Source organism: Lytechinus variegatus, chromosome 1 (genome assembly GCF_018143015.1).
Source record: "Lytechinus variegatus isolate NC3 chromosome 1, Lvar_3.0, whole genome shotgun sequence".
Taxonomy (NCBI): Eukaryota; Metazoa; Echinodermata; class Echinoidea; order Temnopleuroida; family Toxopneustidae; genus Lytechinus; species Lytechinus variegatus.
In genome coordinates, this window is record NC_054740.1 from 39,579,024 (window position 1) to 39,639,826 (window position 60,803).

At 37.0% G+C, this 60,803-nt stretch overlaps 4 protein-coding genes across 5 annotated transcripts in view; 1 reads left to right on the forward strand and 3 right to left on the reverse strand.

Moving 5' to 3' along the window:
* LOC121413757 (leucine-rich repeat-containing protein 51-like) overlaps window positions 1–574 on the reverse strand; it is a 3,934-nt gene extending 3,360 nt beyond the window's left edge. Inside the window, exon 1 of the mRNA XM_041606698.1 lies at window positions 311–574. The gene's annotated coding sequence lies outside the window, so the exon portion shown is untranslated. The remainder of the gene's footprint in view (window positions 1–310) is intronic.
* A 3,555-nt stretch (window positions 575–4,129) lies between these two features.
* LOC121413767 (sterol regulatory element-binding protein 1-like) lies at window positions 4,130–34,580 on the reverse strand. Of its 2 annotated transcripts, none has more exons than XM_041606716.1 (17): window positions 34,389–34,580; window positions 30,233–30,642; window positions 18,425–18,697; window positions 17,714–17,890; window positions 16,830–17,123; window positions 15,614–15,743; window positions 14,759–15,085; window positions 13,584–13,786; window positions 12,591–12,861; window positions 11,556–11,722; window positions 10,792–10,957; window positions 9,519–9,630; window positions 8,891–9,003; window positions 7,693–7,825; window positions 6,889–7,048; window positions 5,459–5,747; window positions 4,130–5,235 (listed from the first exon to the last, which is right to left on the reverse strand). In XM_041606716.1, the coding sequence occupies exons 1-17, from the start codon at window positions 34,510–34,512 to the stop codon at window positions 4,985–4,987; spliced, it is 3,600 nt and encodes a 1,199-aa protein (XP_041462650.1). In that variant the 5' UTR covers window positions 34,513–34,580; the 3' UTR covers window positions 4,130–4,984. The 2 variants fall into 2 exon arrangements, with proteins under 2 accessions (XP_041462650.1, XP_041462644.1); XM_041606710.1 differs by having other exon boundaries at window positions 13,584–13,789; window positions 34,389–34,579.
* Window positions 34,581–37,289: 2,709 nt separating this feature from the next.
* On the forward strand, window positions 37,290–43,785 carry LOC121413780 (sequestosome-1-like). Its single transcript, XM_041606730.1, has 8 exons — window positions 37,290–37,658; window positions 38,254–38,437; window positions 38,792–38,887; window positions 39,787–40,028; window positions 40,784–41,099; window positions 41,874–42,160; window positions 42,912–43,035; window positions 43,541–43,785. Exons 2-8 carry the CDS (start codon window positions 38,266–38,268, stop codon window positions 43,705–43,707), a joined length of 1,404 nt encoding a protein of 467 aa, XP_041462664.1. The 5' UTR covers window positions 37,290–37,658; window positions 38,254–38,265; the 3' UTR covers window positions 43,708–43,785.
* A 6,624-nt stretch (window positions 43,786–50,409) lies between these two features.
* Window positions 50,410–59,607, reverse strand: LOC121413785 (tetratricopeptide repeat protein 29-like). The gene is made up of 10 exons (XM_041606741.1): window positions 59,532–59,607; window positions 57,805–58,086; window positions 57,071–57,294; window positions 56,602–56,787; window positions 55,582–55,800; window positions 54,730–54,815; window positions 54,194–54,285; window positions 53,215–53,338; window positions 52,279–52,513; window positions 50,410–51,522 (listed from the first exon to the last, which is right to left on the reverse strand). Exons 2-10 carry the CDS (start codon window positions 58,029–58,031, stop codon window positions 51,509–51,511), a joined length of 1,407 nt encoding a protein of 468 aa, XP_041462675.1. The 5' UTR covers window positions 58,032–58,086; window positions 59,532–59,607; the 3' UTR covers window positions 50,410–51,508.
* Window positions 59,608–60,803: the final 1,196 nt, after the last annotated feature.

Here is a 60,803-nt window from a genome sequence, read left to right on the forward strand (position 1 = left end):
GAAATGAATTGGTTATTTACCCACTTGGCCTTGGGGGATTTATCAACAATAAAATGACTCCCAATTAAGCCAGGCACTCAACTCATGTCTTCAGTCTAAGGCTTAACAACACGCTCTTTGACATGATGGATTTTCATGTTCATCAAACTTAATTCAAACTCAAACTTCAATTTCAAAGTCAGTTATCATAATTATCAATTGACTCAATCATTCTTTTCAATTCAAAACAAACTTACAAAGCGATCTAGATCTAATTCCATCCTGTTACGATCTGGATCTACTGCATACCGTATATGGTACCGGTACATACCTTTGGAATTCAATGCTTGTAGTTTATTTTAACCTTGGAAAGCCATCAATCATCAGAAGCTTCGCTACTCGAGAGTTGACTGGATCTGGATATCCGGCGTGATGTTTGTCGGGCGTCAGCGGCACTACCAGGCTGAAGTCGGGGCGCGGCAGGGCTAGCAAAGTTGGGACTTCCGCAATATGCAGCAGCGATCTTCGTGTGTACATCGGTCGTTCAGGACAACGTCTACCGTATATCAACACTAGCTGGCGCTATACCCCTTTCTTTTTTTCACGAAGTTTTTGATAAATTAACACCAATTATTTTATGTGTTTTTTATAGATTTTGTAAATACATGTTGATGCTTCCTGAAAATATACAACACAAGTACAAAACAGAGACATGTGTAAGGAGGAAAAAAAAGAGAATAGAAAGTACAGCATTTTTTTTTTGGGGGGGGTATTGTAAGAAACTATATAAAAATAGGGGGTGGCTGCCCCCTACCCCCAACTCCCTCCCCAAATGATTGCCTCGGTTCGCCCCCTTTTGGGGAGCACTGTTTATATATAGGTGATTAACCTAATGAGTCATATATCCATAAGGGCAGAATTTGAGGTGCATGCATGTTACTCAAAGTTTAAAGAGTAGGGGTTTTTTTTCGATGACTATCTATCTATAGTATTTATCATTTTTTTTCTATTATTCCAATAAATATTTTTTAATCTGTCGTCAATTATACATATATGCGTTTATGATACTGTAGTCCACTGCTGCTGTGTTCCACGATGATAGTTTTTAGAAAAATATATAGAAAAAAAAATGAAGACAGGTAGATTTCTTTTATACCCAATTATCATATGATAGGGTTCTTCATCATGACAATTTAGTTTCTCATAAGAATATTGCAAAAAGTGAGAATAAAAAACTTGTTTTTTTCTCGGAATGGTCCAAAGTGGACTTAACCCCTTTTGCAAATAAACTCTTCATATATATATTTGCGTTTATGATACTGTATTCCACTGCTGCTGTTATACTTTGCTGGTTCATAATCTTACGGTGCGGTGCAAGAAACATGCAATCAATTGTAAGTCAATTTTGTTTTTAAACAAACATCAATTATAAGTCTGGTAATTAATTGCGAATCGCACTGATTACTGGTCTGCCTCTTCCAACAAGGCTTGTTGAACAAGCAATTAAAATAAATGCTAAATTAGCAACTGGAATATGCAATTGAATGAAACATATTTTCATGGATCACCCTGTGCGGTGATTTTAAGATGGTGAATCCTTATCCTGCCTACATTATTCCTACAAATTGGAAACAAGTTGACCTCCTGTATATTTACCTCTTCTCTATCTCTCTCTCTCTCCACTACTTCTGTTCTCATTCCCTTTCCTCTCATTGGACGGTGGGACCTCAATTTGACAATTGATTCCATTGGGGAAATGCCCTATCTGCATTTTCATGTACCCCACCCCTATCGTGATTAAATGATATCTCCTTTTTACAATATAGATATTCCTACAAATTGGAAACTTGGCTCTTGATTTTTACCTCCTGTCTCTCTTCTTGTTATCTTTGTTACTTTCCCCCTCCTCTCGTTAACTCTCCATCCCTTTGAACTTGTTGAAGGAAGGTGAGGCCCCATGGGTTTCACTTTCCTTTAATGCTCTTACCATCTTTTTTCTTCAATTTTCTCCACTTCTCCTATTTTTCGGCCTAGGTTTACTTATGCTCTTTAGTTTTGCATACTATGTTTATACAACTTCATTATCGATGTATTCAATTTAAATAGATACATACATTTTCTTTTCACTAAATGCTTCCTTTTTACATGTTTTCCAAGAAAATTTGTAAATCCACATTTAAGGTCGCTTTGGTCAAACTTTGGTTGTCATCTCATACCCACTGGGTGTTTTCAAGTCCGGTGCTGGCGTTGGTGTTGAAATTTGGATTGCTTCTCCTAGCTCCAAAACCTATTCTGAGTTTGTGAAACGGATCCAGATCACATTATTGACAACTCAACAACCAGTTAGTGGCTTTTCAGGACCATCTTCATTTTATGTTTGGTGTTATCCTCATGTTAAAATTGACCCAACACCAACACCAAAAGGTCAACACTGAACTTGAAATCACCCATTGAATGATTTGGGTATACATGTATTCCCTTATTTCATAAAGATATTTTTTAATTTTGGCAATTCCACTTGCTCTTACGAGAAATAGCCTTAAAGCAAGGTTAATTATACTCTTACATTTTCTCAATTCAGCAGTTCAGTTGAAAGCAATAATTACGAAATGATTAAAAGCATTTGATTATTTTACAGATGACTTTATTCAAAGAAAACAACAATTATGAGAATATTCACCCACTTTACAAGACTTGATTAAATTATGCTGATTACTTATTTACAATGCATTGCTAAAATATAACTATAATGGAACACTATCAAAATGCTATGACTAAAACTTTTTTTTTTAAACACAAACAGAAGTATTTCAGGATAAATGGTAAAATAAACTATATTAAAGTGACTTTCCCAGGGTTTTTTTCTCCATGAAGGAACCAAAATGTGTTTTTTATCCTTATGCATTTCCTGCAATTTAACCAGTGGCGGACCGTGACTTGGAGGAGACAAAGCATTTGAGCGGCACAGCATTGTTCACACACAATACAGTGCCCCTCCAATCATTGTCTCCGCCGGGTCACGGTCCGCCACTAAATTTAACTGCTTGATATACAAGGAAATTTGGTTCTTCCATTAAAAATCATAACTTTTGAAAAATTATATATATGATGAATGCGAAATCATTTTTATACATATTATATACATATTTACATAAGGTTTTATGAATGAACTTACATTTAATTTCACCGTAAGGGCAAGGGTATTACAAATAACATTAACTGCATAACACTTAACAGTAGACATTTCATGACCTATTTACTTGAATCTCATTCTCTCACATATTTTGAGACCAATTATTCCATCATGATTTGGTGTACAATTCATGGCTCTACAAAAAGAATATTCTCTTGCTTGCCCAAATATACAGTCGAAATAAATATTGAATTTATGACAGTTTGACTAAAATTTTTCAATATTGGTAGTACAGGAGAAGGTTACCATGACCAAGGTCATTAAAGTGTAGAAAACAAAAGAAACATACAAATTTTGGTAGAATGCTTCAAATACCAGGGCTATACTTGAAAGGATCAAGTTTTGATGCTGAGAGTCAGATGTGAGGAGCACTATCCTACATCACGTGATAAAAACCATAAAATGCAATTTTCTCAGAAAATTTCATCAGTTTTGCCTGTGCATTCAAAACATCATCAGGCACGCTACTTGTAGGAAGCTTGGTACATGTTGATAAATATATCAAACTGCACTATAAGATGCATAAAAACATAAAAAACAAGTTCTACAAAGACCAAATTTCAACTTCCGATGATGGTAATTTAGGTGATTTAGGGGGTGTTGTAAGAATATATTGCGATCAATTGCAAATATTTCATTGCAATTTTACAACTGATAGATCAACATTAGCTGTAGCAAATCAGATTAAACTTCATTTCAAAGGAGCAAATTAGCAATCAATTACTAATTTGCAATTACTTACAAGACATATTTCATTTCATTCATTCGTTTATTTCCATTTTCAACAATTACAGTTTCTTCTGTACATGTTGACATATATACATAACAAAACATATTTCAATTATTCCTGTACAGAAAATTATATTCAAGATTATTACAAATCAGGTTGAAAATGGAGGAGGCTGCTAAAAAGCGGAGCTTGTAGAGTGCAGCCTCCTAATTGCAGCCTCCTTATTGATTTAGGGACCAAAAATTGACATGCAATTGATCACAAGTTACTTGCAACACCCCCATTAGAGTCCAGGAACAAGATACATGTAAATTTGTACGTGAAGTTGTCTGGAACATTATTTTAGCTCTAGCACGACTTATGAAACAGCTTCATGAACACCTCCCTGATGTTTTACAGAAAAGTGAATGAAAGATCAAAATATATTACAAAATATATAACTATTCACAAAAATCCTTTATCAAATGATTTGCTTTTTATCCAATCAAAGCATGAATTAAAATGCTTGTCATTCCAGATATATATATATATATATATTCATATTCAATAAATGAAAACATTGAATAAACAAAGGAAATGAATGCTACTGTGCTTTAGACATCGATCACTTTAAAGACAAGATCACTATAGTCTTCCAGCTACTTTTAAATCTTTCCTCCAAATAAAGAACGCCTACTTTAAGGAAAATAGGAATTGGCTGAGCTTTACAGATAAAGCGGATGTTCATATATTGAGCTATTCACGTTAAAGGTTTAAACATACCATCATACCATTAAAATGATCTTCTGATTAATACTCGCTGTAGGTGGCTGGCAGACTGCTGGCCCATGCACAACAGTTTGACAAAGTTTGAAAAATGAGCAATAGCCACATCATTTTCAATAAATACAATTAACAGCAAACAGATTGAAGTTAGAAACGTTTTCATATTTAGCATCTTTGCTACAGTCACACCAATGAAACTGACTCCCAACTGACAAATGATATACCTTTCAAAATAATGTAATATCTTTGATCGGTCTGGCATCTGCTTCACTGGCATGACAGAAGCACCACGCGTACAAAGGAGTAAGTTTAAGGTTTCAACAACAAGCCGTCGTGACTGAAGCATTCGTGGGTTGCGCGGGGCCGGACTTCTGCAACGACTGTAGCATTTGCTGACAGCACTGCATGCCACGGTGATCGCCGATCTTCTCGAGCGAGCGCACCGCGTCGTTAAGGAGGTTCTTACGCTCTGCGGTATCAGACGGCATGGTGGAGTAGAGGTAACAGCTCTTCATGAGGAGTGACTGGGCGCGGTCGTGCTCCGTCGTCCTGCTCTCTACCTCCAAATCTGGGTGGGAAGAAGGAAAAAAAAGAAGAGAATTTAAGGAGACTTAATTCTAATGTGAGGTGCACAATACAATTTCTATTTGTGTCCTGTTAATTCATACATTGTTGAGCATTGTTACCATGGTAATTAGCATTTGATGGCACAGGTATCATGAAAAACTTGCCAGTGGATCCCATCTTTTATTAGTATCCACTCATAGGTGGATACATGGATGAATTCTCACCTTTTTGTTTGGGATCTGTGTTCCTCTTCCTCAGGTTCTGGTCAAGAAGGACCTGCGTCCGGACGGGGTTGGCACCGGCCATCAACCGGCCAATGGCTTCATACAGGGTAACCTTTGACCCGACGTCTGGCAGCTCACTGGCCAGCTTCCTGAGCGTGGTGAGGTCTTGGTGGAAGGATGACAATTCATTCTTCGTTGCTGGAACGGTGGACGGGGAACCCTGCTGGCGTCTCTGCCACATCGCCGAGCGGGTCGACAGCAGCCAGTCAACGACCAGGAGCTGGACAAGCTAGATAACACACAGAATTGAAAGCAGATGTTGTAGCTTTGTGATCGAACAAGTAGAATGAAAATGCAAAGAAATTATGCATTTATGTAGTGCCATCAATCTAGATTATAATCTACTTCAAGGCGTACTAATATTATATGACAACTTTAGCTATGCTGCCATTTCCAGTGCTCAGTGCACTCAAGGAATTAATCCCGAAGTGTACTTTTCACCTCAAGTGGGTCAAGCACAGTCCAATGTGGGTAGATTTCTTGCAGAAGGAAAACCTGCCATTATGGTCTAAATATCTAAAATGTGATTGAAATCTAATGTACAAATTCTGTTTCTAGCCCAAATTCATGAATGTTACTTTAACTGATTCACATCAGTCAATTTTATATTGATTATGATAGCAATAGCAAAAAGAGTATATAGAGCGCCATTGACTAGGCAACCAGATAATCGGCATTATTATCACTATAATGAAATCTAAAAGTGATTTATCCTAGTATTATAATGAGAATATGTCATTTACAATTCAAAGAGCAAAGAGTTTCAGGCCACTGCTGTTGATAGGTGCTGTGAATCTTGCCTCCATGTTGCACTGTATTTGCACTACATTTGCTACAGAAAAACATGCAATGCAACTACAATGCACCATGGCTTCAAGAAAGGAATCCTTGTGAGTCGTGTGGTCATCGTGATGATCGTCCATGTCCTCTGGAGAACTACCAAACCCTGATCTAACTCTGATATACACTAACCAATCACTGAGCTAACCTTGATCCAACACTGATCTAACTCTGATATACACTACCCAATCACTGAGCTAACCTTGATCCAACACTACGCTAACACTGCTCCAATACTTAGCTAACACTGACGAAGTCCTACCAGGGACCAATCACTGACCTTACGCTTGCCTAACACCGATTATCTAACATCGACCTATCGTTGACAGCAATTAAAGCAAATCAAGTACAGAAAATACAAGTACGAAACCAAATCGGTTGGTATTTTCAAATCTGCATTTCATGTTTTCCTCCTATCTGTCTCCCTCCTCACCAAGGTTGGAGACCTCGTTACAACAATATCAACTACAATGATAAAAATAATTATAATAATGATTATCATTCATGAATGACATGAGATTGATACTAACCATAATGGAGCTATCTGCTGAGTAGCAAGCATCCAAGCTGCGTACAAGGTTGCTGCTTGCTAGGTCACAAATCCTCATACAATCATCAGGTATGTCGTTGTGAGCAGCTGAAAGGAAGGTAAGCCGTGCCTTGCAGGCTTGCAGGGCTGCCAGAGGGAAGCTGTAAATGATCAAATAAAAACTAGGTATTGAATCAGTCCATGAAGGCCCAAAGATGTGGCTGAATTGGAAGGAAAGAGGGAGGGGGAGGGGGTGGGGAGTTATGGCCTAGATGTGTTTCATACCTTATATCCCAAAATAAAGGGAAAAGCCACCAATTCTTCGTTTCAAAATACTATACAGTACACCAATGGTGGAGTGCAACAAGTGTCATGTCCACCAGATGGTGACAAGACATATGCTCCTGCGGCAAATGCACCTGACTTTATTTCGTCTAAGATGTAGGGTTAGGGTTGCAATAGGGTTTTATGTTATGTTTAGGGTAAGGTATAGTGTAAAATCTAGGGTTGAAGTTGGTTATTCCATTAGCGTGTGTTGAATTTACGGCGGAGCAATTGTCGGAGGAGCCAACGCCACGGAACCCAATCAGATATGAGCCCATAAATTTAAATGCAGGTTTCAAAACTCTTGCTGTCGTGCTCCCCAGAAATCTTTCCCAGTATCACGCACTATATAAAAGCAGAATATTGCTATTATCACCATTATAACTATCATCACAAGTATTCATAACAGTCCAAGACAAACTTTCAAGTACTCGATGCATAGAAGTTAGTGTGGTCGAGATAACATAGATGCATTGTTTACCATTCTTTTTGGAGCTGGGGAGGCAGAGAGTCGATGCAGTTTATGTACGTCTCAGCCTTGTCTTCCTCACCAACATGCCAGTAGGCCGCCACAAACAGCAGGTTAACCCACCAACGAGCGACTGGATCGTACTCTGCAAATAAATTAAAACAAAAATACATTGTATGTTTCTTTGTTTTATTTTTTTTTTCTTAGCTTAGTTTTTATTAGGATTTCATGATTTTGTGTAACAAATCACATACAAGTAATTTGAAAATAAAAATAAAAAAGCAGCATACACATTATAAGTTTAAATAAGAAAAAGTACAGCTTATAAACAGATAATAAGTGATAAATATGTTATAGCAAAGGTAAGCATGTAAATAACAGAGGGATAAAAATCAGGTGATTTACCTGTATTAGAGATTTCCATCTTCCGAAGGCATATTAAGATCTTCTTCAGTTACAAAAATCAATAATGATAGAATATCTTACAACTTAAATCTCCATTTCCAAAAAAAAGGCTTGTAAGTTTATTATTTTTCTTGGCAATACGATATTCAATATCCTTGTTAGAAACAAGAAAATCCATTGTTACCATGTATCTTTGAAAAAATACAGAACATGAGGATTGGAGTAGAGTCATGGCGAGTTCAAAGTTTGGATACTTTTCAGTTTATAAATGAATCCTAGCATAAAGTTAGTTCCTTATGGTCTGAAAGTAAAGTGCTGCACTTGATCCTAATGAGGTGAATGGGTACCCGCCAAGATTAATTCTTTGAATGTACCAAGTGCTGCTAAAGAAGTAGTAGCTTGAGCTTGAGGAAAAATGCCAGTTGTGGTAAATATGTCAAAATGAGTATGAACCGAATCCAATAAAATGACAGCAAAGTGTTTGTATGTATGAATCAAATGATTATGGTAAAGTGTGTGTAACTGCTCAGATATTAGCAAAATGGGAATGGAATTCAGCCAAATGTCTGGTCTTTTCCCAAGCAATTATAATACACTGTCCCACAGGAGCATTTCTGTGTTGGTAACCTTCATTGTGATTCTTATTCAAGCTTAGATTTCATGATAGTGACAACTGACCTTGGTTTCAGACATTTCCTGATGACTTTCTAGTGTTTACTGCAACTACATTATTTTATGTTTAATACCTTTGTTACCGACCAACAAAAAACATGTACAAATCTCTGACTATAGAGGGCGGACTCACCATTCCTGGCCTGAAGGTTGGAGGTCATATCTACATTCTGCTGATAGAAGCTGGAAGCCTCGTCAAGAGAAATGCTCAGCCTGTTCAGCTGCATCAGGAAATCTTCATCGACACTGTGAGTACAACAAAAACAATGTGAAAAGAACATAATGGTCAATATAACAAAACAGTGAATAGACCAAAAATGATATGAAAACAATATAACACTGAATAGAAAAGTGAAAAGAACAATGCCTATAGTACATACTGTGAATAGAATTTTAAAAAAGTAAATAGAACATTAACACTGAATATGAAAACCTGTGAATAGATCAAAAATAATGTAAATAAAACAAACTAAATAAAAGCAATGTGAATAAAACAAAAAATAATGCGAATAGGACAAAACCATGGTGAATAGATCAATAATTTGTATATTTTTGTCTCATGAAATCACCATGTCAATCTTTCATTTTCCAAGCTCGGGCTTCTATCACTTCTTAGCATTAAAAAAAAATGTTCAAACCTTCCATAACCAGCAATTTGGTGAGTAGAATATGTAAATCAGTAGGGACGACTGTCAAAATTATGATGAACTTCAAACGATCAATTTGCAGTTTTCTGAGCAATTATGATTTGTATGATATACCTTGTCTTGGTCTTGTGTGAGTCATGCACTGGCTGTAGGGCTAAGATACCTCGGAGTGCATTGTGTATCATATGCTCCCTCAGGTGCTGGGATACTACTACCAATGGGTTACCTACAGGCAGAAACATTGAAAGAAGACATAAAAAGGGCATAAATATACAACCAAGAGATGACAAATAAAAAGAATGATGCGAGAAATACTGTTTCTTATAGTTTAAGCTTTATCAAGAACTAAATATTAAGACATACTGTCTGATGCTGGAATCAGTTCTACAAACTTTACACCCCCACCCTTTTAGGGTTAAGGTTAAACCCAAGGGGTGTTTCACAAGGATTTAAGGATGACTTAGAGTCACAACTTAAATGCCGATGCGTGTATGATATGCAACGGGCAATCTTATTGATAAATACGCAGTAGTGCGCATCCTCTTGGCATGATCTGACCAATGCGGTCATACGTTTTAAACTGCGCACAACTAGACATTTTAGTGCGACTCTAAGTCATTCTTAAATCTTTGTAAAACAACCCCTGGTGTACTTAGTATTGTTTGGGCCAAACCATAACTAGACCATTTTTACAGTCAATTGCAAGTTTATATTGGTCCCTAAATCAATCATAGGTCTTGCAAATAAATTGTAAATTTGCAAATGATTGCTGGTCTGCTTTCTGCAGCAAGGAGTGTTATCTGATTGGCTACAGCTAAAATTGGTCAATCAGTTGTAAAAAAATGGCAACATGATATTTGCATTTGATTGCAAATATTTTCTTGCAACATCCATACGTGGGTTTCAACACGATTGTGTTGGATGACCCATGAATGATACCATCTGCTAGTAGACCAAGTGGAAACGATCCCAATGCATACATGCCAACCCCGACAGCCAAGAAATAGGTACAAATTACCAATAAATTACCCCCAAAAAGGAACACACTTCAATGTCCTATTCGATACTACTTAAAATGTTTAACATGTATTGTTACATACACATTAAAATTGCAATTTTCTTTGAATCCTGAAAATAAGAACATTTCAATTTCATAGGAACACTTGGCAGACCGAATTTATATCTATACAGAAAGTTTGTATGGTTGGTATAAGGATTCGATGCAGTCTCGGCCAGTAGTTCCGAGTCACGAGGCCGCTGCAGAAAGTCTACTCCAATAGAGTTAGCACACATGACTCGGGTTGATGCCGAGGTCAAGGCCAGCAAAATGTGGCCTCAAGCCTGGCATCTACTATGAATGGGCATGCTTACAAAGAACGTTTCTTACGTTTCTCTGTGATGGAGGTGAAATAGCTTGGTCCCTGCCAGGAGGTTGGGACGGTATCATGGTGTCTGAAGTGATGGGAGAAAGCAACCAAGGCCCAGTTCAGAATAGGTGGAGTGGGGCTCTTGGATCGATTCAGGATGTACCGCACTCGGTAGAAAACTGGGCTCTGTCAAGAAAAAAAAAAAATAATAATCTAGTTGAAAAGAGGTTTGACTCATTGAACACTTTTTGATCTCATGCAGAAGGCTCACTGGGTTAAGCCTAAGGTTGTTTGAGCAAAACACATCATTGTAAGCTACAAATCACAAATCAAATCATGGGTACAGTATCTTAGGTCCTTTTTACTTTCGATTGACCAAACTTCTTTTTCTTTAATACTTTGGTTTCATCTACATAACTAGAGAAAACCATTCAACAATACTTCTATCTATTGTCCCATACTGAACTACAAATCATGAATTACACTAAAGGTACAAATACTCCTGTCATTTTACTGTTTATTGACAAAATTTCTTCTTTTCATCATTGTAAAAAAATCCATTTGACTCTTCTTTATCTAGTGCCCCATTCTGAACTACAAATCATGAATTTCATTACATGCCAATATCTTTTTTCGTTTTCACTTTCATATTATTTTTTTAAATCTTATAATGTAAATGCAATTTGTAATTTGTAGATACCCATCATTTTAACAGAGTTAGACCATGGCCTGAATTAAACAAGACTTCAGAATATGGGCCAATGAACAGAAAGGGGAGACTTACCGCCAGCCATTGGAGTGATTTCGAGAACCTGGTTCTGATCAGCACCCCTACAGTGGCATAGATCTCGGCCCGTTCAATCGCACTCATAGCATCCCTGGCCCTCTCAGCATGGTTGATGCTACACATACCCATGTAGAAGGCCCGCGGTACTCCAAGAGAAAAATTAGCTGCACATGGAGGGGAAATAAAAGAGCAATTTGTTACAAAGAGGAACATGTTCCATAGTTGTTAATAAAAACTAGATGGTCTCACATTCAAAAAGGCTCACAGTACTCCAAGAGGAACAGGGGAGCATGGTGAACAGCTGTTCAAAAGTGTGCCAAAGTATGCAGGGCCAACAGAATTGCAGTGGCTGTAGAATACAGGCAGGCTAGGAAGGTAAGGACTACTACCCTGTAACACCTGCCAGCATTCCCTGTCCACAATGACAAATAATATTAGGCACAGCATGGCCTGATCAGCCATCTGTAGACCCACCAAGCCTAATTATCCCAAAACTCAGGATGATTAGATGGTCGCATCGACGGACGAACACATCACTGGAAGGAATGGAAAGAAATGTAGCACAATTCTTGCTCTATCATATAATGGGATTTTGTACAACAGTTGCTAGTGAGTACAGGTAAAATTTCAATTTAAATCAATTCAATTCAATGAGAATTAAATGGTCACTCCTCTGCAGTCTGCACAATCAATACTTCTACCACTGCCATTAAAAAATGTTCAAACACTGCTTGCTAGTTCGCCCCCCCCCCTTTCCATTTTCTCCTTGGTGATATTCCTATTCTTATTCACATTCTTCTTCTTCTCCTTTTCCTTCTCATATTTCTTCCTCTATAATTCTTATCCTCCTCCTTCCCATTGCTATCGTCTATCCACAACCCCTTTTTATCCTCAAATCTCTCCAAACAATCTGAATTATTTTCTAGCATTACGTTTCCCCCAAAAGCATTTAAGCTATTACAGAAATATGACCACTTTTTCATATGGCATTTGCATAAATGATTGTGTTATATTTGGCTTCAATGTACACACCTGTCAAGAAGAGCTGGACAATGTGGTGGTATGTCTTGGCAATGTCTCTTGCAGTGGTCTGCCCAACGGGGTATTCCCCATCCTTCTGCTTGTCCGCCTTCGGCCTGGAGAGCCAGGCACCGATCCCACGGCCCTTGAAGATGAGGTTGAGAGGGAAGCTGAGGAGGTTCCAGACGAAGGAGGTGTAGTACTCCAGCATCCCCAGAGGATGGTTGCGACCGAGAGCAGCAAAGCAGTGGAAGAGCTGATTCAGAGCCTGGGCAATGTTACCCTGATGGTGAAAAAAAAGAAGGAAGATATTGAAGATAAGATTGGGATGGAAGCAAAGAATATTCCAGACGAAGGTGGCATAGTACTCCACCATACCCAGAGGATGGCTGAAAACTTATTAACAAGAGCTTCAGAGCACCCATTACCCTGATGTTAGGGGGGGGGAGGGGAAGGGTAATTTCTTGCTATTATTTCTTACACTTGTGCTTCAGTGTGAGTGTGAAGAACCTGTATACCCTCACTGAATCTCTGTTGGCATGGTGCATTTCTGTCAAAAAGCACTTCGATTCAAAGAACTACTGACAGGAGGCCTGCCTAAAACGCCTAAAACGGGACTACCAATTTATAATAAACGACATGTGATATTATCAGCCATCTCTTGTCCACACACACACATGTCATGTATTTCATTGGCATATGAAAAAATAATCGAACTTGAAAATGCCATACCACACATTTCTTTATCACTCAAATGTGATTTAGATGACAATTTCAGAGTTAAGTATGTTGGGTATTCCCTATTTACTCTTTTCCAATCACGTTGACGTCAGAATGGCTATCAACAATTCATTGAAGATATATCCGAGAGTATGAATCTAAGAAGCAGAGAGCAGTGTATGGTCCGAGACCCGAGGGTCTGAGATTACAAACAAGGCCAAGATCATTCCGTTCAAGACCAGGATCCTACTTGACACACCCATCATGGGCAGAGACTGAACCTACCTTAATAATCTCCTGCTCTGCTTGAGTCCTGTATCGCCAGTAGGCTGTGATATTGACTGATGAACTCTTGGACGTCTTGTCGCCATACAGCATTGTTATGAGGACCGTCGCTATGATAGTTCCGTTCATCAACCAAACCAAGAGAGAAGGTACAACCTGCCAGATCAAGGAGAGGACCCTCGTCTCAACGCCGCTTCCTCCTTCTTCTGTAAGGGACCAAGAGATATCATCAATAGTTGATGAAGTGGATCAAAATTATCAAAATACCAAGGGTATTGATATTTCTGTCTGTATCATCCCTTCTCAATTATTAGAAAACTTGAGAATTATGAACTAGCAACATTCCCCACACATTAATGTTAATCATGAAAATAATGAGGAAAAGGACAAAAAAATATAATTACAAAAGTTTAAAATTATGAACTAGCAACAGTCATCACATATGTATATCTAATACTGAAACCCAACCAAAAGGGAAAAGGAAAGAAAATGCAACTATTCATGGATAGAATCTGTGCCTATAAAAACACAGCCCATTACAAGTTGATGTGAATTTATCATTTGCTTGTGTATCTCTTTCACTTTGGGAATGACTATCAAGTGTACCTTAATCAACCTGCACATAGATATGTTTTAAATTATCTGAAGGCGATTGAAGAAATGAGTTAGCTGTGTACTAGCTTATTCATCTAAAGCGGTTCAAAATAGTTGAAATAACCAGGGTACAGACATTTCAATTTTATACTGGGCTTTCTCAGTCAGAAGAAAAGTTGAGAATTGTGAACTGACAACCCAAGAGTAGTCTGAATATTCAGCCTATATTCCCTACCAATGACTTGTGTACAAGTTGTATTTGTGCTAGTTTTGTGTGTAGATCCACTTGTTAAATCAAACTCTCAATCAGGGTCTGTGCCTGCAGACTATCCATCCCCCTCCCAGGTTCCATGATGATTGCTCAGGCGACAATTGCTCATTCTCAATTCCACATAATACTTGAATGACCAACTTCAACCCTGGGTTTAACACTATTGCCTACCCTTAACCTAACCTAAACCTAACATGAAACCCTATTGCAACCCTAACCCTACAACTAAGATGAAATAAAGCCAAGAGCAATTGTTGCAGGAGCAATTGTCATGTCACCCCCCCCCCTCCCCCCTGGCATGAGATCTTACCTCCCATCAGCTTCCTGCCTCCTGCGACCATGGAGTCCCCTCCGAACCCAGTCCCGCTGCCAACCACAAAGCTCTCAAAGCCCTTGTTGATGAGGAATCCAAATGGATTAAAGGCAAGGATGGAGAACATGAACACACAGAGGACTAGTCTCGTCCTATCAAGCAGACCCCCCGACGGAGCGGAGTGGACCGGACTTGGCGGCGACATGTCGATGGGCGAGTCTGGAGCAGAGTATGGTGAATCGGGCTCGCTGCCTGAGACGTAGCAGTGGTCGGGTGAGTTTGTGAAGGACGATGGTGGGGTCAGAGGCTCCTTCACGTCGGTTACTGTTTATTGAAGAGAGCAAGATATTTACTATTCTCAATTCATAGAGGTAGGCAGCATGTTTCCATTCCTCAAATTGGCAACTATTATAAATCATTTACATGTGCTCAAATAGCTGTAAAAAAATTATGTTGCCAATTTACAGAGTGTACAATGATTTTCTTTAAAAACAGCTTTTCACAAAGTGAATCTGACATGGACATGTGAACAAGAAAGTAATGATACATACATTTATCCTTTCACACACAAAAAAGAAAAATCAGAAATAAATCCCAAACTTGGGTGTGAAATAGTTATATTCAAACTTGATCTAAAAAAATAACAAATGCTTGAAAGCATACTGTAAATATTTCATTGACAAATATTGTCACTGTTGTAAAGTGAAGTCAATATATATATATCTGCTGGTAGGTATATATTTTGTACCCTGAGCAAACAGAAATAAAGAATAAGTCTTTTCTTCATAGGATGGTTTCAAGGCTAAATTGTATGAACAATCCTCCAAAACAGAACAGCAATTGTCAATTTACCTGTGGTTATTCCTTTGTATTTGTCAAGCTCTGCTTTAAGAGTGATGTTTTCCTGCTTGAGGGTTTGACACATCTTCCTCAGACCAACTAGATGATCTATGGCCTTCTGAAGTGTGTGTGACTTTGATACCTGGTAGGATAGTCATAATTATTACCTGAATGAGGCATTTTGGAGACATGATATAAACGCGTATTTTGTCTGTCTAACTGATTAACTCAACATAAACTACGTCACAATGGCTCGGTCAGCGATCAGCTGAATGACGAGTGACCATAATATTCGTACACCCCTCCTCCCAGAAAAGAGTAATTTTCCTACTGCACCTACGTACATTAATAAGCGGTCCATAATATCCGTATTCCGAGCTCATCAATCCCCAGCGCATTTGTGGGTGCGTATAAAGAGATAAGGATCCGCGCACCAACAATATACGTCATAATAAAGACAACGCTGGATCCGAGCGCTTGTAAATACGTCATAATGGTAAAGTGCAGAATTGACACTAGAGGCTTGACCAAGGTAAGTCCAACAATTTAGTTATAAATCTATCAATATGTTAATTTAATGTACCAGAAAGAGGTAACAGGTAATAATAATAATATTGACTGGCGTTACTTTCGGGAGATACCAAAAATATTTCCCTCACTAGACCCATATTGCCCTCGTCTTCGACTCGGGGCAATATGAGACTAGTTTGGGAAATATATTTGGTATCTCCCTCAAGGCCAGTCAATGTTATAAAAATATACACTGATTATCAAATAAGAGTCTCAACTGCTTGAGTGATACACATCTTCCTCAGACCAACTAGATGATCTATGGCCTTCTGAAGTGTGTGTGACTTTGATACCTGGTAGGATAGTCATAAATATACACTGATTATCAAATAAGAGTCTCAACTGCTTGAGTGATACACATCTTCTTCAGACCAACTAGATGATTTATGGCCTTCTGAAGTGTGTGTGACTTTGATACCTGATAGGATAGTCATAAATATACACTGATTATTAAAGATGAGTCTTAACTGCTTGAGTGTTTGATAAATATTACACAAAATGTAAAAGAATTGTAACAAACCATGCTTTATAAAATTCAAGCAAGTCTCTGTATTAACAATTGATAATAAGAGGGGTCAATGCATTATTTGCACAAGTTCAGTGCTTCCTCAACTTTTTTTCCAACACTATTTTGGGATTGTCAACACAATTTCCCCACCTTCTTATTCTCTTTGAATAGCATGACTTTGAGATCCTCGATCCTGCCATTGATGCTCTTCCGGTAGCGTTGTTCGATAGCATTGTGGGACTTGCGTTTCTCAGGCTTCTTTCCCATGTGCATGGCGCCCCCATTAGGCGAGGAGGAGAGAGGTGGGATGGCAATCTTGGACACGGAGTTAGTGGTGGTGGTGGACTCCGTGGACTTAATCATCGGACTGGAGACGGTTGCCATGGTGGAGCCAACAATGGCAACATTCCCAACACTGCCATTTTGTGAAGTTTGGATGACCAACTAAAGTAGATAAACAAAGATGGAGTATGTTACAAATGGCAAATCCTGGCTCCTAACTTAACCAGAAATAATCTTAAATTAACCTTATATGACATTCCATTATGTAAACAAGAAAAAAAGTTTTTTTTTTAATAAGTTTTTCCCATAATCTAGAATGATTTGCTGCATTAAAAACAAAGACTTCCATTGAATTCTTAAATCTCTTATAACATTCAGGTAGAATGGAACTCAACCTTGAAAACATAACACTTGCACACACTCTACGCATTGGACCTCATACTTGTAATGTAATAGTACATATGTGAACACTGTGTACAATCCCTCTGAGCATTATCCAACCAACATGGCGATCCTTTATAAATTCTGCATGTAACTGGAAAAGTTTTTAGCAAGATATTGTATTCATGCTAAATATAAAGCTTTGTGAAATATGAACCTTGATGTATGCTGTTTTAAAATTTTCCAATCCTTTCATAATACCCCATCAGATCATCACTTCCGATTCCAGACATGAATTGATTTCAAAAAGATTTGTTTTCTAACATGTAATGGTGTTGTAGGTTGTCAAGTTATCCAACAAAACTACCTACCTGTGGGACTGTGGTGACAGTGGGTTTGGTCTCCTGTTTGATTACTTGGACATTCGGGATGGTGGTTTTCTGAAGAGACAACGGAATAACCTTCTGCTGCACAGGCTGTTGCTGTTGGGACACAGTTGCGACCTTCTGCTGCTGCAACTGGGTTGTGATCTGTGGTTGTGTAGTAGTCTGTAATAAAGATAATATTACATTTTTACAATTTTTTAAAACTTTCCAAGGCTACTTTTGAGCTTACCAGCTACATTTTTTCAGGCCTACAGTTTACCTTGGACCCTATTAGGAATTTCAGGTGACTTTTTTTCTTTAGTTTCCAGAGCTCTTTGGGGCTAATTAGCCCCTTGCCTGTATAATTCTCCCACTTGGTGCACTAGTGCCCTTTGGTTAGACATTAATCCTTATTACCAGTTCCCTTGGAGAGAACCTTACTAAGCTGTCAGTCCTCTGGTTGCTTGCTTCCAAACATTCATGCTTTCTTAGAATTCAGGTAAAAAAAAAATTACCACCATTTCCAATTTACCATAATTTACCATTCTTTCCCTGCCATGTTCATTTTGACCAGTGCTAACTGCCATCCAAATGACTAATTACCAAGAGTTAAAGGCAAATTTGCCTTGCCCTCCCTGAGCACTTCCAGCAAAGGCTCAACTGGTACCAACATGAGCATGTATTAGAAAAAAAAAGAGAGATTGTCTTGAACTTTACCTGCAGAGTAGACATGACCAAGGGCTGTTGAGACTGTTGCTGAACCTGCTGCTGTTGCTGTTGTTGCTGTAACTGCAGTATCAGCGCCAACTGGGCAATGGTCTTGTTCTGTAGCTGCTTCTGTTGTTCCTTCTGGACCAGCTGCTGGATGACCTCACTTGCCGTAGCCGGTCGAACGGTGGCAGCCGGGGCCACTGGTGCACTGACCAGCTGGGTGACCGGTCCTGTGGGTGGGGCCGGAGCTGCAGGAGTCGCGACATTGTTGACTGAAGTCTGGATACACATACAAAACAGAAATAATACAAAGAGGGAGTGAGTAGTTTATCATAGATCCATGGACATTAATAAAAACAAACTTTAATAGGGACAGTGATTTTCCGCGATTGCGGAAAACGGACGGAATTCACGGAAAGAGCCTTTTGAAACGGAAAGTGGCATTTCAAACGGAAAATCACGGAAAACATATTTTCCCTCAAAATACACAGAATAGCAATAGAAATTACTCCAAAATCACAACAAAATGAGAATATCAGTGGCCACAAAATCCCAGAAAACACAATCTCTCTTTGCTACAATCATGACAATTCACACATCGTGACTGCACTCGACATCATCACACTCGATTGTACCCCGCGCCCGTACCCAACTTGCCCATATCGTACCGGCCGGCACGGCAGGGTTGGGCTTCACATGCACACATGACATACTGCTCCAACTGCACGGTCGTGTGTTGCTGCCCTCTACGTTTGAAGATGTAAAAGCACGATATCAACAATTAAGTAGGATGTTAAGATGAAATTGTGATTCAATTAAAATCCAAGATGGCAGATTGGCAAAAGTCGTTGACTGATGATAACGATGTCCAAAAAGTCCCAAAATACATCGATGAAATTTAATTGCACCGTAAAATAATGCTAATAATGTAAAAGGTGAGGATGTATGCATGCTAAATGTGTTTGAAAAAAAAATGATGCACCCGCATAGATCCGATTAGAACGGATTCTATTGTATTAATTGTTGGTACAGTAGCACTAGCAGATACAAATTTTGACCAGCGCGAATGTACATGTTGTGATTCTGCTATTCAATGCGTAAACGGAATTGTCACTTTTCCGTGTGTACAAAGTCTATGGGGAAACGGAATTTCCGTTTTCTGACATGCTGAAACGGAATTTGAGATTTTCTGGAACGGAAAAGGCAATTTTTTGAAACGGAAAATAACTGTCCCTACTTTAACAACGAGGCTTAACTTAACAAGGGAAGGTTGCAGAAAGAGTTGCAGTTAATATAAAAATCAAGTGCAGTGCCCTGTCTTACAAAGAGTTGTGAGTGATCCGACCAACCATGGATAGCCAGCAATCATGGCAATGTCAACACTTAAAGGAGAATGAAACCATTGGAACAAGATAGCTTGTGTGAAAACAGAAAAATCAAAGAAACAGATCAACAAAAGTTTGAGAAAAATCGGACAAATAATGAGAAAGTTATGAGCATTTGAATATTGCGATCACTAATGCTATGGAGATAGCAAATTGGCAACGTGACAAAGATGTGTGAAGTCACTGATGAACAACTCTCCCCATTACTTTAGTATATATTTCACTTGAATTGCCTCTTTTATCACATCTATCCATAGATCATGTGTTCTTTCTACATGAGGGCATGTAATACATATTTTTTAAGAATACATCATGGATAAAGAGTTTGCATCATCACAAGAAAAAGCAAAAAGAGACATTTTAAGGGTATTTTATAGTCCACCAAAGGGAAAGTTGTTCATCAGTGACATCACACATCCTTGTCGCATTGCCAATGGGAGGATCTCCATAGCACTAGTGATTGCAATATTCAAATGCTCATAACTTTCTCATTATTTGTCCGATTTTTCTCAAACTTTTTTTATTCTTATTCTTTGATTTTTCTGTTTCTACACAAGCCTATTTGTTCCAAAGGTTTCATTCCCCTTTAAAATGTCATTTTGTTCAGAATATTTTCCAGATAGGTCCTACATGTAGATCTATATACATTCATTGTTCTCTTGAAGATTCAGTCTGATTCTCTTTGTTTACTAAGGATATTACGCAAATTTCCTTTAGAAAAACTTACTTTAGAAAAACTGGTATGGATGGATTTCCAATACAGTTAGGATTGATTGGATCAATCGTAACTCTATGGAAATCCATCAGTGTCATAATTTTTTTCTACAGGAAATTTGCACAATGTCCTTCGTAAACAAAGAGAAGCACAGTGAATTTTCAAGAAAACAATGAATGCATGAATATACATCATAGTTGAAAAATATTTTGAACAAACATGCAAAATAGATGTTGACATTGCCGGCCATCCATAGTTGTGATTGATTGGATCAATTGTTACTCTTTGTATTAAGACAGGGCCCTGGTCTCTATAAGTACACACACACATGAATGGTAGTGTTCTGAGAAAATAAATACAAAATTTGGTTATAGTTTTGCTTCCCCCATCTGTATATCAAATAAAATGAACATCCCTGACCAAGGAGAAAGAAATCAGCTATGCTTTTTAATACTTTGTTAATTTTCTTCTGTGGAGGTCTATACTTTTACTAAACCTACTAGTAGGCCTATATAGATCTACTCAGGTCCATAAAGTGATAAAACTCACATTGCATCAATTTCATTGGCAAAAAATGTGCACTTTATGCACCTGTAGATTTCTAGAGTCTTTGTCCAAGTTTTTCAAGAAATAGATCTAGATTCTAGGTCTCAATACTAGGCCTAGATCTACTTAGACATTTTAAAAAGTTCAATGTTGAAATTATATCAATAGTTAGGCCTATATAATATAAAAATTATATTACTAACAGGAATTACAAAAACTAAGATAAATTTAACAAAAAAACGACATAACAAATTAATTTCTAAATTATGCAGAATTTAGAAAATAACTTTTAAAAATAAACACAACACTGCCGATTACATGCAAACTAATACCAAAATGATGAAATACATCATGTATAAAAATAAATGGAAAGAATCTTAAAATATACCAGGCTCTATGTCCATTAAGAGAGAACAGGTATAACGTCTGCCCTTATCCGATCAGTTTAATAGCACAACTGAATTAACCCGGGCAATACTTGCAGGCCTATACACTTCAAAATCAATTTTTCCATCCACTCCCAGGGATTGTGACAGGGCATGGGACAGTCCCTCCATGGTCATGTGATCCACATGTGCGAACCCATGGCCATAGTAAACAACCGGTACACATGTATTGAGTGTGCTCCATGCACCGTCGCACAGCATCAGGACCCAATCACAAACACATGTACAGTGAACAGTACATATCTGCTAGTCTTGATCAACAGACACTAGCATAACAAAACTTAGACCTACATTGTTGCATAATTTTGAAAAGCTATTATAAACTAAAAAGTATAAAGCTACATGTATCAATGCCCATTGTGTAATTTGTCACATTAATACTTTGGGCTATTCCACTGTTACGTTACATTTTGAGGCACCTTGACTCATGCATAGTTGGAGCTGTTATTATTGATAGGAACTAAACATCTCCTTATCACACCATACATGTAGTACAAAGTCTGACTATCATTTCATTGTATAAAAACAAAACTTTGAAAATTTTATTATGCTCATGGTAAATCTTTGAAATGTGTCAGTTACGTTACATGAATTGGACGTGCATAAAATGAAAAGTTGACATAAGTGAAAAGTCTCCTTATACATGTACAAGGCTTTTATGAAAGTTGATTATATCCATTTCAAAGAAGTATATTTATAGGGAGACAAACTTTGTATAAAATTAAAAAATAAAGAACACATGGTTTTTACTAGGGGTGCAGATAAAGTGGTTACTCACGTTACATTTTGTCCATGTATGGTCAAGAACATAAATGTCACTAAAAATTCAATTATGTGTGTAAAATTCACGTTTCTGTTTCTGTAATATGAGTAGGATTTTAGACACCAGTTTATGTTTGAAGTTAACATTTCTGAATAAGTTTCCTCCTCTCTTATACTTTATATTGGTCAGTATATTGGTAATGTGTTCACTAAACTGTAGGAGATCTGGCTTGGGCTGTGTAAATTAAAAAAAAATGTAAAACCCTCAACATCAATTAAAGAACCAGCTATAAGTATAAATAAGGCAAACACAATTTATAGTTCAGATCAGCTATACAGTACAAAGACACATTGAGCTTCCATTTCTTGATACTCAGTGTCATTTTTGATCTGCATTTTGACTGTACTATACAATACAGCTAATTAAAATGTGTCTGTAAATTTTAAGTGCCTGCTATTATTAGCAATTTAGACAGTAGATCTAGTTTCTTTGACATGAAGAGTGTCAGTAAAATTGATCCTTGCAGAATGGCTGTCAAAGTAAAAATGAGATCCCGATACAAGTACATAATCAATGGTAAATGAAAAAAAAGGTAGAAACTGAACAACCAATCACACCATCATATCAGGATTAGAAAAGGAGCAGGTTCTTCAAACTCAATGCAAATTCTGTTTAAAATCGAAAATCATAAATGTATGATTATTTTTAGTTTTGCTGGTCTACAAGCATTTATTTTATGCTGTTTAAGATCTCAGAAGTGTCCCCAACAAATTTAATTGAAAAAAACAATGGAAAACAAAAGGTAAAAAAACAAACAAGGAAATACATAAAAAATGCATAAAACAATAAAATAAATAAGAAATTTGATCTGATATCACAATTTTTTTCAAGTAACTTGCTAGGAACACAAAAAAGAGTTTTATACAAAAATTTGGAACAATTGGAGCTTTATTTAGGGTGTACATGTAAGAGGGATAAGTATGATTTTGGTTACTAATTATAAATGCATAAATTAGCATAGATTGCTTAAAGAGAAATTCCAGTAGTTGCAGTAAACACTGATTTCATGAGAAAGTCTGTAAAACAAGGCTTAATTGTCAGTATATCATCGAGGATCTAGATCTGGTACAGTTACATTAACTGAAATTTGTAAAATCTTGAAATCTACGCTGAAAAATGTTCACACCGAAGATCCCTACACAGATAAGCGCACGTGGGACAATGTATAATTATTGCTTAGAGCGTCGGGCCCGACGCTCTACCCGAATCCTGTGCTTATTTGCTGATTTCTCAGCAATTACACAATTTCTTCCAGAATCCTTTGGCACATGGGTTTTATTTATACAAACAGACACTTTGGTGGTCATTTCATTGGATTCTGTACGAACTCATTTTGATATCGTTACCAAAACTAGGGCAAGTCCAAGAAAAGGTCACCCGAGAAGGCAAAATTTCATCTTTAATTTAAGAAGTTATCTTTGGTGAGGTAAGAAAGCCCAAATGTTGGATTTTAAAATTTCATTAAGAAGAATTTGATAATATGCATATTTATGCTAATTTGGGGCACCTAATTTGCATAATTGGTAAAATGGGCGTTACGTATGGGACAATTATGAAAACTCATAGAAAATAAAAACAAAACTTGTGAGATTTAGTCATAGGTCAATAAGGTGGGACATGGACCCCCTAACATCTTATTACTTTTGGGGGAAAAAAAGTGGTGTCATCTAATTAATTATGCAAATTAGGTTTTGTATAAGGATGGAATGTCCCATACGTAACATTTTGAGGATATTTTTTAAAGTTATTTCTCATAATACAATACTTGTATTGTTGCATCTCTGGGAAGTTCTAATTTATAAAGTATGAAAATGTTATACCCAAAAAAGTTTTAAAAATAGAGTTTACTTTTTAATTAAAAGTTAATTAAAAATTTGTTACGTATGGGACATGTTACATGGGACATTTACACACAATGTCAATGGGGAGATTTGTGTACAAAGTGAATGGAGAAAAACAAATTTCAAGAGTGCTCTACAAAGTGATTATTTACCTTTTCTTTCGTTTTTAAAGACTTATTTGTTATGAATAATGATTAATGAAAACAATTGAAGCGAAAAAATTGTGAAAATGGAAAAATATGAAAAAAATTAAAAACAATAGAAATACATAAGAAATTCATGAAACCATGAAAAACAAGAAAAAAATGTTGAAATGGCTAATTTTCCTCTTCAGTCATATCAAATATGTCTCAATAGAACATTTTATTAAAGGCAGAAACTCTTTTGTTATTTCCATATTTTAAATTTTTCAATTTTTTGAATTATGGGGAAAATTGTGTACGTTCTCTATGGGGACAAAATGTCCCATACATAACTGTCCCATACGTAACATGTCATTAATTTGTTTAATTAGAGGGATTTGGCTTATGACATGAAACTTGCCTCAGATATACTAGAGCAGGGGTTCTCAAACTACGGCCCGCGGGCCGGATCCGGCCCGTGGAGCTCCTCAATCCGGCCCGCGAGACTCTGCTGGTTTCCTTTTTTTTATCGCTTTTAAGTAATAATATGAAACATAGCCCATAACTCAATATGATTACATTGTGTATCCATGTCGATCTTACTGTAATAAAAGTATGGCAGTCGAATAAATTTGTCTTTTAAAAGAAGTTTCGTGGAGTCTTTTCTGTCTATTCTACTTTCTTATTAGATCACCTGCGGTAAATTGAAAAAGTAGTTTCACATCAAACGTTGATAACACATTGCATTTGAAAACACGTGCGCACACATTCGCACACCGCTTGCGATCAATTTTGCTCTATAATGTAAACTTGATTGCTGGTTGATTTCTGCGGATTTTCTCAGGGGTAGTCAACATTAATTGTTAGCTAGGTCAAGATGGCATCAAATTCTGCAAAGAAACGAAAGGTGGACGCTGAAAATCGTGTTTTCAATGAAGAATGGACGGACAAATATGCATTTATTTTGCCGCAATCGAGCACAAGGCCGATGTGTTTGATTTGCTCGGAAACTGTCAGCGTTTCTAAAAATGCTAATTTAAAGCGTCACTACGATTCCAAGCACAACCGATTTGAGCAACAATACCCACAGAACACAGAGATAAGGGAAACTAAAATAAATCAGTTGAAATCTTCCTATGAATCTTCCAGCAGCCAGTTTGTTAGATGTGTGACACAACAACAAAAAGCAACTGAAGCTTCCCTCCGTGTGGCCTGGGTTCTGGGTAAAAACAAGAAACCGTTTACTGATTCAGAACTAGTGAAGGAATGTTTGAATGAGGTTGTTGATTCCATGTTTACAGGGAAGGAAAGACAGGATTTATCAGATAAATTCAAACAAATTCCATTATCCAACAGCACTTCTACTCGGAGAACAGAACTACAGGCGGATGATGTTCTGCAGCAACTGACTGGTGATTTGAACAATGCAGAATACATTGCCCTTGCATTGGATGAATCAACTGATAACACAGATAAAGTACAACTTTGTGTCTTCGTCAGATACTTCAGTAAGGCCAAAGCTGAAATTTGCGAAGACATACTTGGCCTAATACCACTGCTTGGTCGTACAAGAGGAGAGGATATTTATGAAGCCATCATGGAGATGCTACGAGACAGGGGAATCGATATCAAGAAAGTTGTGTCAGTTGCAACTGATGGTGCGCCAGCAATGATTGGGAGAGAGAAGGGAGTTGTTAGCCGTTTGAAAGAGCATCAACCACACATGTTGTCCTATCACTGTATCATACATCAGTCAGTATTATGTGCCAGTCTTGGGAATGAGTACGCAGATGCAATGGAAACCATCATGAAACTAGTGAACTACTTGAGAGCATCTTCTGCACTTCAGCATCGTCTCCTGAGATCATTCCTGAATGAGGTGAAGAGAATACTTATCTATTTCAAGACATTGGTTATTCGTCATTATTTGTATTATCTTTCAGTATATCTCAGTATAAAAAATTTCTGGACCTGGTGTAGAATAAATCGAAAATATTTCTGTACAATTTGTATTAAACATCTCAGAATATGCGAAATAAATACACACAAAATACAAAAAACATAGATAGATACATTACCTCCAGATCTCTCTTGTTAATACATGTTCAAACCAAAAAAATCCAATAATATTGAAAGATAAACGTAGATAGAGACCAGGGAGGAAGAAATCTAAACTTTATCAACAAATAGAATAAGCGCCTGTATGAAGAATGGTCCATCACAAATTATTAAACTTATCATTCCCTTTTTCTAACCAGGTCAATGCATCTTATGATGACTTACTCCTTCATAACAATGTAAGATGGCTAAGTAAGGGACAGGTCCTGGGAAGGTTCTGGGCCATTAAGAAAGACCTTGAAATGTTTCTGTCACAGCAGACTACTGCCAAAGCCAGGCAGTTCCTGGACTATCTCCGTGATGACAACAAAATGGAACTTGTGGCTTTCCTGGTGGACATAACATCTCATTTGAATGAGTTTAATCTCAAGCTCCAAGGTCAGGGCAGTACTGTGTGTGACCTGATGACAGCTGTGCGTTCTTTTGAGAGGCGACTGGAGCTCTTCAAGAATGATATCACAGAGGCACACCTCCATTTCCCAACTCTACTTGGTCACACTAATGGCAATCATCATCATGACCATGTTTCATTCCTGGAGAAATTGGCTGACAATTTCAAATCTCGCTTCAGTGACTTTTGTGTAGGGAAGCAAGTACTTCTTTGCATCGGGTCACCATTCCTTGTGAAGGACCTTGTGGAACTTTCAAGAGAGACCACGAGCATCTTCCCATGGGCAAACGCTGGGAAACTGCAGACAGAAATGATTGATCTCCAGGAGAATTTGTCTCTGAAGGAGAGTAGTTGTGATCATGTGACTTTCTGGACAAAGGTGGTTCCAGCAACATCATTTCCAACATTGCACAAAGTGTCTATTGCTGTTCTCACCATGTTTGGATCTACATACAGGTGCGAAAGTGCATTTTCCACAATGAACATTTTAAAGAACTCGTACCGAAGCACCTTGACCAGTGAACATTTGCACCAGTGCCTTCGTCTGGCAATTACACATTTTGTGCCAAGGTTCAAGCAACTTGTTGCTGACAAACAGTGTCACTTTTCCCATTGAAAGTGACTAAGAGACTGGCACCCTTATTAGAGTCTGCAAGAGACATATATACTCCATTATCCAATCTAATTTGACTACAAAAAATATTGATACTTCAAGACATTATCTGTCTCCTTAATACCAGGTATGTATAGATACAATCTAGATTTATTTTAAAAAGTACTACAATATTTGTTATCATCACTATTGACTCTTGCTGTATTTTGAAATCTTTTTTAATTTTGCCTGTGTTCCAAATGAAAATGTTATAAATTTGTTGGATTAAAAGCTCCCAAAATAAGGGCCAGAATGCCAAGTGAGAATCTAGGACCCCGGCCACAAGGGTCTTTGCGCTTCGCGCACATTTTTTTTCTAAGTACCCACTTGACCCTGGCCCTTTCAGGTTTACTTGGAGTCTCATCTGGCCCTTCAAAGAAAAAGTTTGAGAACCCCTGTACTAGAGTATTGTGACTTCTATCACACTAAGTTACAAGTTGCCAAATGAAATACTTTCAGAGAATTCTCAACTTGAAAAAAATGTTTTAAAAATTGTCTTTTTTCTGCGTCCCATACGTAACGGCCCATCTTTTCTCTACGCTAAAAGGTCAAGGTCACATCTCACCATTTTTTGCATGATTATTCTTCTCCTAGACGTCTACCATCATGAGGGTATTCAATCTAATTGAAGTCAATTAACACTATTTTTCAGGTCATTAAAGCTTCTGAAATGTCCCATACGTAACGCGCGCGAATTCTTGGACTTGCCCACTAGCATTTACCTTTAACAGAGCTGCCAACCTGAAAAGGAACATTTCAGTACCGGTATTTTTGAAGCTGAAAATCAGTATTTCGGTGAGGAAATCAGTATTTTCAAAAAATACCATAGGACCACACATACAACTGAAACTTTAGAAATCAGTATTTTACATGAAACTATCAGTATTCTTCTCACTTTTCAGTACTAAATACTGAAAATCAGTACTACTTGGTAGCTCTGCTTTAATACCAATTTGCATGAAGTGAATTACTGTATAGTTTTGTATCTTTTGCATCCAACACAGGAAAAAAATGCTCAAAAGAGCCCTCTAAACTAAAAATTCCCATTTATCACAATGTCAAAATGTATCTTCTGTAGCAGATTAGAAAGTTGCGAACAGTAGGCCCCCCCCCAAAAAAAAAAAAAATTACATATATACAGTGCGTCCAACAAAAAATGAATGCGAAATTTAGAAATGATTTATCATAGTTTAATCCTGAATACAACAGACAAATGACCTACCAATGTAAAGATTAGAATCTCCTCTTTCATCTTAACTTATAAATTATTCCTCATTCATGCATGAGTAAGCAAAAAATATGAAGAAAGGATCCAATAAACTCATTTGGCAGGGGGGATCTGAATTTCAAAAGAAAATCACATGCCTAAAGTTCAATACAGGTGTATCTGCTCTTTTATTTGATACCTTAATCACAGAAAATAGTCAAGAAGTAAAAAAGTTCTGCTTCCTCAAAACAATGCTTGTATTTCCATACTTTCGGTAAATAAACATGTTTTCACCGGTTTTCCCACAGAAACTATCGCACGGTTAAAGACTTAATGCATGGCTGATCGTCAACAAAACGGAGTGTCGAGTGATTCTGAACACTAGCCTGTAAAACCTTTTCATTTTATGAAATTATTGAAATTCAAGACTTATTTCAAATAACCAGAACTTTGTTATTTCTTGACCATTTTCTGAAATTGAGGTATCAAATCATAGAGCAGATAGCCAGATATTGAACTAATAATATGATTTTCTTTTTGAAACCCAGAATCCCAGATACAGCCTGCCGAGTGACTCTTTGATATCCCCTCTTCAAATTGTTTTTGCCCACTCATGCGTGAATGATGAATAATCTAAGTAATTTCAGATGAAAGAGGAGATTCTAAGCCTTACAATGGTAGGTCATAAAGATTAAGTCATGATAAATCATCAATAAATCTTGGCTTCGTTTTTTGTGGGACGCACTGTATATACATGTAGATAAAAAAAAATAATAATTTCTTGCCTGATCCAACGGTGGATAATGTACGTGTTACGGTATATGATTAAAAAAGTTGCTGTTTACTTTCATGGATGCACATCATGCACATGATCATGAAATGTAATTACGTACACAACATCAATCAATTTCTACAAAGAGATACATGTATACTGCATACTTTGGACTGATATTTGACAGATCAAACAACAGTATACAAAAGTAGTCAGTCTCAATTTCCTTTACCTTTGCCTCATGATCTGAATGTAGGCCAGCAGGCCTGTAATAGCACTATGCATTTTTAATACCACATGGCGTAAATCTTAACAATGTTGCGATCGATAAAATATGCAATATGATCTTTTGACCCCTTGATGACCTTTGACCTATTACCGGACCTATTATAAGACATTTCAAAAACTAAACCTTGTTTACATGTACACTGTATGATTCAATGCTGACGAGGCTGCCGTCACAAAAAAGATAATTTTCAGTTTATTTCACTCTCGTTTTACATGTACCTACGTGTAAGTCAACACATGGGAATACAATATTTGTACATCATCTGAACAGTTTTCAAAGAAATGTGGAAATTAGATCATGCATTTCATGGATGTAAAGATGTGAAATGTGAAATTTCAGCAAATTTTGGAGTAGGTTTTTTTTTTGTCCCATACAGTGAAAACAGTTGTTCATATAGTCCTGAAAACGTTTTATGCTTTTAACAACCATTTGAATGGCATTTAAAGTTTTGAATTCAGTCCTAATGGATACTTGGGGCTGAAATAAAAAAGTTGAAATAAAGCTCACCTGTGGTTGCTGTTGTTGGTTGTTGAGTAGTAAGGCGACCAGATTGGTAAGCTCTGACGATACACTCACACTCCCATTGTTGACCGCTTCCGTTGACTTGGGTGCCACAATAACCTGCTGAGGCTGATTCTGCTGAGCAATCTGCAAGTCGGGCACTTGTTGCAGTGACTGTTGCTGTTGCAGCAACTGTTGCTGTTGTTGTGCTTGCAACAACTGCTGTGCCTGCTGCTGTTGTTGTAGCTGCAGCTGCAGGGTCTGCTGCCCTTGTGGTTGGACCAGTTGTGGCATCTCCTGGTTGTTGAACATGCCGGTCAATTCTTCCTCGCTCATCCCCAGGAGGCGCTCTTCGGAAAGGTCCGAGTAATCTGTCATGTTCATGTTGAAGGACAAGTCTGAGAAACTCATGTCCTCTGCAAAAAAAAAATGAACATCAAATCATTTGTTTTGCATCTACTCTCAATTTTCAACAGACCTGTTTAATTTTTTTTGTGCTTCCTTTTTGGCAAACATCACATGTACAGGGTGTTTCGTTATAATTAGCATCATTATTCTGAACCAAAAGCTTTAGTCTCTGTTTCAACAGTTGTTCCACTGGACTATATCTTGTTTTACTACAATCCCTCCATACACTGGAGTCATTTGTCACTCTGTAAAGGGAACCTAGGTGACTTCATATAATACAAGTCAATGAAGTCATGCAGGTTCCCTTTACAGCGTGACAAAATGACTCCAGTCTATGGATGGGTCGTAGCAAAACAAGATGCAGTCCAGTGGAACAACCCGGTTAATTTTAACAGATACATTATACAGATGAGATACATTATTTCGTTAATCTCTAAAATTTGTCAAGTACTACAGAACATTATCAACTGAAAGATTTTGGAAAAGAAAATGAAATTCATGTTAAATCGTAACTCAAAGTCAAATCGTTAGATGCGCAGACTTGGCCTTGGCAGTAGAGGTGCACGGCCAATATGGGAGACTCTCTCCAATATGGGAGATTATCTCCCATATTGGAGACTTGCTTTGCAAAAGGACAAAAGAAACAACATTTTAGTGAAACAACATCAACAAAAGCATATTTTCCACCCAAAATGTTGTCTCACTGAGGTCAGAAGCCCATTTGTCTTGTGTGTGATTGACAACAAAAATCCTTATCAAAACAAAAGTAGACGGTGAAAAGGGGTAATTTTTCATGAGATGAGGAATCTGCTTATCACATTTTTATTTGCTGCCGAGGTAATCCTTTTGCAGCAAATGTAAACAAAGGAAATTGGTCTCCAAAACTGGAGATTGTCTCTGAAATTGGATAGCCAAATTCTTTACAAAAGTCTCTGATATTGGAATCGATATTATCTCCCAGTCCCACATTGGAAACAGAGTCCAATATTGGCCATGCGCCTCTACTGCTTGGGGACCACCATTAATATAAGGAACGTTATAACTGAAAGATTTTGTGTTAGGTGCGCAGACTTGGGGCCCACCATCATAAGTTAATACAGAAGTTCAAGTTAATCTTACAAAAAAAAATATTTCAATTTTCCTTAAAAAGGCTTATAAACTTTTTATTTTAAACTAAATGTTTTTTACTTTCATCATCAATCAATGTCTCAACTCAACTCTCATGTCCGATATCAATTGATCATCACGTTGGTGGACTACTAAGATTTTAGGGCCAAACTTTTGGGAACCACTCGTAGATTTACATGCGCACTTGTGCTTGTGTACAAAGTGAATGGAGGTGGAAATAGGAAACCGTGCGTGTGACTGAATAAAGCGCTGCTGTGTGAAGTTAACGGTGGTTCCCAATATCACGATAATGCCGATTTTAGTGAAACATATACCAGTGAAAAGAGAAATAAGGGCCAAATCGTGGTTTTGGAAACCACTCAGATTTGTGTACCGGTACGCGCATTTGTGTACAAAGTGAATGGAGGTGGAAATAGGGAACCGTGCGTGTGTAGCAGCTCATGTTAGCTGTGGTCTGTTTGTTAAATAATATTGCAGTTTAGATAGACTTGTAAATAAGGCTCATTTTGGTTTTATATAATTCCGTTAGCGCAACCGCCTAAGTCTTAGGACCTTTTATTCTCCTTCAGCTCCTTTGTTTACAAACAATAAAATTCTCCCACGCTCTGTCCGTGACCTTTTTAGGCCCACGTGACTCTTTGTTGTTTCTCGCCACGGGCACGCGCGCGCCCATTTTTCTGGATGCGCGCATTCCTTTCTTTTGACATTTCCTTGACTGGCGGTGGTTGCGGTAGCGATGTACGTTCCTGGTGTGCTAAATCAACTTTTGGAGGTAATTTTATGCTCGTAATTCGTAGTAATCCATTTGTTTCTTTAAGAGATTGTATTAGATAGAGAGATTTTTAAATTATGGTCCTTAGTCTTATCCTAGATTTCTGGCTAGCAATCACAGTCTTTTTATATGGATAGATTTTTGATGAATAACAAACACATTTTAGTCCTTCTCGGACATTTTTCCTTTCTGTATTTGCTTGGCTGTGATTGGTCAGATATTTTTTAGCTTTCTGATTGGTGCGTTTTACACCAATCTGATTGGACTAAAGTCTTGTTTGGTAGAAAATTTGGCGGATTGTTGGAAATGATCAGTAGAGAAGTTGGAGACTTAGCGTGAGGTCAACAAGGGCTCTGCTCTTAGTCTTAGCTCTCTTCATTAATTTTTCTTCGTCTCGGTAGCATCGCTCAATGCACTGAGCTTGCTTGGCTATTTGAGAACAACTTCATCAAACTTCATTTCATGGATTTATTTCGCCAACCGTTTTGGATCTATTTACTTTGAAATAGATCTAGAGGTCTCGTTTCTTATTGAGCGATGGACTTGAATTTCGACTGCTCTTCTTAGTAATTGTTTTCTCATCATCGAACAATATCTTCTTCGTCGACCCCATCGAATTTAACTTTATTCGATCAACGACATCGAAGTCGAACATTGTCATTATCTTCTTCATCAACCTCATCGAATTTAACTTTATTCGATCAACGACATCGAAGTCGAACATTGTCATTATCTTCTTCGTCAACCTCATCGAATTTAACTTTATTCGATCAACGACATCGAAGTCGAACATTGTCATTATCTTCTTCGTCAACCTCGTCGAATTTAACTTTATTCGATCAACGACATCAAAGTCGAACATTGTCATTATCTTCTTTGTCAACCTCATCGAATTTTACTCTAGTCGATTACGACATCGAACACTGTCATCTTTTTCGTCAACCTCATCGTCGAACTTTAGTCGAAGTCGAACTTTGGCATCATCTTAATCGTCAACCTCGACCATCGAATCCTCGAGTTCTTCGTCATCTGTCTTCACACCGGACTTTCGTCTTTCTTAATTCGCTCTCCACGACTATTTCGCCTTAGTTTCGGACATTTAACTTTTGGATCTAACAATCGGATTTTTAATACTTGGAATATGATTTCTTTTTCCTTGGCACAACTTATGTAAGTAGACATGGTAGATCCTAGTTATAAATAGCGGCGGTCTTTCGCTATAGAAATAGACCACTTTATTATTGTTCTTGTATTTCTTGATTGGTAACTAGCGGCGGTCTTTCGCTATAGAAATAGACCATCTTAGCCTAATCTCTTGATTGTAAAAATACAATTTACAAGCACAGTCTTGATCTAGATCATAGATTCAAATTTGGATCTAGAATCTACTGCGATCACAATTTGATGTGTTGATAGTCTCCTTGAAATTATTAATAAAAAAACGAGATCCTGAGAAGAGGACTTTATACCTTGTAGTTCGCTTTTGTTTTATTTCGTTTTGGTTATTTGTATTCTTATTTTTTCATCATGTTCATAGACATCCCAAAGTTTAGGCCTAGTAACAATATGTCCTGACCCTCTCAGGGGTAGCTCGTTAAACGTGCGACTGAATAAAGCGCTGCTGTATGAAGTGAATGGTGGCTACCTATATCACGATAATGCCGAAATAAGTTCAATAAATCATCTCATAGCTCATCCTGTTAAAAAACTAGTGGGCTAACCTCGCATTTTAAGTCGCTGTGCAGTGAGTCGATGGTGTAACTAACACTGTTGACAACATGTGGGACTGACTTTTTACACCTGACGACAAAAATATATTGGTCGTTTTTATTTTTATATGAAATAGAAACTTACCTCCTTGTAGATCAAGATCATCAAGAAATGTATCCTCATCATCTTCTTTTTTAACAGAATTAAGATGTGGATCCGAATTCATTACTGAATCGGGTGAAAATAACCAATGTGTTTGGTCTCCCATTTTGATTTCATTTCACTTTTCGACATAGAAATTACGCGATGATGTTGTCGTCAATCTTGTGATAAAAAGGCGTTGCGTGATTGGTCGGTGGCATATCGTGCCATGCCATGGCCTCCGTAGTCTTTTTTTCTAGCACGCACGGAAGATCAACAAAATTGTAAGAGCTTAGTCTGAGACACAGACCTTCGTGAACAAAAAAAAATGGTAAAAAGCCCCGGCGGGAAAAGATACGACTCTTGCAGAGGTCGCAGTCCGGGGTCGCAGTTTGGTACAAATAGGCCTATAATTTGTTGCTTTAGTACACAAGTCCCAGGCAGTGCTACGGGAGGGGGGGAGGGCATGCCGGCCCTGCATGAGGGGACAGAGACGGTGGAGACTCTCAAAATTTGCATGTCACCTATAGCTGTGCATTTAACAGTTTTGTTAAAAGCAACAAAAAGGCCAGTAGGCCTCTGCACAATTTTTTCATTTTCGATTTGATGAAATGTTAAGCGTCATGCTGGTTTAATTTTTCTATCAAATTGATTTTTTCCCACCTTATGGTTATCGCGTAGGGTCTGGCAATTGCGAAACCCGACCATTCTAAAAAAAAAAAAAAAAAAAAAAAAGGACCCCCCTAGATTCCCGAAACGACAGATCCAGTTTTGCTCAATGTTTTGTGCAAAATAATTTTTATAGCAAAATTCTCCCAATGAGTCCACCCCCCCCCCCCCCCCCTTTAGAACCGCGCCTGCATTTTCAGTTCTGAATATCAAAAAAACAAAAATTCCAGCTCATACCACTCGCAATATTTCATTAGTGAGCCTAGCCTATTTCTTTTTATGATGATTACAATGTTTAAAAGTTTCCTGTTTTGGTCTCAATATGAAAATTATCAGCTCTCGCTTTCGTGCGCTCACATTATTGTTATTTAGATATAGGCCTAGGCTCCTATATCTTCTTCACATTCCTATGTCAGTAAGTTCAAACAGTGTTACTTTCCAGATCAATATTAAAGAAATCAGCTCGCGCCTCTTTGCACTCGATTTTTTTTATTCAGTGAGATAACAGGATTACAAAAGAGCTAATGTGTAGACCTAGTTTATAGGTCTGAAAATAAAATTAAAAAGTAAGTCCCACTGAACATTTATTAAAGGACAAGTCCACCCCAACAAAAAAAAAATAATAAAAAGAGAAAAATCCAAAAAGCATACACTGAAAATTTCATCAAAATCGGATGTAAAATAAGAAAGTTATGACATTTTAAAGTTTCGCTTAATTTCACAAAATAGTTGTAAATCCTGGTCAGTATGGGGAGACTGATGATGTCATCCACTCACTGTTTCTTTCGTATTTTTTTATGCGAAATATGAAATATTCTACTTACGGCGAATCGATGCCGTAGTGAGACATTTTCTTTTAAAACTATACTCTAATTTTGTGATAACCTAAAAATCCCATTTCCGGTGGCGTACCTAGGATTTTCCAAAGGGGGGGGGGGCAAATTCGTCCGCCCAAAAAAAGCAAAAAAAAAAGTCTTCAACCGACATTTCGCACCGAAAAAAAATTGACAAAAAAAAAAGAAAAAAAAGGTCTTCAAGTGCAAAGGAGGGGGTCACTTGTGGCTCGTAAGGGATCAGTAATGTGACTCGTCAGGGGGGCAGGGATACGTCCCTTAATTGCATGAGTTAATGTCATCTTACCCATATGCTGTCAACGCCTCATTTCCTTGAAACGGTATTGTCGTAATCATGCATGCCATGTTATGTTTGTTTCTTGACTAACTTTCATTCATTCTTCTCTGTTTTTTTTTATTATCAAGAGAACGATATTTCAAGTCATGATTAAAATTACTAGTACTTTTAAGAGGACAATTATTTTCAATTTCTCTACATCGATTGCGGTCATCGGAAAACTTCCAACAGTTTTTCCCCTGTTCATTAAAAAAAATATCTTGGGCTTTACTTTGTTTTGAAAATCTGGCTTGAGTGAGAAAAGGTAATTAAGAAACATTTTTTATCGTTATTGCGCCTTTCCCGTGACCAAGGAAAGTATAGGCTATATATAATGACAAGCACGATCAGGCATCCTTTTTTATTTCCCTATAATTTATCACAAAAATGAAATATATTTAGCACGAAGATAGAGTTCGGTCACTTTTTATGAAACCTGTAGTATCGCATAAAAAGAATCACCCTAACGAAAGATAGTCGGTGAAACATGAGTTTGACCGAGGTGATATCTCCTTGGTTTGACCCAATCATGTTGTGTTTGCAATGACATTATTCGCATTTAGTCAATACCCGGGGTCAATAGTTTTCCATATATAATTTTAAAAATCAAATTAGCCTGTAGTTTTGATCAGTCTGTTTCATAAGTCTTAATGTAGGCGATGAAATTCCCTTTTCATAATTGGCCTCTGTTGCATAATTTTGGAGGAATACTATGTGAGTCAGCGATATTGAAAGTAGATTATGAAAACGTTCCAGAACGGAATCTTTGCGGGTCGTGTGAAAAAAGGAATAACAGAAAACACTGCACGTAGTCTGCAAATACAGACATTTACTTTTAGATTTTTCGCACACTGCCCAGTAGTGCACATTGCAGGGTCCGAAATAGTGATTCTTGATTGAATAAAATATTGTAGCGGATTTTAATACTTTATTTCGATTGATATAGACAGAGAGGTTTTAGTCTAGCAGTCTAGACATTGTTTAATTTGTTAAGCTGTCAAACTATAGTCTGTGTTTGCAGACTAACCAACGGTCGCCGAGGCAAGTATCGATGACGTTATGTTCTATTTTAAGAAACGATGTAAACAAACATTGAGCTGTCTTTCGCTCGCTTGGACGAACGAATCGATCGTTCCGTTTTGGAAAACGTAATGTCTACGTTCAATTTCGCTGAGTAAGTCCGGATTCGTGTGTTCCAGAAACGTCTTGCATTTGGGTATATAAAGGCAGCCACTCCCTGTCGATATTCATACTGCGATTCAGTGGTAGAATCTCCGCAAGCAAGAGACAACCGAGTTTCAACGTCTGCGTCCGACGTCAAAACCAGCAATAACTGATAACAAAAAGTTATCTGAAAATCAGAAACTACCAAGAATTATACGCCGCTAGAGATCAGACCACTTGTTTCACTTTTGACCAGCCATCTACAACAGGGTAAATTGTGACTCTTTTTCTAATTCTACTTTTATTTCGGATCTATTTCAGACTCGATCGGAACAGTCTCTCTGCATCATGAGCTGATACCGGTTATATACCCCCGAATATATTGTCATAAATGTGTGGATAGCTGGCATGTCGGATTTGAGCAAGGAAATAGTATTTACTATTGCCCTGCTCATGAAATAATTAGTAGTTATTCACTGCCCTTTGCCTTTTCTCGTTTATAGCTTGGAAGAACAATCTTTGTTTGTTGACATATATGGAGAAACATCCAGTGTGTTTGCTCCACAGTGGCATATCCATATCCTTAGGAATTGAAATAGAAAAGGTCGAAAAGAAACTGGATATATATTTTAACAATAAACAGAGTTAACAGAGGGGTATAGCTAAAATGTGAAATAGTAAGCCTCCAAGGCCATGTCCTGGGATTCCATATTGAAATAACCCCCCCCCCCCCCGCCCCAGCATTGGATTAAATTTTTTGTGACTTAAAAAAAATCAATTTCTGATTGCCTCATGCAAACTTGCCTGAAACAGACAATGATATTATTAATATTATAAACAACTGTTTAATCGTTCTCATTTTCAGATTCAACGCAACATGTCGATGACAGTGAAAGCATACCTGAAGCGGGGAGAGAACGCAAATGCAGAGATTCGTCGCTTTGTGATTGACGTTGCTGTGAGTTCAAACTATGAATACCTTTCGAAGAAGGTAGCTCAAGTATTTCCGTCTCTGGGTGACCCCGACAATTTCACTCTCTCCTGGAAAGGTAATATATATTTTTTAATTCATAAACATATACATAAAGTTATAAATCAATTCAACTGGTCCATTCATTTTTCCAATTCACTGAAATAGAAAATAAAGAAATTTAATATAAAAGATAATCATCATTAAATAGTACTTTTATTATAATACACTATATGATCAGACAAATGGGTTGTTCCCCGCCCCAACTATTTATTTTGTTTGCTTTTTAACTTTAATTTTTGTTATATATATTTTATTAATGTGATAGTTTGACATTAAAGACACTATAAATGGATCAATGTGTAGGGGACTATTGGTGATTCTCATTCGCTTATAGGACATAAATTGTTTATTGTTTTTTCCATAATTATAGATTCCGACGGAGACAACATCACTTTCTCCAGCAATGATGAGTTGGTAGAAGCCTTGGGTCAGATAAATGATGACATCTTCCGGATCTATGTCAAAGGTCAGTATGTCTTTGTTATCAAAAGTAGACTATTCAATATCATGAGTATTGTTTCAGTAATGACATGATATATTATTCTCATCATTGTTGTTTGTATCATAATTTATTATTATCGTTTCTGTTATTAGTAGTATTTGTAGTAGAATTATAAAATGATTTATATTGTTATGAAATTATTTTCATTTTTGTTTGCTCTTAATTACTATTTTTATTATTACTATCATCATCATTGTTATCATCATCATATTTCATGATTATTGTTAACTATGGTTATAATTATTGTAAGAATATTATTATTGTATGGAGAACATAATTAAATTTGAAGTGGCTCATCAGAAATCAAAATCAAGACTTTCATGAAAGTTACCATGATAATATTAGGCTTTATGGAATTTAACTTTTATGTTTTTCAGTAAATGATTCTGTTATTTTCCTTGAAATGAAGTATTATAGTTAATTGCATGATTTGATTACCAATCAATACTGTTATATCTATGGGGGTGGGGGGGGTATGAGAATATCAGAATCCAACATATTTTCATATCCCTCAGTCTGTCATCTTTATTTCATTTGACATCACATGATAAATCCTTTTATATAGTGCATTATACCTTTCAAAAAGGTCAAAAGAAAAAAAGAAAAGGTGAAGGAAAACCAAGCTGGAAATGTTATGATGGTATTATCATCATATTATGACATTATTAGAATATTACTCTGATTTCATTTAAAAATCATATAACATTGTTACTATGATTATATTATTTGTTATTATCATGTTCTTACATTAATATTTTCTATGATATTGTTATTATAGCATTACTATAATGATCTTATAATTATATCTCTACATATATGAAAATATCATTATCATATTATAAATATTTTATTTGGTGAAATAGGGAAGAAGAAGTGTTCCCGTGAAGCCCCGTCTACCAGTTCTGATGACGGCGGTCGGGAGGAGCAGGTGTACCACCCAGGCGTAATCTGCGACGGGTGCGAGAGTCGAATCCGCGGTCCGCGGTTCAAGTGCATCACTTGCCCCGACTATGACCTGTGTAAGCAGTGCGAATCCCGAGGCACCCACCCGGAGCACAGTTTCGTCAAGTTCCGCAAGCCTCAAGTCGGCCGCAGCCACCACGGTGTAAGTATCGAAGTGCCCATTTTCTGTCTTGGGTGTATATACTTTTCATCCACATTTTTGTCCGACAGCTCCCAGATTGGACATTCTTCCTTGATTCTTGTTTGGTTGAGAAATTATGTTACTGTGCTAACTGTCGGTCCGACAAGTCCTTTCATGAAACACTTGATCCCCTGATTTGCCACACACCATAGAGGTAGTGTTATTTTCTGGAGACACTTGTTCAGTTTCTCTTTGTCCTGAGTACCTGCAATCACACATGGAATATGATTAGACTGTGAAAACCATTGTATACTGAAAATGTTGATACCATTTTCAGTGTATAATAAGTTGCCATTCCTGGATTTATGCCATTTCCCTAAAGCTAATCACTAATCATTCTAATTCTACATTTGTGATGTCATGTGGTCCCATGTGATAAGAACAACAAATCACTTAAAAATGTAAATTGGCATGTTTTTGTTATAGCCCTGCTATTATCACTGATTTTGCCTTGTTTATTACCGATATCTATTTTATGTATCCAAAGTATAAAGAAATAATAAATAATCAGTGCTGTAAAGATTGTTGTCAATTTAAAATGTCAAAGCAGATTAATGTTGACCATATCAGTTGTGTACCGCTGTAATGAAAAGGATATAGTTGATAAAAAAGTGATGTTGATCAGCCTAAGAGAAACTTTTATATCTTTTAGGACTAAGGCAGTAGTCTATTCAGAAAAATTTAATTTATTTTTTCTTTTTTCTTTTGCAACACAGGGATTTTTCAACAGACCTGGGATGTTCCGCCAGTTTGGTCACCCTGGCTGGCGTCACTGGTGGCAGTGGAACCAACAACAGCAGCAGCAACAGCAGGAGCAGCAGGAGGGTGGTACCCAATCTACTACCCAACAGGAGCAGACCCAGGGGGCTGGTGGCTCTCAAAACAATGGAGGCTGTCCCATGGGCCCAGGTCCCTTCTGCCCCCCTCCTCCCCCACCCCCAGGGTGTCACATGCCACCCCCACCCCCACCTCCACCCCATGCTTTCCTGAGGGACATCGGACAGACCGTTGCCCAGATGCTTGACCCTCTAGGTAAGATGAGATGTCAACAGAGTTGTGATAGAAAAAAAACAACTCTTTTTCTTTTCATTTAAACAATATTTTCCCCATTCTGAAACATTTTAGATCGTTTTGAAAATAGATGATTTGAATTTAGTCCTCATCTGCTGGATGTTTTAAACCTGGTTTAGTCCTTGACTGCAGGGGTGGCAGGATTTACATTGCATTCACAGAGGCCACTCTCCCACCCTGCATCCGCTTTACTCTCTTCAGTGCATTTTCTTCCCTCAACCCAACCCTTCTACTCTGCCCCACTACTGGCTCCTTCTTTGGTCGCCCCCTTCCCATTTGTCAGGAAACATATTTTTTTAAAGAAAATATGTTTATTGTGTCAGCCCTTGATATCAGGACTTGAACTTGTAAATAAATGACCGTTTTTTTCCTATCAATTTAAGTAATGATAAGTTTCCACCAGATTACGGCAGAGCTACCAAGTCTCACGCATTATGCGTGAGACTCAAGCATTTTGGACTCTTGTTCAACCCCTCAAATTTCTGTCTCACGCAACTATCACAGCCTATCCCCATAGACATTGTACACAATGTCTGTGATCTCACTCAGATTCACAGAAAATCTCACGCATAGCTGGTCTTTGAACTTGGTATCTCTGGATTATGGTGCATTCTGTTTTGAAGTTATTACACACACTATATATATGTATATGTCTCCGGAAAAGCAATCTGTATGAGAAGTTCATTAAAAACATAGCTAGGTGTGCTATAAAACTTGACTTATTCTTTCATGTAGGAATTGATGTTGATATCGACATCGACCACCAGGGTAACCGTACGCACTGTGCTGGAGAAGCCAATGCCTGCGGTGGAGGGCGAGGCCGTGGGAGGCATGGGCGTCGTCACGGGGGCAGAGGTCAGCGGGGATGCCGAAAGACATGGCATGGTGGTGAGCAGACGTCTATGGATATGAGCCAGGAGGATGCGGAACAACCAGGTCAAGAAGCTTCAAACAACCAAGATCAGGGAAGCACACAGAATGAAGCCAGTCAGAAGCAACCACAAGAACCTGTTGAACCAATGGTATGTCCAATTTCTCTTTGGAAGTTGTAGCAGAAACCAAGGCCCCTGTCTAACAAAGAGTTGGAATGCATTCCAATGAACCTCAAATTGTAATACATTCAAATCCTACTCAAAGATTCAAATTGAGATAGATTCAAACCCTACTCATTTTGTTACACATTCAAATCATCCTCAGACTGTAATAGATTTAAATTATATTCAAATTGAGGATTCAAATCCTACTCAAATTGAAATACATTCAAAGCATACTGAAAATGTAGATTCAAATGAAAATAAAATTGTTTTACATTCAAATCATACCCCCATTGTAATAAATTCAAATAAAGCTCAAATTGTTTTACATTCATATCATACTGAGATTGAAATAGGTTCAAATTATACTCAAATTGTTATACATTCAAATCATACTCAGATTGTAGTAGATTCAAATGATATTTACATTCTTATACATTCAAATCTTACCCAAATCGTAATAGATCCAGATAAAATCAAATTGTTATACATTCAAATCTTACTCAGATTGTAATAGAATCCAATGATATTCAAATCAAACTCATATTACAACTTGCAACTCTGTAAGACTTTGATGCAGCTGTACTGTCACTTAGCCAATTACAATACAGAGCTTTCCCAATAGTTTTTTTTTCGAGGGGGGGGTCCAATTTCAGAAATTCAGTACACCAATGCAATGTAATATGATTATCATACAAGGCACTTATTGTGAATGCAACTTATCTGTGCTTCTTCTTAGGAGACTACTGTGAAAGACGGAGCTGGTAGAAGTCCTAACGCCTCACCATCTGGGAGTGATGATGCCGACTGGACCATGCTTGAGAAAACAGGAGGAAAGGCTCCCTCCCAGACTCCACAGGAAGGTATGGAATTACATTCGAATTCTATTTGTTCCACTTTCACAAACACAACACATGCATAAGAAATGTATTAGTTAAAAAAAAAAACCTTTCAAGTTTGATTAAATGTTTGACATGAGATACAGTATGTAATACAACCGAGGTGCTTTTTGTTTATTGATGTATTTCTGTTTTTTACATCTGCTTAATATTCAGGGGTTTACTTTTAATAATAATAATTTACTTTTAATAAAGTGGTGATGATGATGATACTAATAATGATCATAAATTATAATCATTATTATTATTACTATTTACATAATTATCATCATTACTATCAACAAAATTATTCTTCTCATTTTTATTATCATTATCGTTACTATTTTTATAATAATTACAATAATGATAATGAAAATAATTTTGATGATAGTAATGATGATGATTAAATAAAAGCTGTAATAATAGTGAATATGAAGAATGCACCACAGTGACATTGATTTTGACACTGCCGCATTCTATCTCTTTTCAGGATCTACAGTGCATCAGACTGCTCTGAATCAGATGATGGCGATGGGCTTTGACAATGAGGGCGGTTGGTTGACCAGCCTCCTGGAAGCAAAGAATGGCGACATCGTCCGCGTCCTTGACGCCATCAAGATCGGTCACCAGCCTTCCTTCAGTGGAAACTCCAAGTAAAGCTGTTCCAGAGAGATTGCATCGCGTTGCTATCGTAACCGTAACTTCGTTTAGCTTTGTTACTCTGTATGTTTTTGACCCATTTCTCCAAAACCAATTATAAATCATAAATCTTTCTATATCAGAGGAGAGTTTCAAGACAGGGCTTGTTGGATGTTTTCTATAAGAGTATGTATCATGTGACAGTTACCATAGCAACAGTCAGAAACCTGTGTTTCTCAGCCAGTTAAAATTCAGACAAGTTGTCAGATCTGACAGCCTTGTCAGATGACAAATAGATAAAGGTAAAAAAACATGAAGAATGGTTAGGATGGCAACATGCCTCACTAGCTATATCAAGTTCTAAAGTAGTGACGAGTGGCTGAGCCGAGTCAGAATTTTTCTTCTAGATTTCTGCTAGTGTCTGTTTGAACATTACGCACACTTGCGATCTACAATCAACTTACACAGGCATGCAGTTTAAAAAAATGCATGCATTATTAAATAGAAACTTCTGAATTTTGTCTCTGAGAAAAGTCTGAGAAATGAGATATATCTGTGAAGTTACATGATTGGTTTTGGAGAAACAAGTCAGTCTTTGTTCAGTTTTATGTTGTATATAAATGAATGTATTTTGATCTAATAAAGTTATACATTTATTGCAATATATTAAATCCTATAAATTCAAGCAGATTTCTATCATTGCATTTTATTCATACCAAGAGTCATACCATATTTGTAGGAAAGATGTACTGATAAAATTATTTAATGACACCATTCATTGTCAACAAGCAGAGGTGCCAAGACGAATTCACGTTTTCAGAATTCCTATCGTCCCAAAATCCTCATTTTGATCCCGAAAACCTAGAACTAGAATTATAGTTTGTGGAAAATAAATATGAATGGATATTGGCCAAGTGTTTTCACTAATTACATTTCCATCCCACACATAGATGATTTTTTTTATTAAGTAATCACTGCCTTTGGAATAGAGAGAATGCCAAGATATGGAATAAATGCATAACTTTATTGATGATCTTTTAAATTAAAGGCCATCTTTCTTGACGATGCCTTAGCTGGTCTGGGCTTTGTCGTAGCATGCTTGTCAGCATTTGTATTGATTTAACCATTTCCACATCCTGTATCTACACCTGATGTAGTTATCGGTCCTTCATAAGTTTTACATTTACATTAGTTTGACTGTTGGCATGATCTTACTTGGATTTCTTGTACTCGAGATACAAAATTCATATTCATGTATTTAAAACTCCTTCATTTTAATACAAAGTAACTAGTGCAATGGGTGAATTCAAGTTAGGTGCTGACCTTTCGGTGTTGAAGCGATTTTCACATTAGCACAGCACCAAACGTGAATAAGTTGCTTGTGGGATTATTTGCTCCCACCAGGTGTTTAACTGTGATCATTTCACTTTTTTTGTTGTAAATTTACTTCAGGTTTTGGAGCTGAGAAAACCTTTCTAAATTGTGTTTCAAACACCAAAACCAAACTTGAAATTATGTAACAGGGTTCCCACAGAAATTTGAAAACAGTCTTCCATAACTTTTCCATGACTAAATTGCCGTTTTCCATGACTTTCTGTGACGTCCCACGGTCCCAGGAGTAATGTAGAATTTGGGATGTCACAAAACTGGGAAAAGTGGAAATCATGTACACCAATTATAATAGCAGAGTACGGGAGTTGCGCGACACGACAAACTGGAAAGCTGCCATAGCCAAGACGTAAATGCTATTCCATGACTTTTCACAAATTTTGCTAATTCCCTGACTTTCCATGACCACAAATTTTTCCAGGATTTTCCATGACTGTCTGTGGGAACCCTGATTTAATGAAACGAGTACATAAACATGAATACATTTTGGCATTAAAATAGAGCTTTTCCATAATTATATTCCCAAAGCAAACAATATGAAGTAACCAAGAATAGTTCTCTTAAATTGATTTAAATATTTAAAATGCTGGCATGCATTCTTCTAGAGTGATGGCCCGGTAGTATTAATATACTTCAGTAAGATCTTGTAAGAGACATATATATTTTCATTTCATATAATGATATTTTACATATATATATATACACACACTGCATTAGCATGTATACCGCTGTTTAATAACACTATGACATTGTACCCGCATCTGAATCATGTGAAAATAAACATTTGTCTTTGATGTAAAGATACAAGAGACTTGTTTGTATCATAAAGGGTTGTAGGGGTGTTCCATTACATGCTACTGCTAGTCTAAAGTGAATTCATTTGGCATTATATTTGATAATGGAAAGTAATTGCGATTATATAAAATTCTTGAACATATGCATCCTGAGTTTAGACTGAATGATTTTAAGCATGAAAATGGTTGATGCTGTCTTTAAAGTTGGTGTGTCCTGCAATAAATGTGACATTTGTGTAAAATCAATTTTAAGTTTCTAATCTTGTATTCTTTGTATTGATGTCGTGCAGGAGCTTTCTGCCATTTTGTTTTGAACTTGATATTCCATGCGACTGCTAAACTTTGGAATCTATGAATGGTTATTGGGATTTTTACAATATGCATATTCCATGGACTATATATAGCCACTACACCAAATTTGCCTATTGTCCAACCTTCATTTTGTTCATAGACAATTTGGAGTTTGCATAGTGTAAATCAAAGTATGATTAAAACACAAAATGCTCTGTATAACAAATACCTTCATCCATTCCCGAATGAATCTGTTATTTTCAGAGAGAATGAGAGAGAGAGAGAAAAAGAAAGAGGAGAAAAAGGGGAGAGGGAGAAAGGGGAGAGGTAGATGGCAGAGAAAGGGCAGGGAATGAAGAGAAAAAGTAAAAGGGGACTCAAGGGAGAGAAAGAAATAAGATGGTGTGGAGAGACAGAGAGAGAGGGGGATCTAAAGATTTCAGAATGTTTCCTCAACTCTTTGCATGCTGAATTAATTTTAGGGGGATAATAATGACAATTGTTTCCATGTCATTTTCTCTAATTCAATATATCCATATTGTACCATTGATACTTATCATTATTCTATAGATGTCATCCAAGAACTGTTGCCTTTTGCTTATCTAATTTGAAGGCAGGGGAGAAAACTAATTATTACGATTGTTATTATTATTTCATTGTACGAATGTGCAAAATTGCAACATCAGCGTGCATAGGGTTAAGACCCACGGCCACTACACACCTTACGATTGGTCTACAAGTCAAATTTGCAATTAAACCTGAGATCAAACATAGAAACAAGTGGAATGCCTCTGGCCGTCTCACCTGCATCACGCGGTTCAATATAGCAGCAGTGCTGACTTTGAATACTACTCTTACTCGCACAAGATGTTCAGTGATACATGGTTACTCTTATGTCCACTTTTTATGAACTAGACCAATAAACTTACAGAGATATGATGGTTATTCACCAAAAAACCCCAACATGGCCAAAGTTCATTGACCTTACATGACCTTTGACCTTGATCATGTGACCTGAAACTCGAACAGGATGTTCAGTGATACTTGATTACTCTTATGTACAAGTTTCATGAATCAGATCCATAAACTTTCAAAGTTATAGGATGGTAATTCAACAGATACACCCAATTCGGCCAAAGTTCATTGACCTTTGACCTTGGTATGTGACCTGAAACGTGCACAGGATGTTCAGTGATACTTGATTACTCTAATGTCCAAGTTTAATGAACTAGACCAATAAACTTTCAAAGTTATGATGGTAATTCAACAGATACCCCCGATTCGGCCAAAGTTCATTGACCCTAAATGACCTTTGACCTTAATCATCAGACCTGAAACTTGCACAAAATGTTCAGTGATGCTTGATTACTATTATGTCCAAGTTTCATGAATCAGATCCATAAACTTTCAAAGTTATGATGGGAATTCAACAGATATCCCCAATTCGGCCAAAGTTCATTGACCCTAAATGACCTTTGACCTTGGTCATGTTACGTGAAACTCATGCAGGATGTTCAGTGATACTTGATTAACCTTATGTCCAAGTTTCATGAACTAGGTCCATATATTTTCTAAGTTATGATGACATTTCAAAAACTTAACCTCAGGTTAAGATTTTGATGTTGATTCCTCCAACATGGTCTAAGTTCATTGACCCTAAATGACCTTTGACCTTGGTCATGTGACATGAAACTCTAATAGGATGTTCAGTAATACTTGATTAACCTTATGGCCAAGTTTTATTAACTAGGTCCATATACTTTCTAAGTTATGACGTCATTTCAAAAACTTAACCTCAGGTTAAGATTTGATGTTGACGCCGCCGCCGCCACCGCCGCCGCCGCCGTCGCCGTCGGAAAAGCGGCGCCTATAGTCTCACTTTGCTTCGCAGGTGAGACAAAAAAAGCACTGTTCAAAATGCTGAATCACAAGTTTCCATAAATTCGGTCCCATTTCATAAAACTTGTTATAATAACAAATTTGCAATAACAGTTAAAATCTTGAGAAATAATTCACTTTGATAGGCTGATAATATACCTCTTAATATAGAAAGTGAGCAGCAGTTATTTTAATAATTCTTTATGACGTGGGAAAAAGTTAAGTTATGGAAGGTCAACTGATACAAGTTTACCTGTATTTCTCAGCTCATTCTCTATGACGATGAACTTGGTTGTTAAAATGAAGTAACTCTTAATAATATTGCTACCACCTAACTACACCTTCCTCTACAAAATTTATGAAAATAACAAGAATTATTATTTTTCCATTTTTAGAAAGATTTCAAATTTATCAAAGTTATTAATGATAAGACAACACAAGGTAATTAAATGAGACACAAGACCAATCATCCAATAACGTAAACTTAAAAAAAGTCCATTACATTAGCCATGGAAAACAACCATTTATTGATGAATGTGTTCATGGAACATAAAAAAGAAATATGCATAAAAATAACATTTTAAAAGCCACCTCTGGACCTGTTTCATAAGGATATTTTTTACACCTATTGTAACTTTGCCATTATGGCAATTGTCACGTTATTTCCATGGTAGTTACAAAATGACAAAGTTATAATAGTTTTAAGTCTGTTCTTGAAATACATATATATGGTACATGTACATATATAGGTAGATTTACATGAATAACCTACATAACGATGTTACATATGCATACTTGTAGATGTTTACCCTGATGTAACATTGGTTTAAATAAAAACAAAGAAATTAATGAAATATATATCAGATTATAGACCATCCCAGAATTTTTTTTTATTTGAATCAATAAAGAAAAATCAAACAAGCATAATGCCGACAATTTTTATCAAAATCGGATTTAAAATGAGAAATTAATGATATTTTGAAGTTTTGCTTATTTTACACTTATATTTTCTGCACAATTTAAAGAAACAGACTTGACTCACGCTTACTTTTGTTTTTGTTTGATTTACACAATATTTCAATTATTACAGATTTCACAATAAGGATCCTCTTGATTAACCCACAAAAAGTTCAAACAATGGTAATTCCACATGTTTTGGAAGGAATACAAGTTTGTAATACCAGTACATGAAAATGAGGAGAAAATTAAAATATTTCATCTTTCATATAATAAAATACCCAAAAAAGGTACACAGTGGGTGATGTCATCAGGGGAGTGTTTCACTGTTACTATGGCAACTGTTGGATAAAATGGGACTTGTCGGATAAAGCGGCCGACAAGTCCCATTTTATCCAACAGTTGCCATAGTAACAGTGTTTCTCAGCCAATCAAAATCCAGGAAAGTGACAACTCTTCGGACAAAAATATTGGTATAACACTCCCCAGGTCCCTCATTTGCAAATCAGTAAATGTTTATAACTAAACTGATTTGATTTAAAATGTCATAACTTTCTTATTACTAGCATACATTTTATTTTAATGAAATTTTCAGTTTTATGCTTATTTGATTTTTCTCTTTTCAAGTAAACGTTTTGTTGGGGTGGACTTGCTCTTTAGTGAAGGATTTGTGAAAATCTGAAGAATGATTAAGTTATTGACTTGATAAACTTCACTTATTTTGAGGTGTCACAAGCAGCTCGTCAATGCCATGGGAAATAAATTCCAGAATTGTAGATTGACTATGGTTTTACCTGTGCAACCAAAATATCATCTGACAAATGATTTCATGCTTCATTCCATACATGAAGGTGAAAAATATATCAGTCATCATGAAACAATGGAATTCATGGACTTTATATTCATGTACATGACATGACATCACTACATCTTGCCAATGTCTCCAAACAGAGATGAAATTTGTCTGTAAATTTGTTTCAGCGTCACTTCAACGTTCATTTTGTCTTTTAGAAACATAGCACATACCAAGCAAAACAACTGCCGCCTCATCAAGTACCCCATACAAATTTTAAATGGTACTCATGACTCTGAAATGTACATTGTTGTAAAGTCATTTTACAACTTTACAAACAACATTATCAATCATCCCTTTGCCTATCTAAAAGTCATTTGCTTGATGATGACATTTCAATCTAATTCATGAAAAATGTTAGGGCAGCCTTATTACTAAAAAATAATTTGATATTACCTTGACAATACAGTTTGTGACACATTCAGGCCTGGACACATTAAATGTTCTAGGAGCAGTAAGTTTCAAGCATTGCTCAAAAACTGAGATTGGCATCATAAGACTTGAAACAGATTGACCGTATACAGATACTTAATCCTATAAGTCCTCTTCAGAGTTTGGGGGGGGGGGTCAATCTGACATGTTAAAGGCTCCGTCACATCGTTCAGTGCAAGGCTTGCGGGTGAGATGTGGGTGAATCCCCGCAACAAACCAAAACAAAGATTTGAGCATGTTCAAAACTTTTCTGCATGCAAATTGGACTTGCGTGCGCTTTTTCGGGCAACTGCATGTGAGATGTGTGCAAGATACTGTCAATGCAGGCAACCTATGGGTATCAAAAATAGTTACCCGCAAGGCTTGCACGGAACGATGTGATGGGGCCTTAATAGATGGGGCACATTCTTTCAGATGTTAAAAATAAATTATCAAATGAGCAGAATGAAAATACCAGTATGTGTCAGGCTAATGCCAGAAAGAGATACAATGTACTCGGTATGGAGGGGGAGATGTCCTTATTGCTGGAATGCATTTATATTGGTAGATGGTTAGCGAATCTGTTTTATTTAGTATTTTAGGGACTCGGCTTAATGCTCGTACATGTGTGCATGTCATGCTCAACTTTGAATATGGAGCCAAGAGACATATACCAGAACTTCAAAACCAATATGTGTACAGGTAATGCATCTTATGATATTGGTAACAAAGATGTCTGAATAAATATGTCTGAAGTACTTGAAGAAACCAGTACATATGAAGTATTATATCAGTCGAGAATATCACTAAATATGTGGGTCCGCCTGATGGATGCTTGACCTAAACAAGCACACCTCTCGCTCTCCATCATCTCAGAAACATCTGCAAGAATCTTCAGCAATGAAGATGGCTGATTATCCAGAAGGGGGAGAATTTTCTCTCAATTTCATTCAAAGCATGTCTGGAAATATTTCTTCCATTTTCAAACTATAATGTCAATGAAGAGTCATCATGGTACATCAACTATCCTTTGTGGGTATTTGTTTGGAGCATCCAAACTAGAATTCATTTAGGAGGTATCTAAAATTTGTTCCAAGTGGACGGTATCCTGAAGAATGATAATCTATTGTATTTACAATAGTCTTTACAAAAGTCTTTCTATTTACACATATGAGCTCGGATGGACACTGGCAGAGTTCCCCAAGGAAAGCACAGACATTCTGACTTCATTTGGTATTTATCACTGTCAGTGGGATCCCTCTGAAAAAAGAGAAGAATATTTGAGACTTGAAAGACATTTGATTGAGAAATAAATATATTTCACTTATGATATAATTAATGCACAAAAATCAAGTTAAATGATACAATGTCATTGTCACAGATGATGATGATGGGTTCTTGTAAAGCGCCGGTATCCACCTCAGCTGGGCGCTCATGGCACTTGCATAGAGATATAGCTGAGGAAAAGTTTTCATTTCATTTCGGTCACAAGGATTAAAACAAATGAACATTCAAACATCCATGCATTCACACACTAGTATAAAGCAAACTAGATTTCAAAGATTTTTTTTAACAGGGAAGTTCACCATGACATTTGTTAAACATCACATGCGAAAAGCTCCATCATGTCACTAAATGTATCAGTCCCTAACCACTATTATTATAGAATAGCCTATAACAATCTAAGCGAGGCATCAGCAATACTTCCGATGCGAAAGACTAAGAACAGTGGCACTCTGGTCTTGCATTAGATGTTGATTTCTTGTTTTCGATGAATGACCGGTGGCAGTTTTTCGTACAAAAAACAAGCTCTGGATCCTGGTTGAGCAGCTGCTTGCATTTGACATAACAAATTCAAAGATAAAATGAAATCTACATGTATTCTCTGATGGATTTTCATCAAACCATCATCAAGGTTTTCCCATAATTTTACTGTTTTTTTCTTAATTATTGGGTTGAACTTCCCCTTTAAGCCTTGGTGTCTTCTAAAAATGTTTCAGATCAAAAGATACTTACCTTCCTTTGCTGTAGCAACCACAAAGGCATCATTCCTGACGTCCTTCCAATTCATCAGCTGAGCCATGATTCTTCTTGACGGATTCTCCACCACCGACACAAACGATGTGAGAGCTTTGTGTGCGCTGGAAATCCCAAACTGCGTCCTGGCCTCTTCAACTGTTTCAGGATCCCCTAAGCTACGGGCCATAGTGTAGGCTTTCCCAAAGTAATGAGATGCTTTTTCGTATTCGCCCTGGATAACAACAAAGAAAGAAAATGAAAAGAGACGATATGTTAATACTCGTAACAGACGATGTGATGCAGGAAAGAAACTATACAAGGGCTCATGGTGATTTTGTGCCCAAAATTTTCAAAAAGAGCCCTGGAAAATAATAAAAATAAAAAAAACATCCCATTCACTGCAATGTTAAATCTTTTCCAATGTTGCAGATCTAGGCAGTAGATTGTAGAAAGTAGCCCCCCCCTCCTATTTTTTTCCTAGTGGCCTTCCTGTTATCTCTATGTAGTAATCATTCATCAGCAGAGGTGATGTACATGTCCAAATGCGCCCAATATTTGTAAAGTAAGTTTGAAGCAATAAGCACATTTTGATCCTGGCATCCTAAATGATTTCACCCTTTGTGCGCTGGATCATGAACCCCTCTGTGCTGAATTATTTTCAGGGATGGAATTAATGCACTGTTTGCTTGAGCGTGAAATGCAAAGTTCGCGAGGCGCCGAGTGTGCATTGGTGCGAAGTAGGCATGGAAAGGGTTAAAGAAAGTGTATGATCATGATGGTATCCTGAATGATTTCTTCATATCTTAAAATAGCAACCTAAAATGTTTCCTCATATACAACATGGCTCCTACATGGTTTCTTCATAACATAATAAAAAGTATCCTAAAGGATAAACTACTGAAAATGCAATCAGGAAAGACAGGAATATCTTACCAGTGAATTGTAAATGGCACCAAGACAGCTACAAGCTTGGCTCAGAGCCTTCTCCTCGTTATTCTTTTCAGCAATTTCAACAAACATCTCTAGGTAAGTCACTGCCTCATCTCGCTTTCCTTGTCTGTCAAAAAGAAATAATAGTAAAAGAAAATAAATCAGTATTTTCTTTGTAATCCATACCGGTATTTCAAAATATTTAACAGAAATTTTGTGTCATTTGGCATTGAAATGAGTGGACATAATTACTGAAATTGTTCTCCTTATCTTAAAAAATAAGGAAAGAGCCAAGTAAAGATAGGAAATCAATAGTATAAACATGATTTTGAAATATTTTACTTCCCAACATTTCAACATAGAGTTAGACCATGGCAAAAGTTAAACCGAACTTCGGCCTGACTTAAAGGTAAATGCTAGTTTTGGTAACGATATCAAAATGAGTTCATACAGAATCCAATGAAACGACCACCAAAGTGTCTGTTTCTATAAATAAAATGTTTGTGCCAAAGGATTCTGGAAGAAATTGTGTAATTGCTGAGAAATCAGCAAATAAGCACAGGATTCGGGTAGAGCGTCGGGCCCGACATTCCAAGCAATAATTATACACTGTCCTACGTGCGCTTATCTGTGTTGGGTATCTTCAGTCTGTGTACACATTTTAGCGTAGATTTCAAGATTTCACAAATTTCAGTTTATGTAACTGTACCAGATCTAGATCCTCAATGATATATACTGACAATTAAGCCTTGTTTTACAGACTTTCTCATGAAATCAGTGTTTACTGCAATTACTGGAATATTGCTTTAATATGGGTCCCCTGTCTTTTATGACTATCATAATGTAAATATGTCCATCATATGCGCTGGCATTTTACCAAGCTGTGGAATGTTGGAGATGATCATGATTAGAAGAATCGATGAGAGACCACATGAACTGTCCCAGTGACGGAATGAATGTCTAGTTATCATCATCATCTTACCTCTCATATGACTTAGCAATAGCTTCACATGCTTGCCCCATTCCAGCTTGGTCATTGTATCGTTTACAGATGTCCATGTAACATTGTAAGTGCTGCAAACGGAATATAAAAAAAAACATCTCATAACCCAATTACAAGTACAAAATAAAAATACTGTCTCCACCAAGTTCTACTTTGTAATAATTTGTTTTAAATGCAAGTGTTAAGTTTTAACTTTAAACTCTTTAGATTTTTTATTCACATTTTAGATTCATTAAATTTGTCTCTTGTGTCATCTGATAAGTTTTCTTTGTAGTTATGGACATTTTATCAATAACTTTTGGGGAAGCCTTTCCTTCTGTACGATTAAATGGGAATTACGAACTGTCCAAATGGTTATGGTGGTTGTTTAAACATCAATTAAACACCTTATTCAGCCTTAATACCAAAGGCTACAGTAATATTCATGAACATGATCATCTTAAATCATTACGATTCCACAAAGATAACTTTCAGGCATGGTTAAATCGTAAAACTGCTAAAGAGGTTTCTGTTACCATCAATGCAGTTTCACTGTCGCCTGATCTCTCATATGCTTGACCTAATCTGTAGCTAGCCTCTCCTTCTTTTCGCCCATCTTTACCTGAAAAAAACAACAAACAAATACAGATTCCACATAAAATTCATGAACAGACAAGTTAAATGGTACAGATTAGATGAGAAAGTGACTCTTTAAATACAAGGCAAAATTAATTGAAGTTACTGTACATCTATTCAGATAAACTGAAGTAAAATCAACAAAAAATCAAGGAATTATAAGGACAAAATAAAATCAATCTATTCTACAACTTGCCAGGACTTAAGATTAAATATCATTCCAGAATGACGGTTTACGACATATATTTGCTTAATTTCTTGTTCATGCCATTCTTGCTAATTTTGAAAAACAAATGCAAGAATCCATGGCATATTCCTCACAAAAAAAGCAACAAAACTGAATTTAAATATTACAACGATGCCAAATTAAATGTTCGGCTTCAACTTCAACTGCTCATTACGTGAATCAATTCATATTATTCTTGTTGAATAATGGACAAAATACCTGTATTACCAATTTTCATGCATCATATTTCATAAGCTGCAATGTAAAATTGTCTGTAAAGCTAAGATAGGGCTAGATAAAGGAGGGGAGGGGGTATGGGGGCCTTGCCCCTCTCTGCTCCCCTCTCAAGATTATATTTCACTATTTCGTAATTTTGCCACAAGTCATTTTTGGGGTTGCCAATTGCATTTATGGTGTTACCTTTGACCTTCTTCCTCCTTCATTAGATGGGAGGGGGAAGGGATCAAAAATATTTTGTAAATCGCCCGCCCCCATATTAATTTGGCCATATTAGAAAGTTTCTTACTTTCTTTGGCCATTTGATGTGCCTTGGTGAGATAGCCGATGGCTTCTTTGTGATCAGTGTTGTACTGACTCTGGAAGGTCTGTGCCGTGGCGGTGTAAAGGCGTCTCAGGTGCTCGCAAGCCTCAGAATGAAGTGACAGATTCTCCTTAGTCAGCCAGTCTTTGGATGACGTTAATGTGTAGAAAGCCTCAAAGTGATCAGCAGCCAGTGAGAACTCCCCTAAAAAAAATGATTTCAAAACAAGAGATATAATACAGCGCATCTCAGAAAGAAAAAAATACCAAAGAATGATTTCATCCCAACTTAATAGCAAAGATTCACACCTGATATGCAACAGTGACAAGTATTTATAAAACTATAAAGGTTCAGAATCATTAACTTGAGATCCTAAAAGTGATCAGAAGTGAGTGAGAACTAACATAACCAAGATTTCAAGACCAAAGAAAAATACAGCACATCTCAAAAATGCCCAATAATCATCCTTGGGGTAATGTTGCAAGAAAATATTTGCATTCAATTATATTTTTTTCTTTGCATTGATTTAAAAATTTAGCTGTAGCAAATCACTTTACACGCCTTAGTGACAGATGCAGATAAGAAGCTATGACGTGCAAATTTGGAAATACATGTAATTGCAAGACATATAGTTATAACAATAGTCAGTAAAAATCATAGACTCTTTGCTAGATGAAATGTATACCTGACCATGTACTACTCAGCTTAATACTTATTCACATTTTTTAACCACTGCTGGTAACTGATTACCAGTACATGTTGTATTCTACTCCAAATCAAGTCTGGTGGCCAATCTTGTTAGATCGAGGGCCCGTTTCATAAAGAGTCAAAGCTATTGTAGAGTTGCCATTATGGCAACTACCATGGTAACAGGGTTCAGCAGCCACTCACAATAAAAAATTCCCTGAAAGTTGTAATGATGGCAAAATTAGTAGTAAATCTTTATGAAATGGGCCCTAGACATTCAACTGTCTAATATTTGATAGAAAAGGATCTCCAACTCACCTCTCCTTTCAAAGCCGAGACCAATGTTACAGTGTGCCTCAGCCTCTTTCCTGTCTCCTCCTTCAACGACCCTCGTGGCCGTCTCCAGACAAGATTGAAAGAAATGATCAGCTAGCCATAAGTCGTTTTCGTCCAAGAAATACTTGGCGAGCCTTTCCCGCTCTGCATACACTTTGTTCATGTCATCTGCAGCAAATGAAAAGAGGTAAATGGAATAATAGCAATTAAAATGTTGTTGAAGTACATGTACAAAGCTGAAGTACAAAGTACTAACTCAATTTATTCTACAGAACCGACAGGAAATGGTCAGACCATTAGTTAACCAGTTTTACTCTTTTTTAATGGTACAACCTAAAATTTGTTAAATCCAATTATCCAAAATTAAAAATGAAAATAAATATTGAAATACATGCACATGTAGATCTATCTGGGGGAGAGGGAGGGGGTATACAATGTCAAAAAAGACTACCTTGTCTTAGGGCAAGCTCAGCCTCTGTGAGATGTTGTTTCATCTGCCTCAGTTTCTCGTGCTGGTCTGCAAGCAGGGATCGATCTTGCAGCAGAGAGTCGGCCCCTGCATCATCGACTATTTTCTGCTGGTGCTTCACGAGGGCAAAGATCTCTGAGAAGGAGCGGTGAAAGCCCTCCTGAAGAACCTCCAGGCATAGGTTGTGGAAGAAGGTATTGCGGTATCTAAAGGACAGAGAACATATATGTGACAGATGCTATTGCGATTGTAAAGCCTTGGGGAAAAAAATATTTATACGAGTAGATACATATTGAAGAGCTTTCCTATAATAGCTAGGGGCAGATCCATGATTTGCAAGAAGAGGGAGAGGGAACATAAAAAAAGGGTTGAAAGCAACTATTATTGGAAGCTCTTCAATGTAAAAAAAACAATCAGATAAGCTAAATCAAAAGAGACCCCCTTTGCAACCCTATTAACCCAGGACTCTGAATACTATTACTAATGACAGATTTAAATTTTTAATAATAATGAAAATCTAAATGGTATGAGTGATTTAAATTTTTCATGCAAATTTGAAAGGCATGTTTCAGCAAGACAAATTTGCCTTTGGTTCATAACTTGTGAAGTTAAAAACCCAACACCATTATTTTGCCTCACAAATTGCAAGATTTTGGTGTGTGAGGTCTTAATCAGCCAGCTGCAGTCTTCAGTTTCATTAATGCCGAAATACTTACTTCTGGGTCTCGATTTTGCTCATCTGTGGACTTCGACTTTTACCAGATCCGTTCTTTAACGAGTGCTGTCTATCTCTTCTACCTTGCATTCTGTATTTTGGCTTGGTATACTGCTCCGCCGGTCTCATCTTGTTGGGTGGACTGGGAACCCTGTGCTGCATGACCGGTTCTAGGATAGGGGAATGCCCCCTCGTGTTGTGAATGGCTGGCAGAGGAGCAGCCATCATCGTGCTCCCTCTCTATCTTTTTATCTAATAGCTTAAGGAATGCCTCGTCAATAAGCTGCCAAAGAAAATTTCAAAAAGTAGTATCAAGGTTAGGCACAATAAAAATGTATTTAAAAAAAAAATTATATTAAAGATAATCACAACTCCAGTAATACCACAAAATTTTGTATATCAATGCTCCTATCAGATATGGACCAATATTATGCTGTTGCCACCTTGGACTTGGCAATCACTTGTACTGTAGTTTACAAAAAAAATAATAATAATAAAACAAATCATTACTAATATTATTGCAATGTAAATTTATAGAATTTTGAAGTCAATGGGATAAACAGACAGGAAAAAGATCAATCAATTTTGTAAATTCACAGTTTATCCTCAAATTTTATTTCACAGGGTTTCAATTTCGAATTATTATTAAATACAGAGACATTTTTCTTCAAATCAAATTTTTGAATTTCGATAAAAACAGCATGATATTCTCCTCTGAAATATAGCCAAGGGTCGCTAAGTCACTGCCGAAGTCCGAGGCACCCAGGTCAGGGTTACAACTGCTCTTGCATAGTCTCACAAGTTATAGAAGTTAAAGTGATTTTCACGGCGAGTCTGCAAGACACTTTTATCATTTGACTTTAAAAAGTGCAAAAAACAGCATGAGAATGTTCTTGGGCAAATGATTTTATGAAAAAAATATGAAAAAAAACCAACATTTCGTCGGGAGAATATCATACCTGTAAAATTCAATTGAATAAATCTGAATTCATTTTCTGATTCTGTTCAATCATGATTTGATAACCTGATCAATGAATTAAAATTCTAGATCTCTAGGATATCAAAAGATTTTGGTATGTTTGAGTAGTAGATATAGTTCCCTATCCCTTTCTAATTCTATTTTTTATTTTATTTAAATGTAAGGAAAGTTATGGCTAAGGTCCAACTCCAAGACCAAATTGCCTAACTTCCAATCCAAGACAAGTTCCAGTCAGGAACTGCACTAAAAATAAAATAAGCCCCAAGGCCCAAATCTGCACACACAAAAAATCTAAATCTCTGCACACACATTGTCACCATCGATCTAAAGTCAACAGAATAATTACATAGGCCTAGTGAATTCTTAATAATACATGTAGCTGATAGCAACATAACATTTTGATTATGATAACAGAAAACAAGCCAAAAAGAAAAGATTCACATTTTCCAAGCACGGGAGGCTCGGAGCGAAGCGGAGCTTCATGACTCACGGCCACGGGCCGCGCCCGCCAAGCTTTGGGAGAGTTTTGGACCGATTTCTGACCAGCCCCTGCGATTTCTCTCGGTCCTCCTCGGACTTTGCAACCAATTTTGGATATTAATTGTGAATATTCAACTTCATAACATACTTTTATACTACATCCTTATGCCTCATAGAATGTAATTCAAACTTATGATGATGATAATTCGATTAGAATGCGAAAAAAAATATGAAAAAATGGCTAACGGAGTTTTATTCAATTCACTCACCGGTGAAGTCGGCGGTTCGTAGCTAGTTGTTATGGAAACTTAGCGGATGTGCTCAAACGTAGAGGGCGTGGCGTCAATTAGCTCTTGGCAAGTGTGAGATCGAGATCGGAGCTCGGACAATTTCCACTTTAATGCCCCAAAATGCCAAGCAAAATACAAAAAAACGTGTGACTTTTTTAATAAATAAAAATAAAGGTTGTGATTGTGAACCCTAGATGAAATATTTGGGGGCATATATACACATCTAATAATTTCCCGCATGGCACCTTCCCTTGTTACAGACCCTCAGCTCATCAAAATATCCATATAGCTGATAATGATATTTTTGACGTTTTTTTTTCTTTTTCTTTTTTTTTTCTCGGTACGGGGTCGAAACTCGACTGAAGCGGTGGTAGATGTATTTTTATCAATTATACTAATAAAAAATTTCCAAAATTCCAAAGCTTTTGACCAAATACTTCTTGAGGGTACTTATTGCGAGGGTGGATCCATTCATGAATGTCACCGTACGCAGAAATTTTTCGCTGGGGCACGTATACGCGTAAACTTTTTCAAAAAAAAAACACACAAAACAAAATTAATCGAACGCTCTCCCTTTCGCCCAGTTATTTTCTTTTCTTCATTTTACAAGTCATTTCTTATAATCTTTATCCCCGCTTCTTAGTCCATATCCCTTTCCTCCACGTCTCCTTCGGTAGCGTACCTAGGATTTCAGGGGGGGGGCGGGGGGCAAAATCTTCCGCAAAAAAATTGACGAGAAAAAAAGGTCTTCAACCACAACAACCACAAATAAAGGATTTCGTGCCAAAAAAATTGACAAGCCAAAAAAAAAAAGGTCTTCAACTGCTCGTCAGGGTGGGGGGGGGTAGGGATAGGTCCCTTGCATGGGTTGTGACTCGTCAGGGGGGTGCATTCTGCCCCCTGCCCCCCCCCCGTAGGTACGCTAGTGTCTTCGTTGTTTTATTTTCTTGTTCCCGTGTCTTTTTAGGAGAGTTATAAGTGAGCTGGTGCAGCCATCAGGGCGCCATTTCAAAATGGTCCTAATTTTCTTCACTTCTTCATTTTTCTTGAGAATTCTCAACCCCAACAAATTAATTCCTCTTTCACCTCTCTATCTTTTCTTCCCCTTTTCTTTTTTATTTATTTGGGTGGGGGGGGGGGAGTCGGGGAGATACCTCGGCATGGAAGAGTATAAAATGGGCATTTATTTACAGGACTGGTGATAACTTTCAGTTTTTTCTTGCTTTCTTTGCTTGTCAATTTCGTTTGAGA

Excerpts from the sequence above, each read along its gene's own strand:
- LOC121413780 (XM_041606730.1), top strand. The coding sequence starts at position 38,266 with ATGTCGATGACAGTGAAAGCATACCTGAAGCGGGGAGAGAACGCAAAT. Across the intron at positions 38,438-38,791 it reads TTTCACTCTCTCCTGGAAAG|ATTCCGACGGAGACAACATC; the intron begins GTAATATATATT and ends CCATAATTATAG. Across the intron at positions 41,100-41,873 it reads CCAGATGCTTGACCCTCTAG|GAATTGATGTTGATATCGAC; the intron begins GTAAGATGAGAT and ends TCTTTCATGTAG.
- LOC121413767 (XM_041606710.1), bottom strand. The coding sequence starts at position 34,512 with ATGGGAGACCAAACACATTGGTTATTTTCACCCGATTCAGTAATGAAT. Across the intron at positions 12,862-13,583 it reads CAGAGCAGGAGATTATTAAG|GGTAACATTGCCCAGGCTCT; the intron begins GTAGGTTCAGTC and ends TTTCACCATCAG. Across the intron at positions 9,004-9,518 it reads TCACACAAGACCAAGACAAG|TGTCGATGAAGATTTCCTGA; the intron begins GTATATCATACA and ends TTGTACTCACAG.
- LOC121413785 (XM_041606741.1), bottom strand. The coding sequence starts at position 58,031 with ATGATGGCTGCTCCTCTGCCAGCCATTCACAACACGAGGGGGCATTCC. Across the intron at positions 55,801-56,601 it reads TCTCGGCTTTGAAAGGAGAG|GGGAGTTCTCACTGGCTGCT; the intron begins GTGAGTTGGAGA and ends CATTTTTTTTAG. Across the intron at positions 53,339-54,193 it reads ATTGCTAAGTCATATGAGAG|ACAAGGAAAGCGAGATGAGG; the intron begins GTAAGATGATGA and ends TCTTTTTGACAG.